The 55403-nt window shown below is 32.6% G+C and overlaps 4 protein-coding genes across 7 annotated transcripts in view; 3 read left to right on the top strand and 1 right to left on the bottom strand.

The window, feature by feature from the left end:
* Nucleotides 1–13626: 13626 nt before the first annotated feature.
* LOC111063188 (sugar transporter SWEET1-like) lies at nt 13627–27741 on the bottom strand. Of its 3 annotated transcripts, XM_039440629.1 has the most exons (8): nt 27549–27741; nt 26384–26485; nt 25021–25098; nt 21335–21458; nt 19091–19249; nt 17429–17548; nt 13983–14136; nt 13627–13796 (listed from the first exon to the last, which is right to left on the bottom strand). In XM_039440629.1, the coding sequence occupies exons 2-7, from the start codon at nt 26458–26460 to the stop codon at nt 14014–14016; spliced, it is 681 nt and encodes a 226-aa protein (XP_039296563.1). In that variant the 5' UTR covers nt 26461–26485; nt 27549–27741; the 3' UTR covers nt 13627–13796; nt 13983–14013. The 3 variants fall into 3 exon arrangements, with proteins under 3 accessions (XP_039296563.1, XP_039296562.1, XP_039296561.1); XM_039440628.1 differs by lacking the exon at nt 13627–13796 and having other exon boundaries at nt 13962–14136; nt 27537–27709; XM_039440627.1 differs by lacking the exons at nt 13627–13796; nt 27549–27741 and adding an exon at nt 26661–26858 and having other exon boundaries at nt 13962–14136.
* Nucleotides 27742–28207: 466 nt separating this feature from the next.
* On the top strand, nt 28208–37265 carry LOC120354172. 2 transcript variants are annotated; one of them, XM_039440646.1, is made up of 5 exons: nt 28208–28411; nt 29300–29387; nt 31607–31698; nt 32370–32493; nt 37132–37265. In XM_039440646.1, the coding sequence occupies exons 1-5, from the start codon at nt 28316–28318 to the stop codon at nt 37221–37223; spliced, it is 492 nt and encodes a 163-aa protein (XP_039296580.1). In that variant the 5' UTR covers nt 28208–28315; the 3' UTR covers nt 37224–37265. The 2 variants fall into 2 exon arrangements, with proteins under 2 accessions (XP_039296580.1, XP_039296581.1); XM_039440647.1 differs by having other exon boundaries at nt 32370–32497; nt 37132–37263.
* Nucleotides 37266–41059: 3794 nt separating this feature from the next.
* LOC111063250 (protein PFC0760c-like) lies at nt 41060–48261 on the top strand. Its single transcript, XM_039440633.1, has 2 exons — nt 41060–41411; nt 45776–48261. The coding sequence occupies exons 1-2, from the start codon at nt 41237–41239 to the stop codon at nt 48007–48009; spliced, it is 2409 nt and encodes an 802-aa protein (XP_039296567.1). The 5' UTR covers nt 41060–41236; the 3' UTR covers nt 48010–48261.
* A 194-nt stretch (nt 48262–48455) lies between these two features.
* Nucleotides 48456–55403, top strand: part of LOC120354170 (spore wall protein 2-like) — a 9144-nt gene continuing 2196 nt past the window's right edge. Inside the window, exon 1 of the mRNA XM_039440638.1 lies at nt 48456–49334. Within this exon, the coding sequence (XP_039296572.1) occupies nt 49154–49334 (181 nt within the window). The 5' untranslated portion in view covers nt 48456–49153. The remainder of the gene's footprint in view (nt 49335–55403) is intronic.

A 55403-nucleotide genomic window follows, 5' to 3' on the forward strand; every position in this document is an offset into this window, starting at 1 on the left:
TAATAATATAATAATAATAATAATAATAATATAATAATAATAATAATATAATAATAATAATAATAATAATATAATAATAATAATAATATAATAATAATAATAATAATAATAATATAATAATAATAATAATATAATAATAATAATAATATAATAATAATAATAATATAATAATAATAATAATATAATAATAATAATAATAATATAATAATAATAATAATAATATAATAATAATAATAATAATATAATAATAATAATAATATAATAATAATAATATAATAATAATAATAATAATAATAATATAATAATAATAATAATAATATAATAATAATAATAATATAATAATAATAATAATAATAATATAATAATAATAATAATAATATAATAATAATAATAATAATATAATAATAATAATAATATAATAATAATAATATAATAATAATAATATAATAATAATAATAATATAATAATAATAATAATATAATAATAATAATAATAATATAATAATAATAATATAATAATAATAATAATATAATAATAATAATATAATAATAATAATAATAATAATATAATAATAATAATAATAATAATATAATAATAATAATATAATAATAATAATAATAATAATAATATAATAATAATAATATAATAATAATAATATAATAATAATAATAATATAATAATAATAATAATAATATAATAATAATAATAATAATATAATAATAATAATATAATAATAATAATATAATAATAATAATATAATAATAATAATAATATAATAATAATAATAATAATATAATAATAATAATATAATAATAATAATAATAATAATATAATAATAATAATATAATAATAATAATAATATAATAATAATAATATAATAATAATAATATAATAATAATAATATAATAATAATAATAATAATATAATAATAATAATAATAATATAATAATAATAATAATATAATAATAATAATATAATAATAATAATATAATAATAATAATAATATAATAATAATAATATAATAATAATAATAATAATATAATAATAATAATATAATAATAATAATAATAATAATAATAATATAATAATAATAATAATAATAATAATAATAATAATAATAATAATAATAATAATAATATAATAATAATAATAATAATAATAATAATAATAATAATAATAATATAATAATAATAATATAATAATAATAATAATATAATAATAATAATATAATAATAATAATATAATAATAATAATATAATAATAATAATATAATAATAATAATATAATAATAATAATATAATAATAATAATAATAATAATATAATAATAATAATAATAATATAATAATAATAATAATAATAATAATATAATAATAATAATAATAATAATATAATAATAATAATATAATAATAATAATAATAATAATATAATAATAATAATAATAATATAATAATAATAATATAATAATAATAATATAATAATAATAATAATATAATAATAATAATATAATAATAATAATATAATAATAATAATAATAATAATAAATTGGCCTTTATTCAATTTCACAATAATTACATTACAAAATAGATCAGTTATAACATTTTATTGTAGGCATTTTTTCTCCATGGCAAAGTGCCGTCTGGAGGAGCAGATGGAATTTACATGTTCAGACTCCAAATAGATGTGAAAAAAAAGAAATGTGAAAAGTTCAAAGACAACAACTCGAACAAAAACAATCAAAAATTGAACTCCTGGACCAGAAAGAATCTGTACTGCCATGCCTCCCTGCAGTACCGGCTCACCGCCTGCCAGTCCTGTCCATTCAGGTGCGCCCGCAACTCCCCTTCAGACAGGATACTCTTCCGCAGGTGTCTCGTCCGGATCTCAGCGAGAACAGGGCATCTGGCGATGAAGTGGGGCACATCCTCGTCTTCCTTCAAATTGCAGAGGGAACACGTCTTGACACCACGATTGAAGGAGTACTTGTTCAGCAGGACGAGCTCAGTCCTTGCCTTCATGAACCATTTGACCAGCGTGAAGTCGTCCTGCTGATGAACATAGTTGGTGAAACGTTCAAGCTGTGGGTAGATTGAACACCTCTGGCTCACCATCAATCTTCTTCTGAAGTTTTCCTGCAGTTTCTCGTCAACTCCGTTTAGAATCGCTTGAACATCGCCCGTCAGGAGACTTGTAGCAGGGACCCCATACACCCTCTCTAGATTGCTCCAATCATTATGCATAAAGACTTTTTTCTCAATCACTTTTTTCAGCAGTATGTGCGGGTATCTTTGTTCCGGAAGCTCTAGGCATCGACGCATATACTTGATATGCAGCCTCAATGTATAAACCAGCAGAGGTTTTAGTCCAGTTTCCAGGTACAAACAATAATCTGGGGCCCACATTGGCAGGTTGAAGACCCTCTTAATGAAGAGGCGTTGCACTTTCTCGACCTCATCTATCATTCTTCCTCCCCAGACTTGGGCTCCATAGCATACTGTGGATCTAGACATTGCCTCAAATACATCAAGCTTAGGTTTGAATTGAATATTTTTCTGGGTCAGAAGGCTGTTGAACATATTCAGTGTCATCTTTGCTACAGAAGCTTTCTCTTTAAAATGATTATTCAGTGAAAGTTTTGGTGTTAAGTTCACTCCCAGATACTTATAACTCCCTACAACTTCGATTGGCTCATTGTTGTAGAACCATACATCATGACGACTGGTTCTGCCTCCTCTCCTGAAAATCATAATCTTCGACTTACTCAGATTAACTTGAAGATTCCATCTTTCACAATACACCTCTAGGTTAGATATCATCTTTCTCATTAATACTCTGTCTGGGGCAAGAAGAACAATATCATCCGCATAGGCCAAAAGCTTTATGCAGATCCCACCAACACTGACTCCACCCTCCAAGCAATCCTCCAAGTCGTTTAAAAAGATTGAGAACAATAGGGGACTCAACAAACAGCCCTGCTTAACACCTGTGCCAGTCTCAAACTTTTCGGACAAGCCCTCTTGGCCCCACACTCTCGATGTTGACCCATCATACAAATGCCTCAATGCATTCACCATCTTCCGCGACACACCAATCTCCGCGAGTTTATAGAACAGTGCATGCCTATCTATCCGATCGAATGCCGCAGAGAAATCAACAAAAAAGGCATATACTTTCTTCCCTTTCCCACTGAGCTTGATATTCACAATACTCATCAGATTGAATATGTTGTCAACCGTTGAATAATGTTTTCTGAAGCCAGCCTGAAACTCCCGCAAAATGTTGTGGCAATTAATCCATTTCTCCATTTTATCCAGCAGTATCCCAGCGAAGACTTTGCTTACTGTGTTGCAGAAAGAGATGCCTCTGTAGTTCTCTGCCTCATTGCTATTCCCTTTTTTGAAGATAGGGTATATTATTGACTCCCTAAAGCTCTCTGGCATGACTGAAGACTCAAATAGACCATTGAACACATCCAACAATTTTTCCAAAAAAGCAGGTGATGCATACTTGATGAACTCGTATGTAATTCGATCCTCCCCTGGTGCTTTGTTTTCCTTGGCTCTTCTGAGAACACTTTTGAGGTCCTGCAGGGAAATCGGCGCATCCAGAATATCATTCACGATGAAAGGAGCAGCGTACAATATTTTATCTGCCAGGATGCATGGATTCAGTAGCTGGTTGAAGTGTAATACCCAGTCTCTCAATGTTATACTCGTGCCTGTGCTGAATTTCTTCCTTCTAAAGCACCGCACAAGCTTCCAGAACTGACTAGAATCCTTCACCTCCTTGAATCTTCCTGTCAATTGACACCAAAACTTTTTTCTTTTTTCCACACATAATTTCTTGTATTCCTTATTCCTCTCCATGTACATTTCTCGGACTGATTCTGAATTTGTTCTCCTGAATAGTTTCAAGAGACGAAATGATTCTTTCCTTTTTCTCTCACACTCAATGTCATACCATATCTGTTTTCCCTCGCACTTTGAGTGGCTATCCAATTGACTGACAGGAGCGAAATCATGAATTAATGATATCAAATATTTCAGATCATCCTCAGAGTTGTTCCAGTGCTGACGTTGTCTTATTCTCAAATCAAGTTCTTGCTGATACTTCAGCCTATCTCTTGGCTTCCATTGCAGCTTTCTCCGTATCGGCATGGCGCAGATCTCAGAAGTTTCAGATTTTCCAGGTAAAAGAACCTCGGCAGATATCGGCAGGTGGTCTGAGAATATTTGCGGAGTCACCTCGAACGACTTAATAAGAGGAAGAGCCTCAATCGAGGGAGCGCACAAATCAATGACTGAAGAGCCCTGGGCTCCAATAAACGTATATTCTCCACATGCGTCCTCTGCTGTGCGACCGTTCAAAATAACGAGACCAAAATCAGCAAACATAGCTAATAATTCCCTTCCATTAGCATTGATTGTGTGATCCTTTGAATTTCTGTCACAATTGAGAGGGCAAAGCAAGTTTGTAACTGTATCCTCTGGTATGGTCTGCTTATTCCCGATCCTTCCATTCAGGTCACCCATCAACATGAAGTTGGAATTTTCAATTTCAATCAACAAATCCTTAAGCCTGGCAAAGTCATTCTGCCATCTATTACAGTTGAGGTAAGCCGGGACGATGAGGAGCTTCTGCGAGTCGACGTGTAGTTCGATGAGATTACAGTTGGAAATAGTTTTATAGTTGAGCATTTTCTCGTGACTCTTTCTTTTTCTAATTCCATAAATTGTTCCCTCACTTGCGCGACCGCGGCTTGCAGCTCTAGTTGCAGGAGTCCACATCAATTCATATTCCTCGAACACTATCTTGAGTCTCAATAGAATGTTCTCATCCTCAGCAAATGTCTCAAACAGTAGAAATACATCATATTTTTTTATAAAATCAATAAATTCAACATTACTCAATTTATTTGCAATTCCCGCTACATTGAAAGCAACAATATTCAGGGATGATACATTATTATAAGTTGTGCTAGACCCTGATCCATTCACTTTATTCGGAGAGCAGCTATTAATTATTGCAGCTGGTATCGTTTTGGGCACGAAAAAACTGTGTGATGGATGAATTACCTGCTGATTGTGAGGCGTTGATTTTCCTTATTTGTCTTGGTAAGTCATCTCCCTTCCTCTTCTTCCGATTCGCTTCCAATGGACAATCTTCCTCAAATTCCATAAACTCACGCTTGACGTCTTCATAGCTCAAAACTCTACCATCGATCTCTAATGAATTCATTCTTATTTTAACAATATGCTTATCTTTTAGCCGCTTACGAACTTCATTGAGCTCCTTTTGTTTTTCTCTCGATTCCTTATCCAAGTCTCGAGCAACAAAAACTGTTGAGTTCTTTAACTTGCCGCAGTTTGCCAAAATGTTATTTTTCTTAATTTCCGAAACCAGGGACAAAATAATAGGACGTGTTTTATTATTACCTTTTCTGCCTAGCCTCCTAACAAAATTTATGTCGCTTGATTCGAGTTCTACTGCTAACACCTGGTTGCATACATCTAAAACTTTATGCATAACCTGCTCTCTAGCTTCTCCATTGGGTTCTTTAATTCCGTAGAATATAAGATTGCTTCTTCTTTTCATATTATCAATCAAACTACTTTGCTCCTGCAGCTCTTGTTTTAATCTTTCATTTTCTTTTCCTAACTCCTCAATTTTTCTATCTTGCTCAGCTATAATAGATGTTAAATTGAGAGCAGATATTTCTTCTTTGATAGTTATCTTCGTGTTCTCATTTATTTCAGATTTCAGCCTTTCCAGCATCTTTTCCATAGTCTTGAGATCCAGAGCCATTCTCAATTCCTATTGTAGTTGTGAGAAGCAAACAATATTGATTTTAAACTGTAAAGAGTTTATTCTATCTCAAAATACGCAGTACAGCACCGGCTATCAAAATCCTGCAGATATCAATTTGGCCTTGCTCTATTCTATATCTATACAGTTGGGAGAGTAATAGCGTTGTACTTATCACTTCACCGGCCGGCGTTTCACCTCTTCCCCGCACTTCGCAATTTGAGTAGATCTTCTGCTTCGGCTTTTATCCTAACCTAGAAATTCTCACAGAAATATTTAATGTAATGACACTTAAAAACAATTTCAACTGTTCTTGTGACTAGAAAACTTTAGTCCGGGTATTCCAATTATTTTTACCACACAATCAAACCGAGAAACACACTAGAAAACATTCATTTATCGATCGTAACGAGAGCGGCCACACGCACAACTGTCTTGTTTGAACTTTCCAACTCTACTCTTATGTGAAACTAACATTTACTATTTTCTATACTGGAGCAAAACATCGAATAGAAAATAAAGAAGAGCCCATCTAACACAAAACTACTTGTACTAAAATTCAATTGACTAACTCACTCAACCTTCAACGTCACATGAACTAGAATGCTGTGAAAACTATAATATTGATAATAATTCAGATACCGTACATGTGTCAAAATTTATTGAATCAAGCAAATTTACCTAAAAATCTACATTTAATAAACTGTATTAAAATCTTGTCCACATCTAGTTGAAAAAGACAAAATATTAGTTGAATTTTAACCAATGATGATCAAACACTGCAAAAGTCAATGAGAGAAGTGGATAATGTATTGACTCTGTTAAATATTAGCCTATATGGTTCAATTTCATGAATAGTTCGTTGAATCAGGCCTTAAGGCTGTTTGGTACACTTTTTTATTATTCAAATTGGATAATCTTTTTCAATATAATTGTTAAGATCATTATAAGTGTGAGAAAAAGTGGCAACTGAAATTTTTAAGTGGTCTAATAAGCGAGTTATGGGTTGTTGAAGTGCTAACTCAGTTTTCTTTCCAATTTTCTTTAATGCGATTCTCTGCATTAATTAATTATATTTCTACACTGTCAAAAACATAATTGTCATCGTTGTGGACCTAGAAAAGGATAGTATAACCGGCTTTGTTGAATGATAGACAAGGATAGCAAAACTAAAGTTGATGAAATACTGTCATTATAACGTGGACCTCACTATACATATACGGTACACTGTATATTTCTAATTCTTTGAGATGTTGTGTACGGTAGTTTTCGGTCAGGAGAACATAAAACTCATAATTAAAGAAAACAGATTTGTTGATCATATTTCAAGTGGAATCCGACTCAGAGGACCATAAAATCACCAATCAAACCAATTAATCACAAAGAAATTATGTAAAAACTGGTCAGGTTGCAAGCCACGCCTACTTTCTCCTCATTGGTCTAAGACTATATCAGACCTATAGTGAAATTTCTGTTCAAATTCAAATAGTTTTTATTCCTTCAAGTATTTACAGTGAAACATGAAAAAAACTCAATATTACAGAATTCATCCACAAAGACTAAACGTCTGCTTGTGGAGAAGAGTGACAAGCAGCCACAACATAAAATAATTATAAAAGAAAATATAAACTTCAGAATAGAATAATGATAATAATGGATTAAATACAAATTCAAATAAAAGTAAAATAGTAAATAATACTTAATTGAGAGATAAAAGATAAAAATATTAACTAAAATTAGGATTGATTTCATTTCTTGTGCAGGCCAAGAAATCCCAGGGGAATGAAGGAGGCTTCCTGTTTAACATTGTTTTGCTATCCTTGTCTATCATCAGACAAAGCTGGTAGTTCTATCCTTTTCCAAATCCAAAAAACTATTGCTAAATTCTTTGTGGTTTGCGTCCTGTTTAACATTGTTTTGCTATCCTTGTCTATCATTAGACAAAGCTAATAGTTCTATCCTTTTCCAACTCCAAAAAACTATTGCGAAATTCGTTGTAGTTTGCGTCCTGTTTAACATTGTTTTGCTATCCTTGTCTATCATTAGACAAAGCTTATAGTTCTATCCTTTTCCAACTCCAAAAAAACTATTGCCAAATTCTTTGCAGTTCGCGTCCTGTTTAACATTGTTTTGCTATCCTTGTCTATCATCAGACAAAGCTGATAGTTCTATCCTTTTCCAACTGCAAAATATTGACAAATTCTTTGTAGACTATGACCCGGTTTTTCAAAACAACCTTCTCTGATTGATTATCGTGGAATTAATCACGGTTAAAATTTAACCGGCTGTTGTGCAACCGGCACTATGTATTATAATAAACTACCAAAATATTTAATATCAATAATAATTACGTATATCTACTAATGAATCGTGAAAACTATATTAAATTAATCAATAAATTGAAAAAAATTTATTTGACATTTCAATTAAAAAATGACCTAAGTCAGGGTCGAAATTAATTGTTGAACTATTTTAAAGTTTTTTTTTCTTTTTGAAATAAAGGGTACTACAAGATTTTTATCTTGTTTTTATTATTAAATTAAAAATATGATTGATCATTCTTAACAAGAATCAACAGTTAATATCAGATCAGACATAGCAGGATAGCTTGAATAACACAGCTATCTACTACATTATAGAAGATGGTAGAAAAAGGAGATTGGCAACCACGATGTTCTATCATTTCCACAGATTTTGAAACATGAATCCCACTACAGAGCTTTAGGCCCAATCATCTCTCATTATCATCATCATCTGGTTCATTTCCAAAGCACAACACTGAGGCTCAACTGACATTTACGCGACTCAGGTGGAGAAGAGACTGGACTCTAGTGGAGAGCATGTGTTTCCAAATGGTGACACGCAGACCAGTCGATTCTAGTCTCCGCGACGTCACCATTTTGAAACACATGCTTTCCACTAGAGTCCAGTCTCTTCTCCACCTGAGTCGCCCAAGTGAGAGTTGAGCCTAAGTCGGTATCATCATAGTGAAAAGATAGCATAAGAAGATATCCCATAGTTTGTAGAATTAATTCAAAGTTTGGAAGTATCAAATTATGGTGTTGTGTATCAAGTTGAGATGATACAGTATCATGTGGTGTTGATACTGTATCATTTATGGTGATATGACATGGTTTATGTTGCAAATGTCACTTTCAACTGAAGCCGATAATCCTAGTAGTTGTTTTTTGTGAAGCTATGTGACACTGGTAGTCTCTCATACTGTGCCCTTCTTACACTCTCACACTCCCAACAACACACTAATAATAGACAGTAGTCGACAGAAGAGTTGATATCAGCTAGTTATTGGTGACATCAGCTAGAGTTGACAGAAATCGGCTTCAAATTTGGAACTTAAACGACCTATACCATAGTATAATTAGTCTGTTAAATTTATAAAAACAATATAGAAACTTGATATACCCTTTATTATTTAAAATATTACAACTAGTTTCGAACATTAGGTCATTTTCAAGTTAAAATTATTAGGTCATTTTAGTCTGTTAATTAGTTATAATTAAATGATTATCAAGTCTAATTAAAGGATATCTCATTATGCTATCTTTTCTCTATGGTAACATCTTAATCTGAATAAATAAAAATAGATATCTTCAGGATTTAATAAGTAGAATAAGAATGAAACAGAATGGACAATTTTTCAAAAAATATTATTTGAAGCATATAGAACAATAATTCAATCAACTAACATAATTATATAATACTTCCAACTTTTAATTATCAACATTCATTGTACATTTAATCTTGATTGAAAAAGACTAAGAAATTGTCAGAAAACCACAGATTTATTGATACTTAGAAAGACCGGTTTCGGTTATTACACCATTGTCAATCTCTGATAAACTCAGAGTGTATCACAGTTTGACAATGGTGTAATAACCGAAGCCGGTCTTTCTAAGTATCAATAAATCTGTGGTTTTTTGACAATTTCTTAGTCTTTGATTCAACAATTCAGCCAAAAATACTTCATAAGCGTGAATTATACCGAGTGTTCCAAAAAGAATGACCCAATTTCAAACAGTTATAATCATTTTAAAAAATGGTGTATACAAAGCAATTTTACATCAAATTGATCACAGACGTATCAAGTTAATGATGATGTATTATAAGTGTTTTATGTTCCCTCCTTTTTAGACTCGGACGACATCTAGACGGTAGCCAAATTCATTCCAGACTGTTCGCAAGATGTCTGTCTTCTCGGACTGTAGCTACTGCATCAGTTATCCTGGTTTTCAGCTCCACAATACCTACTAGACAATAGTAGTTCTATGAACAGTAGACCTCGCGCTTAGTAAGTTACATTGACCTGTTGTTATGTTTTCTCACAAAAAATAATAAATAATTTATAAATTTAAAATGTCAAGAAAGAATCCTAAATAAACAAAGAGCTTTCTATCCTATCGTACCGTGACGTGTCGTCCCGGAATGTGAGTGTGAGCGCTGTTATCAGGTCTGGCTGCAACTGTCTACAACGTTGATGGAAAGATACAATTTTCAAGATGTTCGATGTATTTGAACGGGTAGTATTATAGTCCACTTGACAGCTGATTTATGATGAATAGTTCTATAGTCTGATTTCTACGGTAATATTGGCGTATGAAGTAGGCTCCTTTTTCCTTTTTCCCTATCCTTGAAATGCAAAATTTACAAAAACCTTGTATATACGTTAACGCGAAATTTAAAAAGGAACATACCTGTCAAATTTCATAAAAATCTATTACCGCGTTTCACAGTAAATGCGCAACATATAAACATTCAAACATTAACCATCATAAACCTGTGAGTAAATTTGATGTAAAATTGGGTTGTGTACACCATTATTTGAAATGAATATAACTGTTTAAAATTGGGCAATTCTTTTTGAAACACTCGGTATTGGATTCACAACTGGTTTATTTATCTAAATATTCATTGGTTCATCCAAAAATACAAATTTATCAATTCTGAACACTAAGCTAATACTGTATTATTGATTGGTGGAATTGTAATATACTAGTAAATTTAAATTAATTTTAGATTTTTTAGAATAATCAGTAGTCTACATTTATCACTATAAGAAATATTATATAAATCTATTTTTAAAACTTCAAGTTTTTCTAAATACAATACATAATTTGAATTAAAACCATTAATATTAATCACAGATTAAATCACTGATCTACATTTATGTGAACGGAGATTAAAGTTTGAACCATGATTAAATTATCAATCTCAGATTGAATCTTGATCAATGGTTGCAAACGATCGAAACAGAGATCAAAGTGTGATCAATGATCAAATCATAATCGGAGATCAAACTTGATCAATGGCTACATATTAAAGTAAACAAAAATCAAAGTTTGATAATTGATCAAATAATTAATCGGAGATCAAACTTAATCAATGGTTACAAACCAAAGTAAACAGAGATCACAGTTTAATCAATGATTAACTCATTAATCGGAGATCAAACTTGATCAATGGTTACAAACCAAAGTAAACAGATATTAAGTTTGATCAATGATTAACTCATTAATGGGAGATCAAACTTGATCAATGGTTACAAACCAAAGTAAACAGAGAACACAGTTTGATCAATGATTAACTACTCATCAATGTGGAATCAAAGTTACAATCCAAATTAAACAGAGACCAAAGTTTGATAAATTATCAAATAATTAGAGATCAAACTTGATCAATGGTTACAAACCAAAGTAAACAAAGAACAAAGATTGATCAATGATTAATTCATCAATGTGAAATCAAAGTTACAATCAAAATTAAACAGAGACCAAAGTTTGATAAATTATCAAATAATTAATCAGAGATCAAACTTGATCAATGGTTACAAACTGAGTGTCAGTTCATAAATTTTAGAAATAGTCGAGCAATAAAAATTTATAATTTTATTGGCCTTGATAGATATCACGATTTAATTCTAAAATACTTCAAGATAAAGATATTGGAATTATTCTATTATAGTATGAGGATTTATTATAGGCATACAAAAATATAATTTTTGTGCATTGAAAGCACATTTTCACACTTCAAACATGTTTTTACAATCTAAAAGATATTCAACTCAAATCTAAGTACATTGTCACACTACATACAAGTTTTAAAAACCTGCAAACAAGTTTTATCACATAAAACCATTTTTCAAACACAAAAAAAAGTTTTACCACCATAAAAACATAATTTTCAATCTGTAAAACCTATTGCTGTTAAGATTAAAAACATCTTGAAAGTGAGTTTACACATTCCAAATATGTTTTATTACCTGAACACATATTATTTGAAACACAAAAGCTGGGTTTACACCAAAGTTATTAACAAAATGTTAATAACTCAATCCTTATAGATTCTATTTTATTGGACGGAACTTGACATATACGTGTATGATAAGTTATATTCAATCTGATAGAATCTATAAGGAATAAGTACTTAACAAAAGTGAAAGTGAAATCTTAACCTTATTCTTTTTTGAAACTTTTATTTGTAAAAATTTGAGAGAAGACAGTTTTGGGCTATGCCTGTTGTCTTCTCCCAATCATATTATATTTATTATAATTATGATCTGTAATGACAATGGAATAAATAAATTATAAAGAATAAATAAACATTTTGTTAATAACTTTGGTGTAAACGCAGCTTAAAAAACATATTTTAGTAATCTCAGAGCATTTTCATGCCATCAAATTTGAAAAAAATTTAACACTTTGAAAATTCCTTGAGGAAAGTTTAAGCATTATGTTTGAAACACACAATCAGCAAAAATCTCAAAACATTATGACAAGTTTAAAATGGTTTATCAACTGAAAACCTGTTAAAATAATTAAAATAAAGAAAAGGATGGGCTTATACATGTAGGGGATAGGAAATTCACGGATGACCCATCATCACGTCTCAACTACTCAACTGATTAACTTGAAATACTGCATATAAATTCTTAATTTACCGAGGATGGTTATAGGCCTATTTTCAATTCTCCAAGATCTCAGTAGGTCCAGTTTGTCAAGTTTTCAATCATACCCTTGCGGAGCACGGGTTACCTGCTAGTTATTACATAAAAACGTTTCAGTCACCTGAAACATGTTTTAAATCACCTGAGAGATGATTACATGGCATAAGGGCATGTTAAAACATCTGAAACAAGTTAAAATAGTCTAAAAACGCGTTTCAGCAGCTCAAAAACTTGTTTACAGTCACTTAGAAAGATTTATATCACCAAATCACATGTTTTAATCACCTGCAAACATGTTTCAACCACCTAGAAACATGTTTCTCTAACTAATCACATGTGTTAATCATCTGAAACAAGTTAAAATAGTCTAAAAACGCGTTTCAACAACTCAAAAACATGTTTTCAGTCACCTAAAAAGGTTTATATCACCAAATCACATGTTTTAATCACCTGCAAACAAGTTTCAACCACCTAGAAACATGTTTCTCTCACTAATCACATGTATTAATCATCTGAAACAAGTTAAAATATTCTAAAAACGCGTTTCAACAACTCAAAAACTTGTTTTCAGTCACCTAAAAAAGGTTTATATCACCAAATCACATGTTTTAATCACCTGCAAACATGTTTCAACCACCTAGAAACATGTTTCTCTCACTAATCACATGTATTAATCATCTGAAACAAGTTAAAATATTCTAAAAACGCGTTTCAACAACTAAAAAAACATGTTTTCAGTCACCTAAAAAGGTTTATATCACCAAATCACATGTTTTAATCACCTGCAAACAAGTTTCAACCACCTAGAAACATGTTTCTCTCAGTAATCACATGTATTAATCATCTGAAACAAGTTGAAATATTCTAAAAACGCGTTTCCAACAACTTAAAAACTTGTTTACGGTCACCTAAAAAGGTTTATATCACCAAATCACATGTTTTAATCACCTGTAAACATGTTTCAACCACCTAGAAACATGTTTCTCTCACTAATCACATGTTTTTATCACCTGCAAACATGTTTCAACCACCTAGAAACAAGCTTCTCTCACTAATCACATGTTTTAATCACCTGCAAACATGTTTCAACCACCTAGAAACATGTTTTTCTCACTAATAAAATGTTTTAATCACCTGTAAACATGTTTCAACCACCTAGAAACATGTTTTTCTCACTAATAAAATGTTTTAATCACCTGTAAACATGTTTCAACCACCTAGAAACATGTTTCTCTCACTCTTGTACTGTTATTGGATGATCAATCTAGCTGACTGGTCCTTCAGATAGACATTGGGTGATTGGTAAGATGGATAAATTGCAAATAATAGAAGTTGAAAGGACGCCAGAACAAAGCCGATCATGTTTGGATACTGTAACAGACAAAATCAACCAATACATATTGAATTGAATAATTTTTATTCGCCAAAAAAGCAAAATAAACTTTACAAAAAATAAATAAGTATATGCTACTGCACTGGACTGAAATACATTGGTTTTGAATATTTAATGATGAAAAGTATTTGACAATTTCTATTTGTGTTTTAACGGATTAAAATTTGCTATTTGTGTCCCAACGAATAAAGTTGGATTCCCACATATCAGTGAAAATAAACAATGAGAATACTATCATAGAGAAATGTTAGCATAAGAAGATATCCCATGGTATAGGTCGTTTATGTTCCAAATTTCAAACAAACCGATATTTTGTCAACTCAAGCCGATTACAGTCAACTGTCTATAGTTAAATATTTATAGTAGTAGTATTACAACCCTATTATTATAGAATATAGCTGACTATGCAATGTCTTCTTTATGTCTCAATTAATTATTTTCAGTTAGTTCTACTCAAACTCTTGACGAGAGCACTCGGCTCCCGAAATTCTTGAATTCGGTATTTTCTGTAGTTGTAGTGTTAATAAAGTTTCAATTTTTAAAAACTCAGTCGTGTCATCCAATCACATAACTTATGATTACTGTGTTGTTGGGAGTGTAAAGCCTAGTTTACACATCGCCAATTGGCGAGACAGTTGTCTTTGGACAATTGTCATCACGTGGTTGCGGATTCTCGGAGGCCAGGCCAGTTGAACGGAAAGATGTTTATACGCGACCAACTATTGGAACGGCAGTTGGCAGCTAAATATGGCCGAGCTCTCGTCATCTGTTGTGACTGAACTGGCAAAACCAAGACAGCGCTACTGGCCAACACCGTTCACACGGCGCCAATTGTCGCGACAACTGAGATGCCGAGTGGTGGGGGGCTCGCTGGGCCCAATTGACTGTCCTCAGTCTAATCACGGAGACAATTGAATTCCGGGCCAATTGGCAAGACAATTAGCCTGGAATGTTTATACAGAGACATCAATTTCATGCCAGTCAGTTGCCTTATGTCAATTGTCTCGCCAATTGGCATTGTATAAACTAGGCTTAAGAAGGGCACAGTATGAGAGACTACCAGCGTCACATAGCTTCACCAAAAACAACTACTAGGACTAACAGCTTCAGTTAGCACTCACATTTGCAACATAGACACCCTATACACTGTCTATTATTAGTGTGTTGTTGGGAGTGTAAGAGTGTAAGAAGGGCAGTATGAGAGACTACCAGCGTCACATAGCTTCACCAAAAACAACTACTAGGACTATCGGCTTCAGTTAACACTCATATTTGCAACATAGACACCCTATACACTGTCTATTATTAGTGTGTTGTTGGGAGTGTAAGAGTGTGAGAAGGGCACAGTATGAGAGACTACCAGCGTCACATAGCTTCACCAAAAACAACTACTAGGACTATCGGCTTCAGTTAACACTCACATTTGCAACATAGACACCCTCTAACACTGTCTATTATTAGTGTGTTGTTGGGAGTGTAAGAGTGTAAGAAGGGCACAGTATGAGAGACTACCAGCGTCACATAGCTTCACCAAAAACAACTACTAGGACTATCGGCTTCAGTTAACACTCACATTTGCAACATAGACACCCTATACACTGTCTATTATTAGTGTGTTGTTGGGAGTGTAAGAGTGTAAGAAGGGCAGTATGAGAGACTACCAGCGTCACATAGCTTCACCAAAAACAACTACTAGGACTATCGGCTTCAGTTAACACTCATATTTGCAACATAGACACCCTATACACTGTCTATTATTAGTGTGTTGTTGGGAGTGTAAGAGTGTGAGAAGGGCACAGTTTGAGAGACTACCAGCGTCACATAGCTTCACCAAAAACAACTACTAGGACTATCGGCTTCAGTTAACACTCACATTTGCAACATAGACACCCTATACACTGTCTATTATTAGTGTGTTGTTGGGAGTGTGAGAGTGTAAGAAGGGCACAGTATGAGAGACTACCAGCGTCACATAGTTTCACCAAAAACAGCTACTAGGACTATCGGCGTCAGTTAACACACAAATTTGTAAGATAACGGTCCTACACTATGGCATATCTTCTTATACTATTTTTTCTGTATGATATAACTTACAATATTGAAGAAACAGCTAACGAGCTAAGGACATTTAAATGTGAGGAATAAACAGCCATAAAATATCACCTACCTGAATTTAAATAAATATATCATAATTAAAAAAAAACATTAGTTATTATTGTTGATATTTACCTGCATAAACATGTTTTAATAACTCCACACATTACCCATTGAATAGAACAAGCCATGGTCTTCAAAGTGAGAGGAAAAAGACAGTCATCAGATGTCATTTCCTAAGAGGTAATAAATCTATACTATATAATAAGAGAGAGTAGGGTTGTGTTTGTTCGTGTGTTCGTGTGTTCGCATCAAAACATGTCAACTTGTGGATTGCATACCGGAAAAACGGGAATGATTTAGATCTCCAAATTTTGCACATAGATTCTAAAAATATCAATCTCGTGCACCTGGAAGCCCAGATTTAAACTTTCCTTCTAGATTTTTCAGAATTAATGTTTAAATTTCATTAATGGTACATTCGATTTCATTAAAAAATCACCAAATCATATGGTCGAAATTAAAAAAGGAACATTTGTTTCTATATTTCTTTCTACCTGAAAAACATAGTTTTGAAACTTCGTTTTCCTGATGCAATGTTTAGGCCTACACGTGGCATGGATTATTAATTTTTCAGCTAGAACAATTTTTGAGACAAATGCTAAATAAACGTCTACAGTTTCATCAATGCTGTATCGGCAATATGAAAACGCATGCAGTTAATATGTCTTTCAATGAAGGCGTTGTTATTTACATAAAGAGATTATATTCTTCCATTTCTATTTAATTAAAATTCCAAAATTATTCGAGCCCTGATAGAATGACTGACTCACTGTACATAGGCCTATTTTAAATTCTTCTAGATTTCATTACGTCAAGTTTTAAGAAAGACCCTTGCGAAGCACGGGTTACCTGCTAGTACTATAATAAAGGAAAGAACTGGCTTATACAGGTAGGGGATAGGAAATTCACGAATGACGCATCATCACGTCTCAACTACTCAACACTGATTAACTTGACATTTTGCATATAGATTCTCAATTAACCGAGGATGGTTATAGGCATATTTCCAATTCTTCAAGATTTCAGTTTGTCAATTTTTAAAAAAGACCCTTGGGTTACCTGCTAGTATAACATAATTTTAAAAATGAATTGATTATTCTTGTTGATATTTACCTGCATAAAAGTATTTTTGATGATGACTCCATAGGTATACCATTGTAGAGATACCACCCAAGTCATTAGAATGAGAGGGAAAGGTAGGGTTTCAGTATTCTTCATCCTTATCACATGGTACTGGAAAATAATTATTTCATTATAAAACAGGTTATAAATTATTAAAAACATCTTCATTTGCATCAAAACATCCCTCTCTACTTCTCTACTTTTTTGTTGGGAAATATAATACATATCAATGAAATGAAATAAAAACTTTTGATAGAGTTACCAGGAATGATATTTTGGGTATCTTACCCCAAGAATGGATATTAATGTGTTGAAACTTGGCCAATTTATATAGATACAACACAATATTATCTCATATGGCATTTCAACTTCATATCGTTCAATCAATCAGTTTAAAGCTGTGCAAAGGCTAAAAAATAAACTTTCTACTGGTGATATTTTTCAAAGTTTTTTGATTTTTATATTATCAAGTTATCAAAATAAAAAAAGGTTTTCTCAGGAAAACATATTCTTATGTTTTATTTTTATGATCATTACTTTTTGAGATATGAGAGCCCGAAGTTTAAATTTTTTGGGCAGAACATTTCAAATTCGGTAAGAGATGAATCAATGGATTTGAAGGATGAATTCTTCATGATCTAGTAAAACAAGAATTTTCTGAAAATATAGATTTTTGAGAAAGCTATTCAATTTACTGAAAAAAACTTTCAGTTGAGTTATTTTTAGTAAATTTAATAACTTTTTCAATAATCTATATTTTCAGAAAATTTTTGTTCTACTAGATCAACAATACCATGAAGAATTCATCCTCTAGATCTCATGGATTTATCTCTTGCCGAATTTGAAATGTTCTGTCCCAAAAATTTAAACTTTAGGCGCTCATATCTCAAAAAGTAATGATCGGAAAAAATGTTTTCCTGAGAAAACTTTTTCATTTTGATAGCTAGATGATATACAAATCAAAAAACTTTGAAAAATATCACAAGTAGAAAGTTTATTTTCAGCCTTTGCACAGCCTAAGTATCATAATTTCCTTCATCCAAACCAGAGTATTTAAACTGTCAGATTTATGTCGACTCCTCTCTGCACATGGACAAATCATCCACGCAGGGAATATATTCATTATAATATTATTGTTACACTATTATTTTGTAAATATAATGTTTTTTATGAATAAATAAATTTGAGTTCATACTTAAAATTAATTGAATAGTAAGCTATACTGGAATCTATTGTGAATGAGGCTAGTGTATGACCCAGCATATATTTTAATATGCATAAATAACTGAATCTAATCCCTCCCATAGCTCACGTACAAGTCTAGGGTTCATGAGGGCATCATCATCATCAAAAACTCAATCAATACACATTGGGAAACTGAATCAAATGAATGACGTCATGAAATTTGAAAAATTACTTCAAAATTCAGCTGTTTTTGCTTATCAATTTTGATGCATGCCTCTCTTTTACCACACACAAGCCTCGGGCTCATTAGGGCATCATCCTCAGAAAAATCAATACATTAGGAAACAAACAACAAATCAATTTTGATAACTAATCAAAATTACTTCAAAAATTTATTAAATTTATTTCCAGATTCTAAAACAGTACATGAATTAGGTCTACTTCAAATCTGAATTGTAATTTACTCACCAAATTTGAAAGCGGAGCAGCGAAAAATACGAGGGACGTACAACAAGTAATGAGCCCGAATCTTTTTATTGCCAACTTTGTATTTTCTTCATATCTTGCATATAAATGTGTGACAACAATTACTATTAGCACTATGAACATTTGTCTCATCACGACTTTCTGAAAAAATAAAGTGATCAAAAAATATCACAAACGTAATCTTAAAGGAACTTGTTTTTCGGGACCAAGTTTTGCGTATTTCGTCACATATCTTAAAAATTACTTTTCCTCCACCTACTGTCAAAAGTACTTACTTTACTCCCTGAAACATGATACTTAAGTGTCACTTTTTCGCTCTCGGTACTAAAAAACAGAAAAACTCCCTAGGGAGTAAAAGTGACTCCATTTAAATAACATGGGAAGCATCTCTATTTTAAAAACGTACATTTGGAATAGGTCAGAAGGTCTAAGCTCAGATGAGGAAGCATATAGAGTAGTCATTAAACCAACTAAATTCAATACCTCAACCAGACATTTGATCGATATATAAAATTTATGTTTGTATGCTGAAATTATTATTACAAACTTCATATCACTATACCTCTATATATTTTTTTTCTTTTATTCCATGTTATTCAAAATATCAGCCAACGAATATTACCTATTAACTAATCAAATTTGAAACGGGAACTCCATCATAGCTGTAGTTTTGGCTGTCATTGTTGTTACAACTTTAGCCGACAGATAGTGCTGTCGGAGGAGAACTGTGATTACAAGCCAGCTGTTTCTGTTTACTTTTTAGATTATGTTGTAACACATTGTTTGGTCACATACGTTTTTAAAAATTATTTTATTAGCAGTTTTTATAAAAATGTAGGTGGAGGAAAAATGTTGTGTATATCACGAGTGAAAAATGTTTTTTCTCCCTCAGGAAAATTGTTGCCCTCGGCTTTGCCTTGGGCTTCAAACTTTTCCCTCAGGGAGAAAAAACAACACTTTTCACTCTAGATATACAAATAACTATTATCAAACGGTCTGGAAACGGTTTTATTCAATTTCTTAGTTCATTTTACACAAAGTACGCTGAATTTAACATCTTAATTAACAGCCAACAAATACCCGTAGGGCAGGGGAACTGAAATTCAGACGAAATCTTTCACCCTGTATAACTTGGTAACTAAGCATTTTCGGACCTATGTTAGTCAGAACTTTTTTCTTCTTTTGATGTGAGGAATCCCCTGGCTTATGGGCACCTTTTTCAGAACACTCTGTATAATTCAAATGTGTTGGAACATAGTGGGGCGACGAAGGACTACAAATATCCTTCCACTATTTAGTTAATCGGTGAATATTTGCAGTAGAAGTTATATTTATAAATAGATTTCGTTGGATATTTTATAGTGAGGTCCACGTTATAATGGCAGTGAAGAAAGATAGGAGAAGAACGTTGCCAAGTCCCTCCATTTTGCCACTGACTGTACACAGCTGTTACTCAATTCATCCCATTAAATTTAATCTAATAATAATTATCATTTCCTTGATAAAATAATCAATTTAATGTCAAATTCATCAAGAAAATATATTTTTTCATAATTTGATTCAAAAATTTGCTTTCATGACTGAGATCAGATTTTTATTTTTATATTAACCTGAAATGGCGGCTAATTTAAAAAGCTGTGCTGAAAGAATATGAATTTCAAAACAATAGAAATTGAATTATTGGTAGGTATTGTATTCCAATTTCCTTTAAAAATGATAGAAAAATAGAAATCCTATTCAAAAATAAGTAATTTTAATGGATTAATTCTGAAATAACATTTCAATATTATTTATACCGGTACGAGTAGGTCTAACCTATACGGGTAGGCTAACTTAAGCATGGATTGAGTCTAGGATGGTTAGTTATCAACTTTTAAAATGTCATTTCGTAAATTTTAATTTGTGTTTCTCATAAGGTAATAAATAATACATTTGTTTAAAAAATACATTTTAAATCAATTCATACGACTTGTGTACTCAAGTATTTTGATAGAATGAAGAAAAAAATTGCGGCTGAGAATATGGTTTGTTCAGTTTTGTACAGTCACTGTCAAAAGTAAATATAAAATATTCTGGCAAATAGACAACATTGCAAAGCGAGAGAGATAGTGCTATCTGTTTTGTTGTATGATAGAAAAGGACAGCAACAGTATTGTCTATCATACACTGCCATTATAATGTGGACCTCACTATAAATAATTATCATACACTAATTATCTAACTTACTTTTCTTGGCGTGAAAAGGTAATATGTTACAACGCATGCGAACATAAGAATTGTTCCAATAAAATTAACCAACACCGTGGCTTGATCCTCAATCATTAAACCGTAACGAAACCATAGGGAGCATCTGAAAACAAAATTTAAGATAAGACTGAACAATGAATTCAATTTCCACCACAAAAAAAAACAACATATACTTCACAACTATTATTTGGGAAATTAACTGACCAATACATCACGTAAGGTTTGTCAGAGTGTAACTTGTACATCCGTGTTTCGGATGGACACGTTAAACCGTCGGTCTCGGCTGCCTAAAAAGCAGTCGGTAGGTCATGTAAGAGGCCCTGAAATTGATCAGTTGCGGCCTGAAAACTCTGACACCAGATCTGATCCAGCCAGGTCACAAGATATTATTATTATTATTATACTAATAATAAAGTACTAACGATATATATTTTTCTCTATTCAGATTGAGAGATTGAGAAAAAAAGAAGATATCCCATGGTATAGGTAGTTAATGTTCCAAATTTCAAACTCAATCCGATTACTGTCGACTACTGTCTATTATTAGTGTGTTGTTGGGAGTGTAAGAGTGTAAGAAGGGCACAGTATGAGAGACTACCAGCGTCACATAGCTTCACCAAAAACAACTACTAGGACTATCGGCTTCAGTTAACACTCACATTTGCAACATAGACACCCTATACACTGTCTATTATTAGTGTGTTGTTGGGAGTGTAAGAGTGTAAGAAGGGCACAGTATGAGAGACTACCAGCGTCACATAGCTTCACCAAAAACAACTACTAGGACTATCGGCTTCGGTTAACACTCACATTTGCAACATAGACACCCTATACACTGTCTATTATTAGTGTGTTGTTGGGAGTGTAAGAATGTAAGAAGGGCACAGTATGAGAGACTACCAGCGTCACATAGCTTCACCAAAAACAACTACTAGGACTATCGGCTTCAGTTAACACTCACATTTGCAACATAGACACCCTATACACTGTCTATTATTAGTGTGTTGTTGGGAGTGTAAGAGTGTAAGAAGGGCACAGTATGAGAGACTACCAGCGTCACATAGCTTCACCAAAAACAACTACTAGGACTATCGGCTTCAGTTAACACTCACATTTGCAACATAGACACCCTATACACTGTCTATTATTAGTGTGTTGTTTGGAGTGTAAGAAGGGCACAGTATGAGAGACTACCAGCGTCACATAGCTTCACCAAAAACAACTACTAGGACTATCGGCTTCAGTTAACACTCACATTTGCAACATAGACACCCTATACACTGTCTATTATTAGTGTGTTGTTGGGAGTGTAAGAGTGTAAGAAGGGCACAGTATGAGAGACTACCAGCGTCACATAGCTTCACCAAAAACAACTACTAGGACTATCGGCTTCAGTTAACACTCACATTTGCAACATAGACACCCTATACACTGTCTATTATTAGTGTGTTGTTGGGAGTGTAAGAGTGTAAGAAGGGCACAGTATGAGAGACTACCAGCGTCACATAGCTTCACCAAAAACAACTACTAGGACTATCGGCTTCAGTTAACACTAACATTTGCAACATAGACACCCTATACACTGTCTATTATTAGTGTGTTGTTGGGAGTGTAAGAGTGTAAGAAGGGCACAGTATGAGAGACTACCAGCGTCACATAGCTTCACCAAAAACAACTACTAGGACTATCGGCTTCAGTTAACAGTCACATTTGCAACATAGACACCCTATACACTGTCTATTATTAGTGTGTTGTTGGGAGTGTAAGAGTGTAAGAAGGGCACAGTATGAGAGACTACCAGCGACGCATAGCTTCACCAAAAACAACTACTAGGATTACCGGCTTCAGTTAACAGTCACATTTGCAACATAGACACCGTATACACTGTCTATTATTAGTGTGTTGTTGGGAGTGTAAGAGTGTAAGAAGGGCACAGTATGAGAGACTAACAGCGTCACATAGCTTCACCAAAAACAACTACTAGGACTATTGGCTTCAGTTAACACTCACATTTGCAACATAGACTCCCTATACACTGTCTATTATTAGTGTGTTGTTGGGAGTGTAAGAGTGTAAGAAGGGCACAGTATGAGAGACTACCAGTGTCACATAGCTTCACCAAAAACAACTACTAGGACTATCGGCTTCAGTTAACACTCACATTTGCAACATAGACTCCCTATACACTGTCTATTATTAGTGTGTTGTTGGGAGTGTAAGAGTGTAAGAAGGGCACAGTATGAGAGACTACCAGCGTCACATAGCTTTACCAAAAACAACTACTAGGACTATCGGCTTCAGTTAACACTCACATTTGCAACATAGACACCCTATACACTGTCTATTATTAGTGTGTTGTTGGGAGTGTAAGAGTGTAAGAAGGGCACAGTATGAGAGACTACCAGCGTCACATAGCTTCACCAAAAACAACTACTAGGACTATCGGCTTCAGTTAACACTCACATTTGCAACATAGACACCCTATACACTGTCTATTATTAGTGTGTTGTTGGGAGTGTAAGAGTGTAAGAAGGGCACAGTATGAGAGACTACCAGCGTCACATAGCTTCACCAAAAACAACTACTAGGACTATTGGCTTCAGTCAACACTCACATTTGCAACATAGACTCCCTATACACTGTCTATTATTAGTGTGTTGTTGGGAGTGTAAGAGTGTAAGAAGGGCACAGTATGAGAGACTACTAGCGTCACATAGCTTCACCAAAAACAACTACTAGGACTATCGGCTTCAGTTAACACTCACATTTGCAACATAAACGCCCTATACCATGGCATATCTTCTTCTATCTATTCTCTATGCTTGTAGAGACATTTTTGTTTTCCAAATACATTTTCCCATGAAGTGTAAATATATAAATTATGTATGCTATAGATAGAATCAATAATATTACGAGTGGAAAGAGCCAATATTTGTTCTAATCATATGGAATATTGCAAATAGATTCCAAACCGATATTTCAATACAAATGCTGACAGAGTATCAACGGCATTTTGAGCGAATTCTTCATCCCAGAGGGCTCACTTAGTAATTTACATGTTCAACATATTCATTAATTGAAAAAAAACTATTTATTTATATTGAATGAAAAAGACTAAGAAATTGTCAAAAACCACAGATTTATTGATACTTAGACCGGTTTCGGTTGTTACACCATTGTCAATCTCTGATAAACTAAAACTAAATACAAGAGCAGCAGAATTTTTACTAGTAGGCGAGTACTGCTCTTGGTCAAGGGCATGAACGCCTGCCATTGGCCCAGCTAGACTCCTCCCACTTAACGGTGTGACAAAATGGCAGCTTAAGCAACAGAATCGCCATGATGACAAAATGTAGAATTTAAATTATCTAATAAGCCGCCATTTTTTCACACCGTTGAGTGGGAGGAGACTGTCTAGCTGGGCCAATGGCAGGCGTTCATGCCCTTGACCAATAGCAGTACTCGCCTACTAGTATAAATTCTGCTGCTCTTGTATTTAGTTTTAGTTTATCAGAGATTGACAGTGGTGTAATAACCGAAACCGGTCTTTCAAAGTATCAATAAATCTGTGGTTTTTGGCAATTTCTTAGTCTTTTTCATTCAATCTGAATAATTACCACAATATCAACTTCTCAACTACACAAAAAGTATTTATTTATACTAACGACAGAAATCCAGCGATAAACGGAAATCCCGACTCCTGCTCTGTGGAACCTTTTTTCATGAATTTTTGACAAACCAACCTGAAAAATAAAATACCTATGATTATTGCATCCGAAAATACATAGTATAGAATATCATATTAGTAATAGTATAGTACATAATATTGAGGTGCACGTTATAATGGCAGTGTTTGATTACATTTGATGTTGCTATCCTTGTCTATCATTCAACAAAGTGGATGGCGCTATCTCTTTCTCGCTTTGATCATCCTTCAACAATGTAGGATTAATAATTAATTAACAAAATATTTCATCTTAATTATGAAATTCATTATAGAATTATTGAAAAATACAATTCCTTGCTTGATAAAATATAACTGATTATTTTGAACGAGAATGAACAGTTGATATTACATCAATAAACCTGTAGAGGGTCAGGGCAATGAGGAAAACTACAGTAATCTATTGTGTATTGACTCTGCTACCAAATTGGATAGAATTTTCTCGTACTTCTCTAGTTATTTGAAATATAGACAATTTGTGAATGATTTAGAGTGATTTAAATTCTCAAGAGACAAACATTTAAACTGAAAAAAAAACTTTCTGGATTGCTTAGCATGTTATTTTTCAATTTGAATTGGCAGTGATATACTTCCGCTTTACAAGTTCACAATTCACATTGACACTGTAATTAATGTATTGATTGTATACCAACCTCTTTGTATGTTTCATGGGAACAAACACAAATAAAATATTCTATTCTATTCAATAAACCTGTAGCAGTTACCGTCTATAGAAGGCATTGACAAGACAGAGGATCGGCAACGTTGTTCTCCTTTCTTTCTCCGCTGCCATTATAACGTGGACCTCACTTATAGTATGTCGAATACATAGTATGACTATAGTGAGGTCCACGTTATAATGGCAGTACCCTATTTGATAAACACAATGTTGCTATCCTTGTCTATCATTCCACAAAGCAGATAGCTCTATCTTTCTCTACTTCCACAAAGCAGGCATATTGTGTTTTAACAATCCAGAAATATAATTAATTAACAAAATATTGAATGTCAATTATAAAATTTTGTTATTGGTTCATGGAAAAATAAAATATAACTGATTGTTTTAAACAAGAATGGACCGTCAAATCCTTCAAGATTTGAGTAGGTCTAGTTTTAAAGTAGACCTAGCGGAGCACGGGTTACCTGCTAGAAATAAAATGAAGGATACTTGATAATAATTTGATTTCATTGTGTTATAATATTATTTTAAATATACTTACATCCCAGACATGAACTGAAAAATAGTGCTTGTGTTCTAATATTATAAATATACTGTTTTCCAATATTATTATAAATATACTTACATCCCAGACATAAACTGGAGAATAGTGCTTATTGTGGCAGTCACTATAAGTATTTCCTTTATATCTTCCAGAATCATCTTAGAGTTTCAATTTTTTACATATCTGTAAATTGATAACAATTTTGAGTCACATTTGAATTTTCAATTGATGAATAAGACAGTAGGAGAGTCTAGAAAAGTAACAATAAAATACGAAAAATTATGTATTATTTTCTAGTTTTTCAAATTGTATTTGTATTTGATGAACAAGATTAACTAAAAAAAAGAATAGTACATACGTAATTACATAGAACTATACAATCAACACAATCCACAGCAAGTCAAACTCTCTTGCTATCAATTAACGATTTGAAAATAAATTTAAGTTAGCTTTTACCAAAGACCAAGTGAAAAATTAAATCGAAGTTATAAGTAGGTAATCATATTTAATAAAAATAGTCTACAGTCAAGACACGTCAAGTTATTTTGAGTGTATTTATAGGTTATTTCAACAATCTAGGCTACTTCATACGTGTCTGTTCTATGCAATGTTTTCCATAAAATGCAAATTTGAGTATGATCATTGATCAAATTGCTACGTATACACATGTTAAGCAAGTGAAGCACAACGTTATAATACTGGTACTGTTTCTGCATTCAAATATATGTAGATTTGGAGTTTTTATATATTTCAAGTAGGCTATATTGAATAAAAGTATTATACTTTCAACATCATCACAAATCACCTGAAGTAATTGACTACATTGTCATTTTGAGATAAAGAAGATCCTAAATGGAAATCACAGTTTTTTTGAGGGACACACCAAAATGAGATTAAAAGACTAAAAATCAAGAGATAAAACACCTCAAATAAAGCAAATTAATTAGGTATTTTAAATTTGAAATAATTAAATTATGTTTCAATTTAGGTATAAATTAAAGTTTTGAGGAGTAGAGTGAGATGAGAATAAAAAATACATAGGCTAACCTAAAAAAACCGAGATTATTGTCAGGGAGGATTTCAGGTAATAAGAGGTGAAAAGTGTACATTTCTATATTTAAATTTATAAGAAACGAATAATATAAGATGATTTTATATTAAATAGATAACTGTAGAAGAGAACAAATCAGTGAATAATAGGCCTACAACTAAAGAGGAAAGTATCTTGACATGCCGTTGTACTTACTAATATTAATGTAGTATAAAATGATATTCCTGCAGTTTTTATTGCAGAAACAGAAGGAAAATATTTTGAGCACCTTTTCAACTATGATTTGGGATTTTTTAACAATAAAAAACAATGTAAAGAATAAATCCCAAATATTTTACAGCCAGTAAACAATGAAAGATAACCACGTTCAATGTTTTTGTTTGACGATAAACGAAAACGATACCGATAGGTCGATATCACAATATCGATATATCGGAAGTAGCTATTTGAATATATCGATAGTCGACAGAATGGAGTGGGAAGTTTGAATTTGATTTTAATATTCCTCTTCAGAGAATAAAGAAATTATGTAAATTTGAATTGAATTCAATAAAAACTTATAAATTCAGGGCTACTTTCTTGTATTTATAAAATAGAATTATAGTGAAAAGGGTAGATATAAAGGGTACTATAATTCTATTTTATAAATCAATAAAAACTATTTTAAATTGTTGAAAAATTTGTAGATACCCCTGTCTCTTATTTGTGATTAGTAAAACTGATCTTCTAATACAGCTGACAAAGTCAAAAAAACAATTTCTTTGTAAATAATAACTTAAAAAATAAAATAAATAGTACCTATGTTTTTTCTATAATGTTAGCAACTATGAAGAATTCTATTTTCAAACAAAAAACTCAACTCTGAAAATAAAAATAAGTTGTGACTTCCTGTTTTAGAAGAGTTTTTCTCAAATTTACAGTTAAACTTTTTAGTAAAAAAATAAGAATTCAGTACCAGTAAAATGTGTGAAAAAGTAATTTTGAAAAAATGTATTTGTGGTTGTTCATTGAGGAGTGGTATATTTTTTATAGCAATTTTCAACATGATAGTACACGGAGTGAGTAAATAAAAATATTAAACTACTTACAAACAATAATCTCAATTTTTATAAGATTTGACCAACAAATCAATAATATTATTGATATGGATTACCACAAGGATTATTTTGTAACTCAAGTTTAATAGATTTTTGTAAAGTTATAGTGAGGTTCACGTTATAATGACAGTATGTTATCAACATTGATGATGCTATTCTAGTCTATCATTATTTAAAAAAACAGATAGGGCTGTATCCTTTTCCTGCTATGCAACGTTGCCAGATTGTTATTGTACAATGTAAAAATATAATCAATTAAAAAAATAGTCAATTTCACTTTTGAAAATCAATTTTTCAATCATTGCAAATTATATTTTTTGTCGAATAAAATATAATTGATTAGCCTATTTTAAACAAGTACAAACAGTCAATTATCTGTCTTGTAGCATTTTAAAAGGCTGTGGCTAAAAAGAAAATTGGCAACGCTATCTCCTATAGTGAGGTCCACGTTATAATGGCAGTGGATAAAGATAGAAGAATAGCGATGCCAATTCTCTGCATTAATTAATTATATTTCTACACTGTCAAAAACATAATTGGCATTGTTGTGGACCTAAAAAAGGATAGTACCACCGGCTTTGTCGAATTATAGACAAGGATAGCAAAATCAAAGTTGATCAAATACAGTCATTATAACGTGGACCTCACTATACCTTCTTGTACTCCCAATAAAGTGGTCTATATCTCTATATCTGCTTCAATTATTCAGAAGCTTTTTTGAAACTCAGATTAACTAAAATTTTCTAGAAGCTATGGAATATGTACAGTATGTAATAAACATTAATATCTTGATTCATTTGAGAAATGTAACTGTAGCATGTTTATAACTGTCAAACTAATTTTTTTCAGATTTTAACGTATGTTTTTCTCTACATGGCTATATTTGCCTATTCAAATAACTTTTTTGTCTGGTTGGTTGAGAAATTACTATATCCTGGTGAGCTTTAAATTTTATCAATATTCAATTCAAATACAAGTAATTTAAAGTAAACATATCACATGCTATTTTATCATATTGTATAGAAATGTAAATTATAATATTTACTAGAATTACAGAGTCAACCCCCGCTTAATGGCCTTTCTACTCCTACAAATCATCTAATTAAGCTACTGCCACAAAACTAAATCATTCAATTATAATTTTATTATACTACTGCCTAAAAGCTATAGTGAGGTCAAATTTATAATGTCAGAATATTTTATTAACATCGTGTTTCTATCCTTGTTTCTATCCATTCGACAAAGCAAATAATGTGCCTATCCTTTTCTAGCTCTCAACGATGCCACCAGATTGAATATAATAATGTAGGCATATATATAATAGATTAACAAAATATTTTATCTCAAATTTTTAATAATTGATTTTGAGCTGATATAAAATTTTGAAGAAAAAAACACAAGGATTGCCTTAGAATTTTATCTATTAATGTGTTAACATCAGTATCGTTTGTTACATAAATGAATGTATGAATCTATAATATAATGAATGAAAGAATTGGCTTATACAAACTTAAATTCAAATTCTTTATTAGCAATATTACATTCTTTACATCACATTTTACAGTATGTAGAGAATTTCTGCTTTGTCAATATACATATTAGAATCAACATAATCAATTACAGTCGATAAATCAATCACAAATACAAGAAAAATTCTAGAACTAGAACAAAAGCACACACTGGAGGCCTTCAATAAGTTAATTAACAACTTAGATAGGGCTACTTGTTGAATCCAACTAACATTGAATCAAGTACCTTGTATTATTAATGGGTTGGATCTCAGGAAGAGAAGCTGTCAATTATCATCTAATAATAATAATAATAATAATATCGAGTGACCTGGCTGGCTCAGGTCTGGTGTCAGAGTTTTCAGGTCGCAACTGATCAATTTCAGGGCCTCTGACATGACCTAACGACTGCTTTTTAGGCAGCAGTTACATCATCTAAAAACTCTGGGACTGAATAAAATGCTTTATGTGTCAAATAGGTCAAAACTTTTTCCTTAAATTTAGATTTTGAATATTTATGAATCTGGTTTCGTTTGGGAGATGGTTGAAAAACTTAATTGCTCTGTATTGTGCTCCCTTTTCAAATTTAAAAGTTCTATACAAGTAGGGGATATGAAACTCATGGATGAAGCAACAGTATGTCTCAACTACTCAACTGATTAACTTGAAATTTTGCATATAGAATCTTAATTTAACGAGGATGGTTATAGGTCTATTTCAAATTCATCAAGATTTCATTAGGTCAAGTTTTCAGTTTGCCAAGTTTTCAATTAGACCCTTGCGGAGCACGGGTTACCTGCTAGTATATTAATGAATAGATGAATATTTCAAATAAACATTAAGAGATCGACATAAGGTTTATCAGAGATTGACAATGGTGTAACACCCGAAACCGGCCTTTCTAAGTATCAATAAATCTGTGGTTTCTGACAATTTCTTAGTCTTTTTTATGTAATAATGATAATTACCACAATATCAACTTCTCAACTACACAAAAAGATGAATATTTAATTCAATTCAATTTCTGATTTCTGATGTGAGTGTGAAAGGATTTCTAATTATCATTAAAATCTGTGGTTTTTGACGATTTCTTAGTCTTTTTTATTCAATATGAATAATTACCACAATATCAACTTCTCAACTACACAAAAAGATGAATATTTAATTCAATTCTATTTCTGATTTCTGATGTGAGTGTGAAAGGATTCCTATTTATCATCAAAATCTGTGGTTTTTGACAATTTCTTAGTCTTTTATTTAATATGAATAATTACCACAATATCAACTTCTCAACTACACAAAAAGATGAAAATTTAATTCAATCCAATCTCTGATTTCTGATGTGAGTGTAAAAGGATTTCTAATTATCATTAAAATCTGTGGTTTTTGACAATTTCTTAGTCTTTTTTATTCAATATGAATAATCACCATAATATCAACTTCCCAACTACACAAAAAGATGAATATTTAATCCAATTCAATTTCTGATTTCTGATGTGAGTGTGAAAGGATTTCTAATTATCATTAAAATCTGTGGTTTTTGACAATTTCTTAGTCTTTTTTATGTAATAATAATAATTACCACAATATCAACTTCTCAACTACACAGAAAGATGAATATTTAATTGAATTCAATTTCTGATTTCAGATGTCAGTATAAAAGGATTTCTATTTACCAATGCTGCATTGTCATTTCTCATTACGATTGTCTGCACAGATCTTCTATATGGAGCAATTAAGGTAATAAGATCGACTAGTGAATTTAATATTACTATGAATATACTGTAAATATTAAAAAAAAAAACACTTCACTCACATGAGCTACTTTTTAACAAATTAATAAAAACAATATATAAATCTTGAAGTACCCTTTATTTTTCAGAAACTTTGAAATAGTTCAAAACTAGTTTTGACCCTAACTTGGGTCAAAACTTAGGACGAATGACCTAAGTTAGGGTCGAAACTAGTTGATGAACTATTTTAAAGTTTCTAAAAAATAAACGGTACGTCAAGATACCCTTTTTTATATTGTTTTCATTAATTTGTAATTATATCAGCATATTATGAGTTATATAATTGAGATAATAATGATGATATTTGTATGCCTTATATTAGCGGGGAGTCTTGGGCAACACAAGTTCGTATAATATTCGTGTATTTTATTAATTTATTATAAAATATTTTATTAATACATTGATAGATACAATATAATTCTCAACTATGAATGATTGGGAGAGGAGCAGGAGGAGGCTTAAAGCCCAAAACTTTTCCTTTCCCAAATTTGGATAGAATTTAGTTTGCCTTTGGATTTTGCAAAAATATCATAGTAGAACCTTATAGATTAAGCAAAATAATACTGGAATCCAAATTCAAATTATAATAAATTCTGTTGTAATTCTTTCGTGTTTCAGAAAAAAATGTGGCATCTTGTTCCCTACATTGTTGTAACATTCTTTTTGATTGGTATACGAATTTTTATGATTTTCTGGTGCCTATTTTCAAATTCGGCAATTCTTTGGAGATGTATTGTAACGAGTAGGTATAATATTATTATTCATAATTATTATTTAACGAAAATCCTAAATAAATGCTGTAAATCACTCCGAAGACTTCTGCTACTGCAGACATTGATAACAGGGCTAACAGCTAGATGGAAATTCGATGAGAACTACTATACAAAATTTTTTTGCCCGGGAATCGAACCCGGTACCTCCCAATTGCTAGTCAGGAATGCTTACCCTTACACCAAACTGACAATCTCTGGATAGCAGCTCTCATTTTATACGAAGCCATAGCAGCCAACCAGCTTACAGATGAAATTAAATAGAGAATGCATTTATTCAAAGACTAATTAATATATATAATTATTATTTAACGAAAATCCTAAATAAATGCTGTAAATCACCTCGAAGACTTCTGCTACTGCAAATATTGACCACAGGGTAACATATTATTATTCATTCTTGTACAATTTTCTTGTCATATTCATTCAATCTCAGCTGTTTTCCATGCGTAAAATCAATTGGGTAAACAGCAGTTTGCAGAACAAATAAACATATGATTCTCATTACAGCATAGGTACTCTACTGTAATGAAACCATAATATGTTTTCTTTACAGTCAATTAAAGTTTCCTATAGTGAGGTCCACGTTATAATGGCAGTGTTTGATCAAATTGGGTTTTGCTATCCTTGTCTATCATTCGACAAAGCCGGTGGTACTATCCTTTTCTTGGTCCAAAACGATGCCAATTATGTTTTTGATAGGTAGTGTAGAAATATAAATAATTAATGAAGAGAATCGGCATCGCTATTCTTCTATCTTTATCCCCTGCCATTATAACGTGGACCTCACTATAGTGCTTCCTAGTTCCGAAATAGGAACAGCAAACTGCTAAAAAACCACCTTCAGCGCTCCAGGTGGAAGTTTTGCCAACTTACACAAAACTCGTGATTCGGAATTTGAAAACTAGGTTATGTTTATAGAATGCATGTAGTAACTTCAGTACAAGTGCAGGTTATGTTTTCTATTTCTAAATTATTCTTCTTTAGATTACTATGACAAAAAACAGTGCTCAAATGAAATTCTAGTCTCGGCTAACGCCTCGACTAGAAACATCATTCTCGCCTGCAAAAGACCCCTTTTCGTCCATGTGACATAAGATACTATTACATATACATTTTGGAGTAGATAGGTCTACTGTATAATGACGTTCGCTCCTATATATTTCCATAATTTTGACACATTTTCAGATAATTTGAATGTTTTTGGACCTGTATTACAAGACTTATGAAATGAAAAGTACAATATTCAGTTCAATTTTACTTCTGATCTTTAGGTTTGGAGATAAATCTCCTCATCTTCATGAATTTATTACCATTACAAAGGAATGACCGTTTGCTCCTATATATTTCCATAATTTTGACACATTTTTTAGTAATTTAAATGTTTTTGGGACTGTGTTACAGGACTTATAAAATGAAAAGTACAATATTCAGTTCAATTTTAGTTCTGACCTTTTAGGTTTGGAGATAACCTCCTCATCTTCATGAATTTATAATATATTACCATTACAAAGGAATGACCGTTCGCTCCGATATATTCCCATAATTTTGACACATTTTCAGATAATTTGAATGTTTTTGGACCTGTATTACAGGACTTATGAAATGAAAAGTACAATATCCAGTTCAATTTTAGTTCTGACCTTAAGGTTTGGGGATAAATCTCCTCTTCATGGATTTATTACCATTACAAAGGAATGACCGTTTGCTCCTATATATTCCCATAATTTTGACACATTTTCAGATAATTTGAATGTTTTTGGGACTGTAATATAGGACTTATTATTTAATGAAAAGTACAATATTCAGTTCAATTTTAGTTTTGACCTTCTAGATTTGGAGATATCTCCTCTTCATGAATTTATTACCATTACAAAGGAATGACCGTTCGCTCCGATATATTCCCATAATTTTGACTTTCATATAATTTGAATGTTTTTGGACCTGTATTACAAGACTTATGAAATGAAAAGTACAATATTCAGTTCAATTTTACTTCTGATCTTTAGGTTTGGAGATAAATCTCCTCTTCATGAATTATTACCATTACAAAGGAATGACCGTTTGCTCCTATATATTTCCATAATTTTGACACATTTTTTAGTAATTTAAATGTTTTTGGGACTGTGTTACAGGACTTATAAAATGAAAAGTACAATATTCAGTTCAATTTTAGTTCTGACCTTTTAGGTTTGGAGATAACCTCCTCATCTTCATGAATTTATAATATATTACCATTACAAAGGAATGACCGTTCGCTCCGATATATTCCCATAATTTTGACACATTTTCAGATAATTTGAATGTTTTTGGACCTGTATTACAGGACTTATGATTTAATGAAAAGTACAATATCCAGTTCAATTTTAGTTCTGACCTTATAGGTTTGGGGATAAATCTCCTCTTCATGAATTTATTACCATTACAAAGGAATGACCGTTTGCTCCTATATATTTCCATAATTTTGACACATTTTTTAGTAATTTAAATGTTTTTGGGACTGTGTTACAGGACTTATAAAATGAAAAGTACAATATTCAGTTCAATTTTAGTTCTGACCTTTTAGGTTTGGAGATATCCTCCTCATCTTCATGAATTTATAATATATTACCATTACAAAGGAATGACCGTTCGCTCCGATATATTCCCATAATTTTGACTTTCATATAATTTGAATGTTTTTGGACCTGTATTACAAGACTTATGAAATGAAAAGTACAATATTCAGTTCAATTTTACTTCTGATCTTTAGGTTTGGAGATAAATCTCCTCTTCATGAATTTATTACCATTACAAAGGAATGACCGTTTGCTCCTATATATTTCCATAATTTTGACACATTTTTGGATAATTTGAATGTTTTTGGACCTGCATTACAGGACTTATAAAATGAAAAGTACAATATTCAGTTCAATTTTAGTTCTGACCTTAAGGTTTGGAGATAAATCTCCTCTTCATGAATTTATTACCATTACAAAGGAATGACCGTTTGCTCCTGTATATTTCCATAATTTTGACACATTTTTTAGTAATTTAAATGTTTTTGGGACTGTGTTACAGGACTTATAAAATGAAAAGTACAATATTCAGTTCAATTTTAGTTCTGACCTTAAGGTTTGGAGATAAATCTTCTCTTTATGAATTTATCACCATTACAAAGGAATGACCTTTTGCTCCTATATATTTTCACAATTTTGACTTATTTTCATATAATTTGAATGTTTTTGGACCTGTATTACAGGACTTATGAAATTGAAAGTTCAATATTCAGTTCAATTTTAGTTCCGACCTTCAGGTTTGGAGATAAATCTCCTCTTCATGAATTTATTACCATTACAAAGGAATGACAGTTTGCTCCTATATATTCCCATAGTTTTGACACATTTTTGGATAATTTGAATGTTTTTGGGACTGTATTACAGTACAATATTCAGTTCAATTTTAGTTCTGACCTTAGGCTAAGGTTTGGAGATAAATCTCCTCTTCATGAATTTATTACCATTACAAAGGATGACCGTTTGCTCCTATATATTTCCATAGTTTTGACACATTTTTGGATAATTTGAATGTTTTTGGGACTGTGTTACAGTACAATATTCAGTTCAATTTTTTAGTTCTGCCCTTTAGGTTTGGAGATATAATCCTCACTTTCCATGAATTTATTACCATATCACTAAAAAGAAAAATCAAATGCACTAAATTTATGAACAACAGTAACTATTTCAACTAATTTAAAATGACAATTTCTAATGTTATAACCTGCTATTCTAAATAAAGTTTTCCTTTCAATTTTACTCTGTTGCATATCCATACTTTTTCACTAATGAAATTAAACCACACAGGTCGAAACAATCGTCGCTATCAATAGTTAAGTGCATATTCACTTCATTTAGGGCCGGTTTCCGAGCTCGGGATTCAGCTAAGTCCTAGACTAAAAACAGCTGGAGTCAGAAAATTGGCTTTCCAAAACGGGGCGTAGTCACAGTATTTATAACAGTAGTCGCAGCTTTTATAACAGTAGTTACAGTTTTTAATTTCTCATTTCTATAATTGGAAAAGTTTTTCCTTGACGGAATTAAACATTCCTAAATACTGGTAGGCAGGAATAGCATGAACTGTGAGATGCGCGAGAGGAGAGATAATGGAGTGAGAGTGGGGAGGCCGCTCGAAACTAAGAGAGGGGAGGTGGCTGGAGCTTGTTGTTGAGATTAAGCTACTGCTTATGCTATTAGGCCTATGCAAACCGGAGCGATGTGCACCGTACGGAGGTCAAGTTGTGACTGAGTCAAATGCTTCCCCCACCACTAAAATTCTCTCTCGGGCTACTGCGCATCCTGAACTTAGAGCTCATGCTATTCCTGACGGGCTTGTAATTCAAAATAGTTGAAACTTTACACTATTTTCTCTTCATTTTATTTTGTGTTCAATTTTCTAGTTTTTCGAAATTTAATTCAAATGTAACTTTGACAATGACTGCGACTACGCCCCGTTTTGGAAAGCCAATTTTCCGACTCCAGCTGTTTAAAGTCTAGAACTTAGCCAAATCCCGAGCTCGGAAACCGGGCCATATTGTTTTTAAAATTCATTTTTTTCTATTCTCTTTTTTCCAGGTTTCGACATAATTTGCTTCCTCCATGTACTCAGTTATTACTTCCAATTGGCTGATATGCCGACTGAATCCAGTTCATCTACCAACGTTTAATCTGAATATACATCTGATCCTTTTCTATACTCTTATACGAACTCATATCTTATTTTAAAATATTATATTTTATAATGCTTGTGAGTCGGAGTAGGCAAATAAAAATGCCCAATCATCCATGAAGACAAAAAGAGAGAGAGAGAAGAATTGGATGAAAGAAGAAGATGAAGGAGAAGAAGAAGACGAAGAAGAAGAAGAAAAAAAAACATGACGAAGGAAGAAGGTGACGAGGGAAGAAGATGAAGAAGAAGAAGAAGAGAAGAAGAAGAAGAAGAAGAAGAAGAAGAAGAAGAAGAAGAAGAAGAAGAAGAAGAAGAAGAAAATGATGAAGAAGAAGAAGAAAAGAAGAAGAAGAAGAAGAAAAAAAGAAGAAGAAGAAGAAGAGGAAGAAGAAGAAGAAAATGAAGAAGAAAAAGAAGATGAAGAAGAAAAAGAAAGAGATATTGAATTGAATCGCTGTCTTTATTAAAAACCTAGGAGGGACCTCTCTCACACTTAAACCTCAATATTAGTAAAGAGGTATAGGATACACTGTCCCTTGGTTTAACCCCATGGATAATACAAGAAGAAGAAAATGATGATGATGATGAAGAAGAAGAAGAAGAAGAAGAAGAAGAAGAAGAAGAAAATAATGAAGTCATCCGATCTTCTCATAATAATATATTCTTATCCAATCCTTTGTTTTGTCCTAATAATAATAATTGTATAATAACTGTGAGCCAGAATAATATTAAATCCTTGGAGGCAAGAAGATGAAGTAGAGGAGGAGGGAGATTAAGAAGAAGAAGAAGAAGAAGAAGAAGAAGAAGAAGAAGAAGAAGAAAAGAAGAAGAAAATTATCAAGTTTATGTTGAAGAAGTACACTTGATGATGAGGTTGATGTAGACGAAGAAGAAGAAGAAGAAGAAGAAAAAGAGTCTTTCTTGTACAGTCACGTTCTACTGCTGTCCGGCTAACAATGAGTTGACTGAACCTCCACTATGCAACATTGTCATTCTATTTCTAGTATCTCTAGCTTATTAGAGTTGGCTGTGTATGTGTATGTACTCCAAAGAATAAAATAATGAATGGTATAGAACCAGAAATTTCTGTACTTATTGCTTGAGAAGCAGATAAATTTTAATTATTATTGAATCGAAATAATTCTCAACCGTTAGGCTAGGCACACACCAGTTAGTCAAGACAAGACAAGACATGATCAGATACGTTCAGTCACAATACTTCACATAGTTGCTTATGAAAGCATGTCTAATTGCAATGACTAATCATTGTGTGTTGCGTCACAAGTAACAATGTGGAGTATTGTAACTAAACGTGTCTCATCATGTCTTGTCTTGTCCTGACTAACTGGTGTGTGCCTAGCCTAAGGCACAATACTTCACATAGTTGCTTATGAAGACATGTCTAATTGCAATGACTAATCAGTGTGTGTTGCGTCACAAGTAACAATGTGGAGTATTGTAACTAAACGTGTCTGACCATGTCTTGTCTTGACTGACTAACTGGTGTGTGCCTAGCCTAAGGCACAATACTTCACATAGTTGCTTATGAAGACATGTCTAATTGCAATGACTAATCAGTGTGTGTTGCGTCACAAGTAACAATGTGGAGTATTGTAACTAAACGTGTCTGACCATGTCTTGTCTTGACTGACTAACTGGTGTGTGCCTAGCCTAAGGCACAATACTTCACATAGTTGCTTATGAAGACATGTCTAATTGCAATGACTAATCAGTGTGTGTTGCGTCACAAGTAACAATGTGGAGTATTGTAACTAAACGTGTCTGACCATGTCTTGTCTTGACTGACTAACTGGTGTGTGCCTAGCCTAAGGCACAATACTTCACATAGTTGCTTATGAAGACATGTCTAATTGCAATGACTAATCAGTGTGTGTTGCGTCACAAGCAGCAATGTGAAGTATTGTGACTAAACGTGTCTGATCATGTATTGTCTTGTCCTGACTAACTGATGTGCGCCTAGCTAGCTTACTCTACCTTGAACTTATTCTATAATGTTATTCATCCTATAATGTTGGAAGGAAGAGTTTTGTTTGGATTCGTATTTGGAAATTGATCAATCTGATATATTCAAAATTTATTGTAGTAGATACATTTTTTGGACTCAATATTGTGTACGAATTATCGAGTTACTTAAGTAGCATAACCTTTAGACTGTGTATTCCAAATTAAGGTTTGAAGCAGTTTTGGGCAAATGCCTGTTGTTTTTACCGGAATTGTATTTGCATATGAATAAATAAATAAATACATATATACCTTATGCAAATCTATTATCTTGATATTTGATTCACTATTTCTATTTATATGATTCTCATTCATGATATTCCCTTCATATGAATATATGATACATATATTGGACATGTTATCTTGAATCTCTTGAAGAAAGGATTGAAAAAGTTATTCTATTTCATTGTTGATCAAACGACCTGTAGAATAGGTCCAAAAAATGTGTTCAAAATTAGAATTTGGTTGGTCAAAGCGTTCGGTAGTTATCGTCGAACATACACTCTCAATGTTCAATGGAGGTTATTTTCAATTCGTTTTCAACACCCAAAAATACTTGAATCTGAAGCTCCAAAATAACTACCAAGGTACGCTCATTCAAAAACCATAAGTCAAATTACACAGATTTTTGACGTACGATTTTTGCCGACATAAATTCTTTGCCGATATTATAAATTCTAAAATCGGGGACCGAGCTTCGCTCTGGAGTACAAAAGCATAAAAAATTTATTACGAGAAGAAATTACAATCACATTCATACAGAAATGTTACATCTAATAACAGTAAATTGAGATTAATTCCCAAAGGAATGCAAAAATTTCCCTCACAAAGGCCCAATTGCACAAAAGCCGGTTAAATTTCAATCCTGATCAACTTCACATGAACCAAATCAGAGAAGACCATTTGAAAAAGATGGATCTACTGGAATTGATCTGGATTGAAAATAACCCGGCTTTTTTGCAACCGGCACTGAGTACCTGTATCAATGATTACAAAAGTTCAACAGCTGAGTAATAATTTTGACGCAGTCCGACACACATGAACTCGCTCACTCACTTCCATCACCAACAAACGACGAAATAATTTTATTATCAGCTGTTTTTTTAAAGGATGAATAATAATTATCCTTTTAATGTTCTTCAGCGAGTTTTCTTAGGGATGAGACCTAGTGCAATCGAATCTTTATATTATAAACCTACTATGTTCTGAATTTCGTGAGAATCGTTAGAGCCCTTTTCGAGATCCGGTGAAATACAAACATATAAACATCTAAACATCCAAACATCTAAACATACAAACATCTAAACATTTGAACAGAAGTTGCTCGTTTGATAGTATAGGATTAGATCAAACATAACCTGACAAACATATGATGTTATAAAGTGTTTGTCAAGTTCTATTAATTCTGGAGGAGTCTATAAGTATGGCAAAAAACGTGCGTCAAAAATCGTTGTGTGTATAACTGGCTTAACATGAGAAACAAATTTCACACTGAATTTGACAAGTAATATGAGAATATAATCCCACAATCATAAATATTATTCAGTACAAGATTAACAGTCTATGACAAACATAAAAATACTGCAGTATAAACTGAGAGATTAGATATTCACTAAACGCTGTCAGCATTGGTCAAATGAGTAGCAATGGTGTTATTTACATTGGAATACTGACAGTTGAAAGTGAATTTCACCATAGGATATTATAATAAAACAATAAACTATCATAAAGTATCATTTTTATGACTGAGAGAAATTAATTCTAAACTCTACCACTTACTCATTTAAAATGTCTTGATGCAGTAATATTGATTTCGAATATATTCAAGTCGATCTAATCTATTTCGAGAAATTTGTAGAGGAAAATCAAATCAAAATGTCTTGATACAGTAATTGTTTCGGAAAATATGAAGGCGGACTATTTGATCTATTTCGAGAAAACTGTAAAGGGAAATTCACGATCAAAATATAGATCTAATTAATACATGAGATGTTACCGGAATTTACAAGGCATGTTTCAAAAGTAGCTTCTTCTGTTGTGCTAATTTTGCTGGGTTTGCATTTTGAGAGTCTGCTGTGTTCACCTATGCTTTATCATCAGGGAAAAGATGGAAGGTCGGGATATTTATTGAGAGCTAAGAGATCTCCTCAAATGGGTGTACCTGGTGAGTTAACCTATGATTATTGGACAAATCAGCTGTGCTGAATAGTGAGTTGTGTTTTTTCTGGCTCTAAATTTTGTAAAATTACTCAACAATTTTCCAATTAATGGTGATTTGAGTGTGATATTTTTGTTTTTTTATTCTGTTTTCAACCGTCAAAATTTAAAATCTTAGTTTTCGTTGTTTTTGAGTGAAAATGGACTAAATTTCAGTAAAGTGAAACCATAACCCTATTTTGGACTTTTAAAGTGTTATCTAAATTTGGGAAAAGAAATATTACAAGGAGTATCCTTAGTTTTTCTCTTCCAATCAGTGAAAAATATAGATAAAATAAATAAAAAATATATCGGAGCGAAGTGAGGTCTAAGATTCAAGTCGACGGTTTGGTATTTCTCTTAATGTTTGAATGTTTATATGTTGCGCATTTACGGCAAAACGCGGTAATAGATTTTCATGAAATTTGACGGGTATGTTCCTTTTTAAATTGCGCGTCGACGTATATACAAGGTTTTTGGAAATTTTGCATTTCAAGGATAATATAAAAGGAAAAAGGAGCCTCCTTCATACGCCAATATTAGAGTGAAAATCAAACTATAGAATTATTAATATAATTAATATGAGTTACATTCTGTTATCATCATAAATCAGCTGTTTAGTGGACTATAATACTACCCGTCCAAAAACATCGAACATCTTGAAAATGTATCTTTCCATTAACGTTGTAGACAGTTGCAGCCAGACCTGATAACAGCGCTCACACTCACATTCCGGGACGACACGTCACGATACGATAGAACAGAAAGCTCTATGCTCATTTAGGATTTTTTCTAGACATTTTAAATTGATAAATTATTTATTAATTTCTGAGAAAACATAACAACAGGTCATTGTAACTTACTGAGCGCGAGGTCTACTGTTCACAGAACTACTAGTAATAGTTTGTTATAATTCTACTACAGTGAGCAACACGGCAGTGGAAAAAGATAGGAGAGAACAGTGTTGTCTATTCTCTGCCTTACCACTGCATTCTATAGAGGACAGCTGATACTGATATATCTGATGTAGAGGTGCGTACAGATATACTCGCCGCGAACATGAGCAATTCACTTTTAATCAGCTGATTTAGATCTATCAGTGAATAACAAATAGTGAGTAGGTTTTTGATTTTGTATTCGAATTTTTTAAATAAGTGCAACATTTCTAAAGTTTTTAATTTATTGTGATACATTCTGTAATTTTTCAGAATATAAAATCAACCTTCAAAATTCAAAATTTTACATTCAAATTAATCATCATTCTTGGACCGAAAATCAAGTGACGAAGCAGTGTGTGATTACATAACCTTATCTTTTGGACAACATTAACATTTTATCAAAATTTTTGGAGAAAAATAGTACAGGCTTAGCCTAGTTTTCCTCCAATGTCATAATTGTATTATGATTATAGTATTTTATACAATGAATGAATGAAATGAATGATTATATCTGTATTTTTACAGAAACGGTAAGATACAGATATAAAAAGCTTGGCACCAGCTGATTAAAAGTGAATTGCTCATGTTCGCGGCGCGTAAATCTATACGCACCTTAATATTAACTGTCCATTCTTGTTTAAAATAATCTGAATCTATTATTTTTATCCCTCAAGAAAATCTAGTTTTCAAGATTCAATGATACATTTTAAAAATTGAGATAAAATATTTTGTTAATTATACGTCTTCATGGTTAAAACATGATCTGGCAACCTTGCGGAGCTAGACAAGGATAACAACACCAATGTTAATCAATTACTGCCATTATAACGTGGGACTCACTATAGTATTTTTATCCAGAATTGAAGATAAGTAGAGTATTAGTTCTGTGAACAGTAGACCTCACGCAGTATTCTCATCCACAAGTACCTGATTGAAACTATATAGACCTTATGGAAATACAACAATAGACTGGCTTCTCCACACATCTGTGTAATCACTTGTCAGCTGATTTATGATGAATAATCCTATAGTCTGATTTTTACTCTAATATTGGCGTATGAAGGAGGCTCCTTTTTCCTTTTATATCATCCTTGAAATGCAAAATTTCCAAAAAACCTTGTATATACGTCGACGCGCAATTAAAAAAGGAACATACCTGTCAAATTCCATGAAAATCTATTACCGCGTTTCGCCGTAAATGCGCAACATATAAACATTCAAATATTTAAACATTAAGAGAAATGCGAAGCCTTCGACTTGAATCTTGGACCTCACTTCGCTCGGTCAAAAATATACTTATTGAATGAAAACTACTCATTTTGTCAAGACCACTAATTTATTAAAACAATTTGAGATACTTGTTCCGGTTGTTACACCGTTATCAATGTCTAGTAAACTGAAAGCTTGAAAATTTAGCAGCAGAATATATAGTGTTGGTGAAGCCCTACGATTGGCGATTAGCTGTCGACCAATGAACGTTGTGCTCTACTGTCATTGGCCGATAGTGGACATAATTCTTAATCATTTACTTTTCTGTTCCATATACTCCTTCTTTCTCTCTCAATCATCTGTTTTTTCTCTTTCATTGACTTCATTTTCCTTTCTCTATTATTTTTTCTCCTTTCCTCTTGAACTTCTTCATCTTATCTTCATCCTCCTTCTGAGGAGACTAAATAGGCAGTTTAACGTCATACCTGGGACGAAAATTAAAACATTTCCAGTCTTCAATCATTTTTCCCCCAATACAAAAGGACCTTGTTCTTAACCTTCCGGTAGTCACGCCCTACTCAATCACACGAGCAGTCAATTTTCGAAGTGTTATGTACTCTGTTTACTGTCAAAACATAATAATTAATTGTATAATTACTTTTTTCCATCTTCTTGGATTATTTTACGCCTATAAACATTTGGATGATTACCATTTCATAGCCCAATAAGGTACACCAAGCAAAGCCATCAATTCTGTGTTATTGGTTCGTTTACAGTCCCCGTATACAGTCTTTTCCTATCTTATGCACTGTGGCGACTAAATGGCACCTAAAGACTGAACCATTGCTCGGTTGATACTGCAACTCAGTGGAGTGATGGGGGAGAAGTTTTGGAATGCATAGGTGACTCATTCACTGACACCACACCTTCCAATAGTTTTGTGCAGCAAAAAACTGACACTGTTGTACTTTTCACAACAGCGCAACTGCCGGAAGGTTAATCTAAATTTAAAAATCTACTTTATGAAAATAATCAAGGACTGGAAATCTTGTGAAGTGATCAACTACAAGACTTGACCTATTTCGGACTGTGTGTAACCGTATCTAAATTTGGGAGAGGAATAGCACAAGGTTACCTTATTTTTTCTTTTACTATAATTTTGATGATGTACTCATCGTATGAGTCAATAAAGAATATGGGACCGTTAAAAATATTTTTTTTCGATACAGACAAAATACGACTTGCTCAAATATAACATTTATATTGTTCTAGTTTGTCTTTTGTCTTTTATTATTATTCTATTCTACTTTGTACTTCGTTGAGGATGATACCCATATGAGCTCCAGGCTTGTGCGTAGCTGATTAAACTAATGATTGATTGATTATTTATTTCGTGTGCAAGGTCTGAAGAGACCCATTGCACAATATTATGATTGATTGATTGAGTACTTTGTTTATGTAGATTGCAATACACACTGACTCATACACTTATACAATAGCTTACAATACAGCAAATTTTTTGATAAATTTACATAACATAAACTAAGAAAAAAATTATTATACTGTACAATGATATGGAAAGAATCAATTTGGAATAACTATACAAGATAATAATAATTGTAATGCATCTATATAAATTGGCGGAGCTTTGGACATATCAATGTCCATTCTTTGGAAATAATATTCAAAATATCCTTCCCAGTAAGTCTCTACCAAGGGATAATGAGAGACCAATATCATAGAGAAACAATAGCATAAGTAGATATCCCATGGTATAGGGCGTTTATGTCGCAACTTTTACTGTTATCTCAAACCCATAGTTCACGTAGTTCTTTCCTTTCCCATGAACCTTTATGACGCTGGTAGTCTCTCATATTGTACCGTTCATACACTCTTACCCGGTTAAAACAGTAAAAATCGACAATAATCGACAGTAATCGGCATGAGATAACAGTAAACGTTGTGACATAAACGCCCTATACCATGGGATATCTACTTACACTATTGTTTATCTATGCCAATATGATGAGAGATGAATGGATGGCCTACAGCTTTAGATGGGTTCCGAACCACTGAGAGAAGCGACTTTTTGAAACTCATGAATGGTATTTATAGGGGTTATTCTAATTCTAGATATTTTGAAATTGTATTTCATTTTTATTCTTGATTCTTAATCTTATTTCAGGATCAACAGTAATCGGTCCTGTAACTTCAGGACATGGAATATTTATCTATGGAGGAGTTAATAATACTATAGTTTATTTGGACAATGAGATCATTGTAAACAGATATCAATGGAAACCAGGAGAAGATACGGGAAACAACACGAAAAAGCCTTGTGGTGATACTGGGAAGGATAGGGGGGATACAAAAGTGCATGGGAAAGATACAAAAGGGGATGGGGATGATACAAAAGTGCATGGGAATGATACAAAAGGGGATAGGAATGATACAAAAGTGCATGGGACTGATACACAAGTGACTGGGAATGATAGAAAAGGAGAAAATGGGGATGATACAAAAGTGAATAAGGATGATACAAAAGGGACTGATAATAATACAAAAGGGATTGACAATGATACAAAAGAGACTAAAAATGATACAAGAGGGACTGGAAGTGACACAAAAGAAGAGACTAATGATACAAAACATCCAAGGGACAATGAAAGAACGGCTGAGAATAATACTAGATTTGAAGGAAATGATCAAAATAACTATAACAACGATGAAAAACTGGATCTTCTGGAACAATTCCTTGTTTTTCTGCGTTATCTCCTAGATAATCTGGAAAATTCTCCAGTAAATCGTGATAAAAAACTTGAAGAGGACACTAAGAAGATGATAGATGAAACACAAAAGTTAATTGATGATGCAAAAATGGAAACTGATGAAAAACTAGATCTCCTGGAACAATTCCTTCTATTTTTGCGTTATCTCCTGGATAATTTGGAAAATGTTCCAGCAAATCATGATAAAAATCTAGAAGAAGATACTAAGAAGATGATAAATGAAACACAAAAGTTAATCGATGATGCAAAAATGCAAACTGATGAGAAACTAGATCTCCTGGAACAATTCCTTGTCTTTTTGCGGTATCTCCTAGATAATTTGGAAAATTCTCCAGTTAATCATGATAGAAAACTTGTAGAAGATACTAAGAAGATGATAAATGAAACACAAAAGTTAATTGATGATGCAAAAATATCAGCAAACGATACAAAGATGGAGAAGGATACCATAAAGTCAGGAGAACAAATGAATAATACAAAACAAGATGTGAATGATACAAAGACCAATGAAAAGGGTACACAAACGGATGAAAATGATACAAAAATTGATGGAAAAGGAACAGGAACCAATAAAAATGATACAAAATTGGGCTATACTGATAACATGAAAGGTGTAAAGACAGATAGAAATGATACAAATACAACAAAAGATGATAATAATGTAAGTAATGGTACGAATACATCTGACAATGTTACAAGTGATAGTAGAAATGATACAATTATAACAAAGGATGATATGAAACTTTCTGGAAATGATACAAAAGAAGATGTGAATAATATGAGGGAAGATATGAATAATACAAAACAAGTTACAGATGATGGAAAACTAGACAGGAATGATACAAAACTCGACAGGAATGATACAAAACAAGACAAGAATGATACAACACTGGGAGGAGATCATACAAATCATGATAATGATACAAGACTTGATATCAATGATACACATCATGATAGAAATGATACAAACCATGATAAGAATGATACAAATCATAGTAGAAATGATACAGAATCACCTGGAAATATTGAAAACAAGGGAACGAAAAATTCTACCATTGAAAATTTGTATGAAGATGCCGTGAATCTCTTAAGAGATGTTGAACAGATGAAGAGAGACAACGATAATATGTTGATGGAAATTAAGAGAATGCTAGAGGAAAACAGAAAAATGGCTGAAGAGAACCAAGAAATTTTGAAGAATCTTACAAAATATTATCAACACTATGAAGAGAAGAGACAAAATGATGGAAAAAATAGAACAGAAACACATATAGATCATAAACAATCAACTGGGAATGATAGAAAAATAGATGAGAATGATTCAAAGAAAAATGAAATGGATACACAAACACATGAAAAAGCTACACAGACGAATGAAAATGATACAAATACAGATGAAAATGATACAAAAGAGAATGGAAATGATAAAGAAACCGATGGAAATGATACAGAAACCGATGGAAATGATACAGAAACTGATGGAATGATACAGAAACCGATGGAAATGATACAGAAACCGATGGAAATGATACAGAAACCGATGGAAATGATACAGAAACCGATGGGAATGATACAGAAACTAATGGAAATAATACAGAGACTAATAAAAATAATACACAAACTAATGTAATAAAACATCATAAAAAGCCCCCAAAAAAACCAAACAAAGGACACAGTCGGAATGAACATAAATTTGACCCCTACTGGCAGAAAACGGACTGGTAGAAAATAATATGATAAATTATATAGATAATAAATGGAATAATTAATTCCAGAAAATAATAGAACAAACTAATAAAGATACAGAAACTGATCAGTCTGACAAATTGATAACATATAGCATATAATATAGTGGTTCATGAACTAGAATAGTGTACAAATAACAGAGGACAGTATTATATGAATAATAAATTGCGATAGAAGAATGAAATATATAAACTATAATAAAATAAAGGAAAGAATTTGCTTGTACACATATGGAATGGGATATTCACGAATGAAGGAAGCATCATCAGGTCTCAACTACTTGACTGATTAATTAGAAATGTTACATATAGATTCTTTATTCACCGAGGATGGTTTAGGCCTACTTTAAATTCTCCAAGATTTTAGTAGGTGAAGTTTTCAGTTTGTTGAATTTCCAATTAGACCCTTGCGGAGCACGGGTTACCTGCTAGTTAAAATAACTCGAAATTCATGACGAATGGTGTAAATGATCATAAATCTTTTTGATCTTCGAATAGTTCCAAAAGCTGGTTAAAGTGATACATCAAAAATAGTGATATAAAACAGTAAATAATACTGAATTATTATAGTATAAAAATATATGAAGGGATAAAGGGACAAGGAATACCAGCATATATTTTAAAATGATAATCAACATTTTCATTATCTATAATATTCTTCAACCAATCAATTATAGTAGAAGAAGCACCTTGAAAATTGAATATGAAGATATAATTGGATAAGAGAAGACTGAATATAGTAAACCAATTTCATGCTCAATTTGACTAGTAGTCAAATATCAAAATTAATGACAAAGATTGACGTCATAAAAATGAAAGATTTGCTGACATAAGCAAGACATAACATTCCTAATAGTCATAAAAATGTGTCATATATTTTTGTGTCATAAACATGATTAGAAGTTGAAGCCTTACTTGCTCTAAATGTTTTTTGTGAGTGATCAATTTCATGACATAAACTTAATTGGAAATAGAGACCTCGTTCATCATTACAAATGACTTGTGGATGCAGAGCTACCTCTTTTGGAAATGTTTCCAGAATTTACAAGGCACATCTCAAAAGTAGTCTCCGTTGTTGTAGTATTAGTAGTGCTGGTGTTACATACTGAGAGCATGTTCTCTTTTCATCTGATGACGTATCCATTTGAAATAAATGATACAAAAGGATATTCAAGGATTAAGAGATCTCCAAATGATGTTTCAAATACTGGTAAGTGATATCGAAGTTTTTAGTGATATTCCTTTGGATATATTCAGAGTTTTAAATCTCCTAGTAGCCTGTGATAGTATTAATTCAATCTGCAATATTTCAGTATTCCATTGGACATACTTATTCATTCAGATTTGAAACTAATAGTGGAATATCCTTGTAATGAATTGAAATTATACATTTATGGGAAAGAGTGGAAATCTGAATAGTAAAAAAAGGAATATAAGACTTTATTATTTCGACTCATTTTTGACACTGAAACCATAGAGAAACAACAGCATAAGTAGATATCCCATGGTATAGAACGTTTATGTCGCAACTTTTACTGTTATCTCAAGCTTTCCCGTGAAGCTGTGTGACGCTCATAGTATCTCATAATGTGCCGTTCATACACTCTCACCCCAACAAAACAGTGAAAATCGACAATAATCAACAGTAATCGGCTCGAGATAACAGTAAAAGTTGCAACATAAATACCCTAAACCATGGTATATCTACTTATGCTATTGTTTCTCTTTGCTAAAATCCATTAGATACTACTGATTTATAGCAATTCAAATGAGAGGTAGTGTTTGCAGCTCTTTGACCATTTCCTCCTTATCACTGTCATGACCTACAATACAATACTAAATTTCAGGAAACAAGTCCTATTGAAACTTTTTGTGTAGTTGAGAAATTGATATTGTGATAATTATTCATATTGAATGAAAATAACTAAGAAATTATCAAAAACCACAGATTTATTGCTACTTAGAAAGACCGGTTTCGGTTATTAGCCCATTGACAGAGATTGACAATGGTGTAAAACCGGTCTTCCTAAGTAGCAATAGATCTGTGGTTTTTGACAATTTCTTAGTCTTTTTCATTCAATCCTATTGAAACCTTGATTATGATTATGATTTTTGAAGAGACGGATTCAAGGATCCAAATGTTCAAAGAACCCCACACATCAACTGAGCTTATTGTGTTCCCAAGTAATATGCTAGTTGGATGAACCAATACATGTGTCCTTCACAAGAACCAGGAGATTTTCCCTATACCAACATCCCATTCATCACCTGGTTGCTTGTTGCAGTCCAGAGTGATATGCTTGGCAGTCTCTTCAGACTGATTGGTCCTTAACGGTATTGAAAACTTACACATCAATGAGTTTCAAATTGAAATATGGAATTATGATTCAGGGTACATCAAATTAATCTGTAGAGATAGTTTTATATAAGCTGAAGAAATACACACTCTTCAGGAGAAAAGCTACAGTCAATTTGTGCTTTAGTTTAGTTGATTTCGTTTACTACAAAAATGTATCAATCAGAACTGAACTAATCTGCCAAATCATAGAGCAGCAGAATATGGATGAAGTCATACCATTGGTAGTTGGCTGAGCTTTCAAGGTTGAAGGCTACCATTGGTCAAGACAAGCCACGCCTAAAGTGGGCTGGGCATACACAGTGGGCGGAGTCACACAGCTGGAGTTGTCACTAAGGAATTGCACCTTAAGGCTCATCTCACACTTACATGACACAGGTTGAGAAGAGACTGGACTCTAGTCGAGAGCATGTGTTTCCAAATGGTGACACTCAGACCAGTCGATTCTAGTCTCCGCGACATCACCATTTGAAAACACATGCTCTCCACTATAGTGAGGTCCACGTTATAATGGCAGTGGATGAAGATAGAAAAATAGCGATGCTGATTCTCTGAATTAATTAATTATATTTCTACACTGTCAAAAACATAATTGGCATTGTTGTAGGACATAGAAATGGATAGTACCACCAGCTTTGTCGAATGATAGACAAGGATAGCAAAACCAAAGTTGATCAAATACTGTCATTATAACGTGGACCTCACTATAGAGTCGAGTCTCTTCTCGACCTGAGTTGCGTAAGTGTGAGTTGAGCCTTAGTGTTTCTCAATCATTCCCAAACATTATTCTCACATCTAGTATAATTTCAAGTGTAGTCCTATTTCTACAAACAATCTATATCTACAATAATTTTATATATTTTATACCTAGTGTTATATACTGTGCCTTGTTCCAGGAGCCCATGATATTCCTCAATTGAAATCAGTCCATGGAATCGTAATATATGGTGGAATAAATAATAGAATAGTTTATATGGACAATAGTACAGTAGTGAATAGTTATGAGGAAGAAATGATTGAAAATTATTATGAAAAAGGGCCACCAGATAGAAAAGTGCATTTGAAAGATCCAAAAAGGGATAAGTATGTTACAAAAAAGGATTTGGATGATACAAACGTTCATGAAAACGATACAAAGAAGAATGGGAATGATACAGAAGAGGATTTAGTTGATACAAAACAGAATTTGAATGATACAAAAGTACATAAGGATGATACAAAAGTGGATCAAACAAATCGAAATGAAGTTCACAATACAACGAAGAAGGAGTTTGAACAAAATCAAAATCTTGATACAAAACTAGACAAAGATGATTCAGTGTCATTAAAAAATGATACAAAGGAAGAAACTGGAGAAATAATAGGTGGACACTTGGATTGGGGAGCTACAGACAACGGAAACACATTTGGTAATTTTGGGATAAATAACGATCATGAAAGGAAATTTCTAACATTTCAGAAAGAGTTTGAAATGCATGAAGATCAGTACTTGAAGGATAAAGAGAAATTTGAAAAGGATTTGGAGTTATTCGAGAAAGAGATTGAGAAGTATAAACAAGAAAAAGAGAAATCCAAAATTGATGCACAGGAATCAAAGGACAACTTGGGAATGTGTGTGTTTGGTTCAAAAAATGTTAATGATTCTTCATCAAAACTATATGGGAATGGAACAACAACAAATGAGAATAATACAATAACAGGTGGGAACAATGGAAAAGTGAATTTTACAGACTCTGACAATGGTACTAGGAAAAATGTGAACGATACAGATACATATGGAACAAAGTCACCAACTGATGATACAAAACTACCAGGGAATGAAACAAAGTCGCCAACTAATGATACAAAACCACCAGGAAATGATACGAAATTACCAAGTGATGATACTAAACTACCAGGGAATGATACAAAGCCTCCTACAGATGATTTGAAACCACCAGGGAATGATACAAAATCACCAACTGATGATACTAAACTACCATGGAATGATACAAAGTCCTCTACAGATGATACAAATACACCAAGGAATGAAACAAAATTACCAACTAATGATACAAAACTACCAGGGAATAATACAGAGTCCTCCACAGATGATACAAAATCACCAAGGAATGAAACAAAGCCTTCTACAGATAATACTAAACTACCAGGGAATGATACAAAGTCCTCTACAGATGATACAAAAACTTCAAGGAATGAAACAAAATTACCAACTGATGATACTAAACTACCATGGAATAATACAAAGTCCTCTACAGATGATTTGAAACCACCAAGGAATGAAACAAAATTACCAACTAATGATACAAAACTACCAGGGAATAATACAGAGTCCTCCACAGATGATACAAAATCACCAAGGAATGAAACAAAGCCTTCTACAGATAATACTAAACTACCAGGGAATGATACAAAGTCCTCTACAGATGATACAAAAACTTCAAGGAATGAAACAAAATTACCAACTGATGATACTAAACTACCATGGAATAATACAAAGTCCTCTACAGATGATTTGAAACCACCAGGGAATGATACAAAATCACCAACTGATGATACAAAACTACCAGGGAATAATACAGAGTCCTCTACAGATGATACAAAATCACCAAGGAATGAAACAAATCCTTCTTCAGATGATACTAAACTACCAGGGAATGATACAAAGTCCTCTACAGATGATACAAAAACACCAAGAAATGAAACAAAATTACCAACTGATGATACAAAACTACCGGGAAATGATACAAAATTACCAACTGATAATACAAAACTACCAGGGAATGATACAAGATCATTTCCTGATCATACAAAATCACCAGGGAATGATACAAAATCACTTCCCGATGATACAAATCTACCAGGGAATGAAACAAAGTCCTCTACAGATGATACAAAACCATCAGGGAATAATACTAATCCATCGACTGAAGATTCAAAACTACCAGGGAATGATACAAAACCAACAGGGGATGATACAAAACCTCCTCCAGATTATATAAAACCACAAAATGATACAGAATTACCAACTGATGATAAAGAACCACCTCTAGACTACATAGAACCACAGAATGATACAAATTTACCAACTGACATACCACCACCAGAAAATGATACATTACATGAAATCCCCCCTAAATCAGGCGATAATTCATCATTTTACACTTTCAAAGACTATGATTATCTTGGCGGGAACCTCCCCGATCCAGTAGTTGGAGATAGCCCTGTTGATATAGAATTAGCAAATCTTACCAGAAAATTTGTGATTAAAGTTATAGACAGGAGTGTGGACAAGTTGTGTATTGAGACTATTAAGAATGAGGCAGTGAGAAATGAAACGAGAGAGAGGCTGGTTGGAGATTTGCATTGGCTGCTGAGTGAAACGATTGGGAGTATAGTGTTAACAGTGGGTGAATGTGCAGCATTTCAAGGTCAGAGTAGTCCAGTTAAGGAGGTTATAATTGGCATGATGGAGGAACAGTATGGAGATGGTTAGAAGATAATTAAAGTTGTAAGTAAGATAATGGTTATGATAGCAGATGATACAAAACTGTCTGGGAATGATACACAGCCACTAAGGGCAAGAATGATACACAGACACCAAAGAATGAAAGACAACTATAACAACAGATGATACAAAACTGTCTGGGAATGATACACAGCCACTGAGGACAAGGAATGATACACAGCCACCAAATAATGATAGACAACTATAACAACAGATGATACAAAACTGTCTGGGAATGATACACAGCCACTAAGGACAAGGAATGATACACAGCCACCAAAGAATGATAGACAACTATAACAACAGATGATACAAAACTGTCTGGGAATGATACACAGCCACTAAAGACAAGGAACGATACACAGACACCAAAGAATGATAGACAACTATAACAACAGATGATACGAAACTGTCTGGGAATGATACACAGCCACTAAGGACAAGGAATGATACACAGCCACCAAAGAATGATAGACAACTATAACAACAGATGATACAAAACTATCTGGGAATGATACACAGCCACTAAGGACAAGGAATGATACACAGCCACCAAAGAATTAAAGACAACTATAACAACAGATGATACAAAACTGTCTGGGAATGATACACAGCCACTAAGGACAAGGAATGATACACTGCCACCAAAGAATGAAAGACAACTATAACAACAGATGATACAAAACTATCTGGGAATGATACACAGCCACTAAGGACAAGGAATGATACACAGCCACCAAAGAATGATAGACAACTATAACAACAGATGATACAAAACTGTCTGGGAATGATACACAGCCACTAAAGACAAGGAACGATACACAGACACCAAAGAATGAAAGACAACTATAACAACAGATGATACGAAACTGTCTGGGAATGATACACAGCCACTAAGGACAAGGAATGATACACAGCCACCAAAGAATGATAGACAACTATAACAACAGATGATACAAAACTATCTGGGAATGATACACAGCCACTAAGGACAAGGAATGATACACAGCCACCAAAGAATTAAAGACAACTATAACAACAGATGATACAAAACTGTCTGGGAATGATACACAGCCACTAAGGACAAGGAATGATACACTGCCACCAAAGAATGAAAGACAACTATAACAACAGATGATACAAAACTATCTGGGAATGATACACAACTACCAAAATAAGATACAAAACTGTTTGGGAATGATACACAACCCCAGAAGATGATACAAAACTGCTTGGGAATGATATAAAATCACCAACATGGAATGCTAAACAGCTTGCGAAAGATGATACAAAACAGTCTGGGAATGATACAAAACCACCAAGGAATGATACATAACCTGCAAAAGATGATACAAAACTGCCTGGGAATGATACACATTCATCAAGGAATGTTACATGAGAATTTATTCCACCAC

The sequence above is a fragment of the Nilaparvata lugens genome, chromosome 14, assembly GCF_014356525.2.
Source record: "Nilaparvata lugens isolate BPH chromosome 14, ASM1435652v1, whole genome shotgun sequence".
In the NCBI taxonomy this organism is placed as follows: Eukaryota; Metazoa; Arthropoda; class Insecta; order Hemiptera; family Delphacidae; genus Nilaparvata; species Nilaparvata lugens.

Coding starts and splice junctions, on each gene's coding strand:
- LOC111063188 (XM_039440629.1), bottom strand. CDS start 26,460: ATGATTCTGGAAGATATAAAGGAAATACTTATAGTGACTGCCACAATA. Junction 19,250..21,334: donor ACCTTTTCACGCCAAGAAAA/GTAAGTTAGATA, acceptor TTATTTTTTCAG/AAAGTCGTGATGAGACAAAT. Junction 14,137..17,428: donor TCAAAAATACTTTTATGCAG/GTAAATATCAAC, acceptor TGTCTGTTACAG/TATCCAAACATGATCGGCTT.
- LOC111063250 (XM_039440633.1), top strand. CDS start 41,237: ATGTTACCGGAATTTACAAGGCATGTTTCAAAAGTAGCTTCTTCTGTT. Junction 41,412..45,775: donor TCCTCAAATGGGTGTACCTG/GTGAGTTAACCT, acceptor ATCTTATTTCAG/GATCAACAGTAATCGGTCCT.
- LOC120354172 (XM_039440646.1), top strand. CDS start 28,316: ATGTGTGAAAAAGTAATTTTGAAAAAATGTATTTGTGGTTGTTCATTG. Junction 29,388..31,606: donor TGAGAAATTACTATATCCTG/GTGAGCTTTAAA, acceptor TTCTGATTTCAG/ATGTCAGTATAAAAGGATTT. Junction 31,699..32,369: donor TTCTATATGGAGCAATTAAG/GTAATAAGATCG, acceptor TTCGTGTTTCAG/AAAAAAATGTGGCATCTTGT.